We start from the raw sequence: 72,089 nt of genomic DNA, 5'->3' as shown, positions 1-72,089 counted from the left end.
GGACCAGCCACATAAATACTGTGGCTATAAAGAGCAGGTCAGCGGCTGGGAATTCTGCAGTGAGTAACTCACCTCCTGACTCCCCAAAGCCTGTCTCCCATCTACAAGGCACAAGTCAGGAGTGTGATGGAATAGTCTCCATTTGCCTAGATGGGTGCAGCTCCAACAACACTCAAGAAGCTCGACACCATCCAGGACAAAGCAGCCCGCTTGATCAGCACCCCATCCACCACCTTCGACATCACTCCATTCACCACCGATGCAAAGTGGCAGCAGTGTGTACCATCTATAAGATGCACTGCAGCAATGCACCAATGCTCCTTCGACAGCACCTTCCAAACCTGCGACCTCTACCATCTAGAAAGACAAGAGCAGCAGATGCATGGGAACACCACCACTGCAAGTTCCCCTCCAAGCCACACAGCCTCTTGACTTGGAACTATATTGCCATTGCTTCACTGTCGCTGGGTCAAAATCGTGGAACTCCCTGCCTAACAGCACTGTGGGTGTACCTACATCAGATGAACTGCAATAGTTCAAGAAGGCAGCTCATCACCACTTTCTCAAGGGCAATTAAGGATGGGCAATAAATGCTGACCTAGCCAGCGATGCCCAAATCCCATGAACGAATAAAAAAAAATAACTGCCAGCAGGCAGTTTAAGGGGCAATTAGCCCCTTAAAAATACGCAGACCAGTCATTCTAGCACAAACTTGAACTCCTTTACCAAAATGGTATCTTGTGTTAAACATGAGTTTGATCAGCATTTCAGCTTAAGACCCTATCTTGGCCACCTTGGAAGCTCTTTAGTGCCTAAAGTAGCCAGGGAAAATCATCCCCATGGTTTTCTGTTTGGCCCGTGCAATTTATTGCTCTGTAAGCAATTCCACAGGACTGGCAGCAAAAACTAAATATCATTCTCGGGCACTCTCTGCTGACAATGCAACAATGGATTCATGAATTCACAGATATCCAGACAGGCAAAGATGCAAATAGTAGAAAATACACCAGCAGACCTATTTCCCTCATTTGCATCTTGCTTCCAAACACCTGCAGCAACAATCTATGTCTATTCTATGTCGCTGGGCCTGTGCAATGGGAATGCAGACCAAGGGCTCCAATTATTCATTCCCAATTACTCCAGTTATATGTTGTTACAGTATCTGTAAAGAGCTAGGAACTAACTAGCTAAGAACCAATTGTCATGTGTAAGTGTGTTCCAGGGTGATACATTTCAATGCTGCACTGGAGTCATTGCAGAATCACAAAATAGTACAGTGCAGAAGAGGCCCTTCGGCCCATCGAGTCTGCACCGATGCATTAAAGACACCTGACCTGTCTACCTAATTCCATTTGCCAGCACTTGGCCCATAGCCTTGAATGTTATGACGTGCCAAGTGCTCATCCAGGTACTTTTTAAAGGATGTGAGGCAACCCGCCTCTACCACCCTCCCAGGCAGTGCATTCCAGACCGTCACCACTCTCTGGGTAAAAACGTTCTTCCTCAAATCCCCCTTAAACCTCCTGCCCCTCACCTTAAACTTGTGTCCCCTAGTAACAGACCTTTCAACTAAGGGGAACAGCTGCTCCCTATCCACCCTGTCCATGCCCCTCATAATCTTGTACACCTTGATCAGGTCACCCCTCAGTCTTCTCTGCTCCAGCGAAAACAACCCAAGCCTATCCAACCTCTCTTCATAGCTTAAATGTTCCATCCCAGGCACTATCCTGGTGAATCACCTCTGCACCCCCTCCAGTGCAATCACATCCTTCCTATAATGTGGCGACCAGAATTGCACACAATACTTCAGCTGTGGCCTTACCAAAGGTCTATACAACTCCAACATGACCTCCCTGCTTTTGTAATCTATGCCTCGATTGATAAAGGCAAGTGTCCCATATGCCTTTTTCACCACCCTATTAACCTGCCCTTCTGCCTTCAGAGATCTATGGACAAACATGCCAAGGTCCCTTAGTTCCTTGGAACTTCCCAGTGTCAGGCCATTCATTGAATACTTCCGTGTCACATTACTCCTTCCAAAGTGTATCACCTCACACATTTCAGGGTTAAATTCCATCTGCCACTTTTCTGCCCATTTGACCATCCCGTCTATATCTTCCTGTAACCTAAGACACTCCACCTCACTGTTAACCACTCGGCCAATCTTTGTGTCATCCACGAACTTACTGATCCTACCCCCCACATAGTCACCTATGTCGTTTATATAAATGACAAACAATAGGGGACCCAGCACAGATCCCTGTGGTACGCCACTGGACACTGGCTTCCAGACACTAAAACAGCCATCTGTCATCACTCTCTGTCTCCTACAGCTAAGCCAATTTTGAATCCACCTTATCAAGTTACCCTGTATCCCATGTGCATTTGCTTTCTTGATAAGTCTCCCATGTGGGACCTTGTCAAAGGCTTTGCTGAAATCCATGTAAACTACATCGACTGCACTACCCTCATCTACACAACTGGTCACATGCTCAAAAAATTCAATCAAATTTGTTAGGCATGAACTCCCTCTGACAAAGCCATGCTGACTATTCCTAATCAAATTTTGCCTCTCCAAGTGGAGATAGATTCTCTCCTTCAGAATTTTCTCCAATAGTTTCCCTACCACTGACGTGAGACTCACTGGTCTATAGTTCCCTGGCTTATCTCTACAACCTTTCCTAAATAGTGGGACCACATTAGCTGTTCTCCAGTCCTCTGGCACCTCCCCGGTGGCCAGAGAGGAATTAAAAATTAGGGTCAGAGCCACTGCAATCTTCACCCTCGCCTCCCACGGCATCCTGCAACACAAATCGTCCGGACCTGGAGATTTGTCCACTTTTAAGCCTTCTAAAACCTCCAATACCTTGTCACTCCCTATGACAATTTGCTCAAGATATCTACAATCTCATTCTCTTAGGTGAAGACAGATGTGAAGTATTCATTCAACACCCAACCAATGTCCTCTGGCTCCACCCACAGATTTCTCCCTTGGTCCCTAATGGGTCCTACTCTTTCCCTGGTTATCCTCTTCCCATTGATATACTTGTAGAATATTTTGGGATTTTCCCTACTTTTACCAGCCAGAGCTTTCTCATATCCCCTCTTTGCTCTCTTAATTGCTTTTTTAAGCTCCATCTTACCTTTCTGTACTCCACTAACGCATCCATTGATTTGCTCTCCTTGTATTTGCTAAAAGCCTCTCTTTTCCTACTCATCGTACCCTGAATGTTTCTGGTCATCCATGGTTTTCTGGGCTTGTTGCTCCTACCTATTACCCTAGAGGGAACATGTTGGGCCTGTACCCTCCCCATTTCCTTTTTGAATGCCCCCCACTGCTCTTCTGTAGATTTCCCGACAAGTAACTCTTTCCAGTCTACCTTGGCCAGATCCTGCCTTATTTTAGTAAAATTCGCTCTCCCCCAATTCAAAACCTTTTTTTGCAACTTGTCTATTTCTTTCTCCATAACAAGCTTAAATTGTACCATGTTGTGGTCGCTATCACCAAAATGCGCCCCCACCAATACATCAACCACCTGTCCGGCTTCATTCCCCAGAATTAGGTCGAGCACTGCACCCTCCCTTGTTGGATCCTCTACATATTGAGCTAAAAAGTTCTCCTGTATACATTTTAAGAATTCCACTCCATCTAAGCCCTTAACACGATGACTATCCCAATTAATGTTGGGAAAGTTGAGATCACCTAATATAATTACCCTATTATTATTTTTACACGTCTCTGCAAATTGCGCACGTATTTGCTCCTCAATTTCCCGCTGACTATCTGGGGGTCTATAATAAACATCTAGCTCTCCCATAAAGCTTCATTTAATGCCCCCTCCAAGATTTCATCTCTCCTTACTGCAGTAACTGATTCCTTAACTAATATTGCAATGCCCCCTCCTCTTTTACCCCCTCTGTCTCGCCTGAAGATTCTATATCCCGGGATATTGAGCTGCCAATCCTGCCCTTCCCTCAACCATGTCTCCGTGATGGCTACTATATCACAATTCCATGTGTTAATCCTTGCCCTTAACTCATCTGTTTTACCTGTAATACTCCTGGCATTAAAGTAGAGGCCATCCATCCTGGTCTTACTCCCTTGAAACTTACTTCCACTGTATTCCCTCTGACTTGTTTGCTTTCCTGTGTTTAGCTGTGTCCCTATTCTGCTAGCAGTCTGCGTCCCTTCCCCCTGCCAAATTAGTTTAAACTCCTCCCAACAGCACTAGCAAACCCACCAGCAAGGATGTTAGTCCCCCTCTGGTTCAGATATAGACCGTCCCGCTTGTACAGATCCCACCTTCCCCAGAAACGGACCCAGTGGTTCAAGAATCTAAAACCCTCCCTCCTGCACCAACTGTTAAGCCACGCATTCATCTGTGCTATTCGCCTATTTCTATACTCGCTAGCACGTGGCACTGGGAGTAATCCAGAGATTACAACCTGAGAGGTCCTGCTTTTTAGTCTGCTGCCTAACTCCCTGAATTCTTGATGCAAGACCTCATCCCTCTTTCTACCTATGTCATTGGTACCAACATGTACCATGACCTCTGACTTATCACCTTCACATTCATTTGATGTGTAACAAGACTAAAGCAGTGTTTACCAAGCAGTATGGTGGGCTATATGAAACAAAGAGCTCCTGAATGTTTTAGTCTAAAGTATGATTATTTGTAACTTATGGGAACCAGAAGACAATTAGGAGACATAATATGGTGGCAGAAGGTATCTATGAGTAAACCTAAAACATTTTAAATTAATTTAATGCTGAATTAAATTGAAAAAAATGACCCTAATTAGTACCAGAGAGAGAGAGAAAAACTGAGCGAATCAGGCAAAGAAAATTAAATGTCGATCGGCACAACAATGAATGCGTAGCTATAGCCCATAATAAATTGTGAAGCTGATAACGTTGTCGAGGCACTTGAAACGTTTGAACAGAATTGCAGATTGACATTCAGTCGTTCTCTAAAAGGCACTAACGATGAAGAGAGGGTCAGATATATCCTTCTGTGGGCAGCAGGGAGCTAACTGAAGAGGACAGTGGAAACCCAGACAAAATCTTTGAAAGATTCAGCACCCATCTCCAGCCAAAATCAAATCATTGGATCTACTGATATGAATTTCAAGGCCTCAGACAGGAATTAGGTGAGCCCATTGACGATTTTGTAACAAGATTGAAAAATGCAGCCAGAAAATGTAAATTTAAGGACACAGGTGAAAGGCTGATAGATCAGCTAATTTGGGTTCTGCATACCCTGAGGTATAAAAACCTTGAAATGGAAAGGGCAATCTCACAATATTACAGGCCATAGACACTGCCATGAACAGACAGATGAAGACACTGACCACCCAAATGGCTCGCCTTCAGTTAAGCCAAGAGAAAGGCAGCAGGGTTGCTGCAGTGAAACTGCAACAAAAGAATGTACACCAAACAGAGAGAAAGATGTGCAGGAGCTGTGGATGACCACGTGAAATCGTAGACAGAAGGAAATGTCCCGCATATAGATCAACTTGCAGAGCTGGTGGAAAGGCCAATCAATGGGGAAAGATGTGCAGAACAAAGGAAGAAGGCAGCAGACAAGTCACCAGGGACAGAACAGGGCGAATGAATAGGAAGAGAAACTGAAATATCCATATCCTGGAAGATGACGAGTTTGAGAGCACGATAGCCATAAGAGCTGTACAACTGCATGAAATGTCTGGATGTGATAGTTTCCAGAGAAACGAAATTCACACAACCATTCAGATTTGGGTGAGAAATTAGCTCAGAACGATAAATCTGAAGCTGAAGATTGATACTGGAGTACAGGGTAACATCGTCACAAGGGTGGGGGAAGCAGAGACCATCAATGACCTCAAAAGGAAATTGGATGGCCTCTTGAAGGAAATAGACTTGCAGGGCTACAGGGATAGAATGGGGGAGTGGGACTCACTGAATATCTCAGTAGAGAGTCGGCATGGACTCGATGGGCTGAATGGCCTCCTTCTGTGCTGTAAATAACTCTATGTCTCTATCCCACTCAGCCTGTACCAGAAGATCTTTCCTGAAAATTTGGAGGGAAATGATTATCCATGGAAAGGTGTTCTGAAACCAAACAACGTCACGCTAACAGCATACGGGGGAACTGAGATTCGACAGCTGGAAACAACCCAACTCAGAGGGACACACAAAAGAAAAAATGTAAACTGTATGTTCTGCATCACTGAAACTGATGGTCCAGCTATCCTGGGTTGAGCAGCTGCAAAGGTCTACAAATGATCTCAGTAAACCATGAGGTGAAGGAGGCGACACTGAGGTTTGAAGATGGTACACACATTGAAAAGTGCCCTCCGATCGAAGCAAAATAGACCTGGTACAAGTATGCTCAGAGTGTTTCAATGAAATGGCTGAATGCTTTGAAGATTTTGAGTATCACATCACTATTGACCCAGCGATGAAACCAGTGATACATCCCCCACATAAAGTACCAATAGAACTAAAAGGTAAGCTTGAAAGAGAGCTCCAAGACATGGAAGAAAAGAAAGTGATCACCAGGATCACTGAACCTACAGATTAGGTAAACTCCATCGTGGTGAGAGAGAAGCCAAATGGACGGCTAAGATTTGCCTGGATCCCAAAGGTCTTAACCAAGCAATAAAGAGGGATTACTACCCTATTCCAACATTGGAAGAGATCACACCAGCATTCGCAGGGACAAAAGTTTTCAGCAAGCTTGATGCCAGAAATGGCTACTGGAATAGAAATATTGAAAATAGGAGCAGTAGTAGGCCATTCTGCTCTTCGAGCCTGCACCGCCATTCAATACGATCATGGCTGTTCATCCAAACTCAGTACCCTGTTCTCGCTTTCTCCCCGTATCCCTTGATTCCTTTAACCCTAAGAACTATACCTAACTCTTTCTTGAATATATTTAATGATTTGGCCTCAACTGCTTTCTGTGGTAGAGAATTCCACAGGTTCACCACTCTCTGGGTGAAGAAATCCCTCCTCATCTGAGTCCTAAATGGCTTACCCCTTATCCTTAGACTGTGACCCCTGGTCTTGGACTCCCCCACCATCAGGAACATCTTCCCTGCATCTAGTCTGTCCAATCCTGTTAGAATTTTGTAGGTTTCTGTGAGCTCCCCTCTCATTCTTCTAAACTCTAGCGAATACAAGCCTAATCGACCCAATCTCTCTTCATATGTCAGTCCTAACATCCCAGGAATCAGTCTGGTGAACCTTCGCTGCACTCCCTCCATAGCAAGAACATCCTTCCTCAGATAAGGAGACTAAAACTGCACACAATACTCCAGATGTGAAGCTAGACGCAGAATCATCTTTATTGACAACATTCAACATTCCCTTTGGACGGTACAAATTCCTGCGTCTACCTCTTGGCCTCAAAGTGAGCCAGGATGTGTTCCAGCAGAAAGTAGACCAGACATACCAAGGACGTAAAGGAGAAGTCGGCATAGCTGATGATATCCAGATATATGGTGTAGACAGGAAAGATCATGACAACCATCTACATAAAGCCATAGAGAGAACCAGTAAAGCTGGGATCAAGCTAAATGTATACTAATGCATTGTGAAAGTGACAGAATGCCAGTTCCTCTGAACGGTGTACACACCTGATGGAGTCAAGCCGAGACCTGAAAGAATCTCTGGGATGGAAGCCCCAAGAGATAAGAGAGTTGATAAATTTCCTTGGCTTGATCCAATACATGAGCTGCTTCAGACAACATGTCGGAACACATAGCAAACCTATGGGAGCTGATGAAAGAAGATGTAGAGAACAAGTGGCCAGAGTCGCACGACAAGAGTTTTAACAAACTCAAAAAGTATGCAAGGAGACAACAGAAAGAAACCTGTCACTCTGCAAGTAGATACTTCTACAAAAAGACTGGGAGCAACCTTGGTACAAGAGGGAAAGCCAATAGCATTCGCATCCAAAGCTTTAACATCAGCTGAGATCAGATATGCCAATATAGAATGAGTTTCTGGCAATGTATGGATGTGAGAAGTTCCACACATATCTCCATGGGAGGAAGTTCACAGTGCAGAGTGATCATCGTCCACTGGAGCAGATCTACAAGAAAAATCTATGTAAATCACCAGCAAGAGAGATTACTCTTGAGGCTTCAGAATTACGATTTCACTCTGAAATACAAACCAAGAATAGAAATGGTGCTGGCAGATACTTTGGGGAGGAATTTTATGCTCATAGTGGGGTCTTGACGTCCCCTCTTCTATGGAAGGCCTGCTGAAATCAGTGCCAATCAGCCACTTAACTGGATAACAGTGGGCCTTCAAAGGTTTTAAGACCCTGTTGCTGGAAGTCCCAGCCTTGCAGAGCTATTGGCCAATCAGAGGCCGGCAGCTGCAATAACCAGACCCTAGGGAGCGGCGCTGGAACCAGGTTTAAGGTATGTCAGGATGAGAGGGGTCTTGAGGGGTGTGGGGTGCGGGGGAGGGGGGAGGGGGGTGGGGGGTGGGCAGCAAGGACAGGGGCCCCTCCCTTCCCGATACTGAGTCCCTCGTTCAGGTCTCCCCCCACTTTGCCAGGAAGCAGCATGTGCCCTGCTTACCGTGCAGCGGCAGGGCAGCCCGCCGCACGGGTAATTGCGGCTGCGGTAAGAAGAGGCCCTTAATTGGCGGCAGGGCGGGAACGCCTCCAAACCCGCCGTTGGGGTGTGCATGAAATTCCACCTCCTGTCTCGGTTGCCGCCACAGGAGAAACACGAGATAGAAAATCTAGGTATAAAGATTCATCACCTAGTGAATGGAATACTGCCGAAACCGAGTCAAATTAGAGATGAGCCCAGTGACACCATTTAAAGCAGTCTTTACCAAGCAGCATGGCAGGCTATATGAAATAAATCAAGAGCTCCAGCCTCTCTAAGTCAAAAGTGTGATTATTTCTAACTTATGGGAACCAGAAGACAACCAGGAGAGAAAACATAAAAGCAAAATACTGCGGATGCTGGAAATCTGAAATAAAAATAAGAAATGCTGGAACCACTCAGCAGGTCTGGCAGCATCTGTGGAAAGAGAAACAGAGTTAACGTTTCGGGTCAGTGACCCTTCTTCGGAACTAGCAAATATTAGAAATGTCAAAGGTTATGAGCAAGTGAGCCGGGGGTGGGGCAAGAGATAACAAAGGAGAAGGTGTAGATTGGACAAGGCTACATAGCTGACCAAGAGGTCATGGAGCAAAGGCAAACAATATGTTAATGGTGTGTTAAAATGGGGGGCCCGTCATGCTCTGAAATTATTGAACTCAATGTTCAGTCCGGCAGGCTGTAGTATGCCTAATCGGAAAATGAGATGCTATTCCTCGAGCTTGCATTAATGTTCAGTGGAACACTGCAGCAAGCCCAGGATAGAGATGTGAGCATGAGAGCAAGGGGGAGTGTTGAAATGGCCCCCCATTTTACTTTTATTTTTAGTTATTTTTTCTTTTTCCTTTTTACATTTTTTACAATTTTTTTTCTTTTGTTTATTTCAGTTCAGTGTAGTTTGTTCAGTTTGCTTACCCACAGTTTTTTTTCCTGTTTGTACTTGCTGCTGCTTAATCTTCAATTCGTTAACACCCTATCTGTACTAATGCTTTGTCTTTCAACACACCATTAACATATTGTTTGCCTTTGCTCCATGATCTCTTGGTCAGCTATGTGGCCTTGTCCAATCTACACCTTCTCCTTTGTTATCTCTTGCCCCACCCCCGACTAACTTGCTTATAACCTTTGACATTTCTAATATTTGCTAGTTCCGAAGAAGGGTCACTGACCCGAAACGTTAACTCTGCTTCTCTTTCCACAGATGCTGCCAGACCTGCTGAGTAGTTCCAGCATTTCTTGTTTTTATTACAGGAGATATAACAACCCAGATCAACTAAGGGAGGGGAGCTGGTGTGATATCCCAGTTATGGTCTGGCTGGTTTACAGGAAGGCAAATGTTATTGTCGCTGGTAGTTGGGTGTGATAATGTTCCTCTATTTGGTGATACAGTATATATTTCCAGCTGTATAATGTGGTATGTTTACTCCTGGCAATTGAATGTGTCGTATCGGAGGAATAACTCCATACGTTAAGATTGAGGCTATTATCATCATTATTTACACAATTTATAAATTCAGTACTCTTCAACAAAGATCCCTGATGTTTTAAAGGACTTCAGTTCCATTAGATTTTATTTTAGCATTGCTTTTATTTAAGAGATAATTGTAAGTCTGTCAGCATGGCACTTTTACTATGGCAAAATGTGACCCTATTCATGCCTTCTGGCCCAAGCCCTTGTAATAATGGTGCTTACATTAGAAAATGTCAGTGGTTGCTCTTTTTGCTGCACCAGCATTAAAAAAAACATTTACTGTGCAATGAAAGCTACGTCAGTATTTTTGCATTGACCTTAGTACCTGGACTGGCATTTTCTGCATGCTGGTAATTCGGCATAAAAGTCCTATTACCAAGAGTCTGGAAATGGGCCTCGCAATGTTTATAAATGACTTATGGCTTGGTCTTGCAATTCATGACATCACCTGGACCCCTTGATTGTGTTAATGCTGCAGAACTCCCTCCGAGGTATCCATTATTCGTTATATAGTGCAGCGCTTCGTATAACAAATTAGGTCTTTTATTGCATTGTGTTATCCCTTATTGGATTAGCTGCTTCAAATTTCATTTGTTAAATGCGGTGTACATTTGTACTGAGGCTTGAATTGAAAGGAGCTTTGAGCTACTTAAGGTGCTGGGCCTATCAATATTCATTCAGCCTCATAATCAGAAATGATGATATTGCAGTGACATCCATCTCCCTTTTTGTACTTTGGTTCATTCACACCCACAGCAAACTGTTCCAGAGATGATTGTGTTGTCACTGTGGTAATAAAGTTTAGTTGCAGACAATGCACCAGCTGCTGCTTCCCTCAGCGTGACACTCTCGCTCTCTCTTTTTTTAAATTTTCAAGCTTCTTCTCAGATTTTTTTGGTCCTCCTCAGGAAGGTGAAAATATTGTAACAGCTGGCTTTAAAATTATAGTGGCTCGCTGTCACTGCCGGTTTTAGTTTCGGAGAAATTATATCTGTGTAATCGAAGCTCCATCCTAGTAGAAAAACCCAAGGCCATTCCCCTCTGGCAGTATCTGGTAACATCAACATCATTGCAAGCTAGCTAGGTCTCAGGACCATTTATCATCCAGTTACAAGAAGACAGCCTGCAAAATATTTTTTCTCGGCACATCCTTTTGATAGTTTGCCTTATGGAGGCCTGTGCCATTTAGACATCTTAAAATAACACAATCAATACAGCACACTCACACTTTTAGTAAAGAAATATTAAGGATCTTAGTGGACATGTTGGCAATAAACTGGTAGTAATTGTACCAATTTGTCATCAAACCAATAACACTAGTTATCTTTCATTTTCAGCATTATGATAAATCAGAAGGTGGTAAATTTAGCTGCCCGATTAAGTGCCAGTTGAAATCCTGCAAATGAATCAGCTTAACAACCTCAAAATCAGCAACTCGATGTTGACAAATAAGTCAGGTTGTGGCAAACTGTAGAAAATAATGGAGGAAGAAACAAATAAGGAAACCACACTTTAAGAACGAGGCGGACAAAATGTAGCCAAACATAGTTTAAAAATGGTGAGATGTAGTATCTGGGCCCAAGAATTATTGCATCTGAGTCCAGTGCAGCAGATGTTGTAGTGCGTGAGCGGAAACTACTTCAGGTATTAATAAAGTCTTAACCATCCATTGGGAAGGTGATGACGGCTGAAAATGTCTGAATGATGAGAAGAGGGTTGACAGGGTCAAGATTGCCTCCAACTGCAAATCTCCACACACAGCCGGAGGGGGACTCACCAGTATAAACCCACCCCCAACTCTTATGGTGAGAAAGGTCCAGCTCTTTAGAGTGGAGGCCATACAGGAAAGGAAGGAACCTTGACCTGCTAAAGTGCAAAACCCTAGTTAGGAATGTTAAGAGAAAGATTTAATTTCTTGGGTTAAAAATTGATCTGCAGCCATTTCGGGGCAGAGGGTTATGATTCGTGACCCGTCCAAGTCTGTTCCTGCAACTTTGTGCTGCCTCCTCATTTCCATGATTTCTGTGTGCAACCCAGCATAACCCTCGCTGCTGTCTGGCTGTACACACAACAGGGGGGCCGAACAGCATGCGTAGCTAGTACAGCCTTCAGCTGGCCTCCAGCTCTTAAAGGCTCTTAAAGAAATTTCTGTCCTAAAGGGAAGCTGCATTGAATCACACAAGGCTGCTGCTGACTAACAATACTGCAATTCTACACAAGGGAAAAGGAGCAGCAGGGTAGAGGCCTCTGTGGTTCACTGATGTTGTGCTGGAAGCCTTAGCAATGGAGGTGGAAAAGAGAAGAGAAGTCATGTTTCCACAAGGGGCCAGGAAGCCTTCAAGGCAGACCCTCCAAAAGGAGTGGGAGATGGTGGCAAGTGTGGTTAACACCGGGAATCTGAGCCTGAACACCTGGAAGTCGTGCCACAAGACGTTTAATGACCTCATGCAGGTGGTCAGGGTCAGTGAATGCATCTTCACATGATATCTCCGACCTACCATACCATCAGCCTCACAAGCTGCTCAATGCACCACATCCCCAACAGCACACCCTAGCAACACAATCACTGACATTCTTCCCTCTCTTTTACAAAACAAAGTGGTCCAGTGGCTCTCAGGCTCAAAGGAACATGCAGGTTCTCACAGCAGTCCAGCAATCTGTCCTCCAGCAGATTACTAGGATTGCTGAGGAGTGCAGAGGCTCCATGGAGTACTAACCTGCTGTGTTCTCTCATGATGACAGCATTCATGCTCCAATCACTGCCACTCTGCCAGTGCCCTTGCTGTTGCCACTCAGCCAGCCAGCTTAAACTGCTGCTACATATGCTCATCCGAAACCAGGCCCTCAAGGCCCAATGCTGCTTGCGGGCATCTTGTAAGACCCTTTTTTTTTTTATTCATTCATTCAAGGGATGTGGGCGTCACTGTCTATGCCAGCATTCATTGCCCATCCCGAATTGCCCTTGAGAAGGTGGTGGTGAGCTGCCTTCTTGAACCGCTGCAGTCCATGTGAGGTAGGTACACCCACAGTGTTGTCAGGAAGGGAGTTCCAGAATTTTGACCCAGCGACAGTGAAGAAATGGCGATATAGTTCCAAGTCAGGATGGTGTGTGACTTGGATGGGAACTTGCAGGTGGTGGTGTTCCCATGCATCTGCTGCTCTTGTCCTTCTAGTTGGTAGAGGTCGCAGTTTTGGAAGGTGCTGTCTAAGGAGCTTTGGTGCGTTTCTGCAGTGCATCTTGTAGATGGTACACACTACTGCCACTGTGCGTCGGTGGTGGAGGGAGTGAATGTTTGTAGATGGGGTGCCAATCAAGCGGGCTGCTTTGTTCTGGATGGTGTCGAGTTTCTTGAGTGTTGTTGGAGCTGCACCCAGCCAGGCAAGTGGAGAGTATTCCATCACACTTCTGACTTGTGCCTTGTAGATGGTGGACAGGCTTTGGGGAGTCAGGAGATGAGTTACTCGCCTCAGGATTCCTAGCCTCTGACCTGCTCTTGTAGCCACGGTATTTATATGGCTATTCCAGTTCAGTTTCTGATCAATGGTAGCCCCTAGGATGTTGATATTGGGGGATTCAACGATGGTAATGCCATTGAATGTCAAAGGGAGATGGTTAGATTCTCTCTTGTTGGAGATGGTCATTGCCTGGCACTTATGTGGCGCAAATGTTACTTGCCACTTATCAGCCCAAACCTGGATATTGTCCAGGTCTTGCTGCATTTCTACACGGACTGCTTCAGTATTTGACGAGTCGCAAATGGTGCTGAACATTGTGCAATCATCAGCGAACATCCCCACTTCTGATCTTATGATTGAAGGAAGGTCATTGATGAAGCAGCTGAAGATGGTTGGGCCTAGGACACTACCCTGAGGAATTCCTGCAGTGATGCCCTGGAGCTGAGATGATTGACCTCCAACAACCACAGCCATCTTCCTTTGTGCTCGGTATGACTCCATCTAGCAGAGAGTTTTCCCCCTGATTCCCATTGACTCCAGTTTTGCTGCGGCTCCTTGATGCTATAGTTGGTCAAATGCTGCCTTGATGTCAAGGCAGTCACTCTCACTTCACCTCTTGAGTTCAGCTCTTTTGTCCATGTTTGACCCAAGGCTGTAATGAGGCCAGGAACTGAGTGGCCCTGGCAGAACCCAAACTGAGCATCACTGAGCAGGTTATTGCTAAGCAAGTGCTGCTTGATGGCACTGTTGATGACACATTCCATCACTTTACTGATGATTGAGAGTAGACTGATGGGGCAGTAATTGGCCGGGTTGGACTTGTCCTGCTTTTTGTGTACAGGACATACCTGGGCAATTTTCCACATTGCCAGGTAGATTCCAGTGTTGTAGCTGTACTGGAACAGCTTGGCTAGGGGTGTGGCAAGTTCTGGAGCACTGGTCTTCAGTACTATTGCTGGAATATTGTCAGGACCCATAGCCTTTTGAATTGGCTGAAGTCTGGCATCTGTAATGCTGGGGACTTCAGGAGGAGGCCGAGATGGATCATCAACTTGGCACTTCTGGCTGAAGATTGGTGCAAATGCTTCTGCCTTACCTTTCACACTGATGTGCTGAGCTCCACCATCATTGAGGATGGGGATATTTGTGGAGCCACCTCCTCCAGTTAGGTGTTTAATTGTCCACCACCATTCACGGCTGGATGTTGCAGTTCTGCAGACCTTGATCTGATCCGTTGGTTATGGGATCGCTTAGCCCTGTCTATTGCATGCTGCTTATGCAGTTTGGCATGCAGATAGCCCTGTGTTGTAGCTTCACCAGGTTGACACCTCATTTTGAGGTATGCCTGGTGCTGCGCCACACAACACGATGGAAGGTATCCTCAATGTGAAGGCGGGACTTCTTCTCCACAAGGACTGTGAGGTGGTGACTCCTACCAATACAGTCATGGACAGAAGCATCTGCAGCAGGCAGATTGGTGAGGACAAGGTGAAGTATGTTTTTCCCTCACGTTGGTTCCCTCACCACCTGCCGCATACCCAGTCTAGCAGCTATGTCCTTTAGTATTCGGCCAGCTCGGTCAGTAGTGGTGCAACTGAGCAACTCTTGGTGATGGACATTGAAGTCGCCCACCCAGAGTACAATTTGTGCCCTTGCCACCCTCAGTGCTTCCTCCAAGTGGTGTTCAACATGGAGGAGTACTGACTCATCAGCTGAGGGAGGGCGGTAGGTGGTAATCAGCAGGAGGTTACCTTGCCCATGTATGACCTGATGCCATGAGACTTCATAGGGTCTGGAGTTGATATTGAGGACTTCCAGGGCACCTCTCTCCCTACTGTCGACCACTTTCCCGCCATCTCTGCTGGGTCTGTCCTGCCGGTGGGACGGGACCTACCCAGGGATAGTGATTGCAATGTCTGGGACATTGTCTGTAAGGTATGATTCTGTGAGTATGACTATGTCAGGCTGTTGCTTGAATAATCTGTGGGACAGCTCTCCCAACTTTGGCTCAAGCCCCCAGATGTTAGTAAGGAGGACTTTGCAGGGTCGACAGGGCTGGGTTTGCTGTTGTTGCTTCTGGTGCCTAGGTCGATGCCGGGTGGTCCATCCGGTTTCATTCCTTTTTATTGACTTCGTAGCTGTTAGATACAACTGAGTGGCTTGTTCGGCCATTTCAGAGGGCATGTAAGAGTCAACCACATTGCTGTGGGTCTGGAGTCACATGTAGGCCAGATCAGGTAAGGACAGCAGATTTCCTTCCCTAAAGGACATTAGTGAACCAGATGGGTTTTTACAACAATCGACAATGGTTTCATGGCCATCATTAGACTAGCTTTTAATTCCAGATTTATTAATTAAATTCAAATTCCACCTTCTGCTGTGGTGGGATTCGAACCCATGTCTCCAGATCAATACCCTGGGTCTCTTGATTACTAGTCCAGTGATAATACCACTACGTCACCGCCTCTCTCTTCGGCCTCCACATTGAAAGTCAGCAGCTATGCTGCAGTCACTGGGTTAGTATTGCATCGGAGCACTAGGGCAGACAAAGACACCCACAAGACTAGCACTAACAGAATTCACAAGAGTGAATTGTTCATTTTTTTTTTAAAGAGATACAGCACTGCAACAGGCCCTTCGGCCCACCGAGTCTGTGCCAACCATCAACCACCCATTTATACTAATCCTACACTAATTCCATATTCCTACCACATCCCCACCTGTTCCTATATTTCCCAACCACCTACCTATACTAGGGGCAATTTATAATGGCCAATTTACCTATCAACCTGAAAGTCTTTGGCATGTGGGAGGAAACCGGAGCACCCGGAGGCAACCCAAGCAGACACAAGGAGAACTTGCAAACTCCACACAGACAGTACCCAGAATTGAACCTGGGTCACTGGAGCTGTGAGGCGGCGGTGCTAACCACTGTGCCACTGTATAATTGGATATGCTGATAAAGACATTAATGAAAACGTTTTTGTCGGTGGCTTTTATTGTTGCATGGTAGCCAAAGGGATACTGTAACGGGGAGTTTAACATGGATGTAACAGCAGGAAATGCTGGATTAGAGTGGTCAAGGGAAATAGTTTTATTGAGATCCGAAGGGATCGTTCCCTCCGCGACACCCTGGTCCACTCCTCCATTACCCCCACCACCTCGTCCCCGTCCCAGGGCACCTTCCCTTGCAATCGCAGGAGGTGTAATACCTGCCCATTTACCTCCTCTCTCCTCACTATCCCAGGCCCCTAATATATTCACACCTAATCTGTACTAATGCTTTGTCTTTCAACACACCATTAACATATTGTTTGCCCTGGCTCCGTGACCTTTTGGTCAGCTATGTGGCCTGGTCCAATCTGCACCTTCTCCTTTGTTATCTCTTGCCCAACCCCCACCTCACTTGTTTATAATCTGTGACTTTTCTAATATTTGTCAGTTCCGAAGAAGGGTCACTGACCCGAAACGTTAACTCTGCTTCTCTTTCCACAGATGCTGCCAGACCTGCTGAGTGAATCCAGCATTTCTTGTTTTTGTTTCAGATTTCCAGCATCCGCAGTATTTTGCTTTTATTTTAGTTTTATTGAGAGCATGGCTGAGAAGGAGCTCTCTGACAGCCTGTCTGGAACCGAGGGATCTAGGATGCAACTTCCCTTCTGTTCCAACCTCAGTGAGACCATTAGCATTAAAAATACGAGATATGAAACCCCAAACCAATTTAAAGAATTACATGACAATATTTAACATTTTAAGACTTTTATTATAACAACTAAAGTAAAAGAAATCCTTATTAACCAAATAGTACTTTGTATGTAGCTGATACCTCAAAATACAAAGAAAGGTATTTACTTATTAAAATACTTGAAAATCTCACACCACACTTATATGTTCCACCGTCCTTTTTGATGGTAACATCTTTGTGGTTAAAAGTCCCAGACTACTCCCAATTTCAATGGGTTGGATCTCCCAAACCTTTTCAAAATCAAAGACCTCTTTGCTTACTTCTCCGAGCACTTCTGACCTGGACGATCGTGAATAAGGTGATTCCTTGTGATCCTATTGGTCTTTTCCTTCTCTGCAAACTTCAACTTTCAAAATAGGTTCCAGCTTTCATAGCCTTTTACTGTCTCAGGCTTCTGAGAGCAGGTGTTCCCTTTCTCCCTCTTGAGGCTACCACCACTGATTGCCTTCTTCCTTACTGTCTGCTCTGAGGCTGCCACCACTGGTCTGTATGCTTTCAGAAAACCTGTTAAATTTATCTGGAATCAAACATCAATACCTATTGTCCTTTTCAATATGCAAAGTTCCGAGATCTGGTTTCACAGAGCCACCAGGGCCTTCCTTTGTTTCCAGGTGTTAACGCTGCCTGGTATATTTGCAGTCTCAGAATCACTGACTCCTTGTTTACGATCTGAAAGTCTGGGAGGGTGAAACCCATTGTTCTTCAGGTGTTACTCTGCAGTCTCTGTTTTTCAAAAAAAAGTCTTTGATCTGTGTTCTTTGATGCCTGGTAGCTAAGATTTCTGTCTTATCTTTAAGCAGAGAAGATGTGAGGTCACCTGACTTCTCCCACACCATCTTAAACTTTTAAAAAGTTTTAAAAACATAATGATGTTACAAAATCCAGTGTTCATAACACCTGCCTCTTCCTTCTTCTCCTGAGGTGGCCTCCAGATTCCTAGAGGCAATGGTTGCTCCCTAATGATTTTATGGAAGATGCAGCAGACTTCCACAAACTTGGTGCACCTCTGCCCCCAACCCCCTGCCCCCACCAACCCTCCATCCAAGTAGTCTAGGCATCAGAAATGTGGCTTGATCACACTGATTGTCTGCTCAATAATGTTCCATGGCTCTCAATATATGCGTATTGTCCTCGCATGATCAGCTGGTGGGGGAGGTCATCAGCCACATGTACTGGGGGTAACCTTTGTTCCCAAGCAGTCACCCTCTGGTTCTCTGTGGAGGCCCGAAGATGGTGGGAACTGCTGACTGCCTCACAATGAATGCATTGTGGCTGCTGCTAGGATAGCGGGCATTCACCAACGATGTATTGTGACTGATTCTGCACCACCTGCATGTTGATAGAATGGTAGCCATTTGGTCATTATACCTCTCTGCTTGGACATGGAGGGACTGCAGAGCCATGTGCCCTGCACCAGTGAGAACCCACTATCCTGGCAAAGCCACATGCCCTCTCAACCTGCTTCTCCCTGCTGAAGGGGAAAATGATGTATGCGCCTCTCTTGGAAGATATGGCCTCCTGATAGTGGGGATTCAACAATGGCAATACCATTGAATGTCAAGGGGAGATGGTTAGATTCTCTCTTGTTGAAGATGGTTGTTGCCTGGCACTTGTGTGGCATGCCACTTATCAACCCAAGCCTGAGTGTTGTCCAGGTTTTGCTGCATCTGGAAAGGTGTCCAATAAATCAAGCTGTCATGCATTAGGAACATGTTTTGTGGACCATCTCCATGTAACCAGTATCTTTCCCAAAAGCTCTACCAAGCTAGCCATTCCCTGACTCTTGCAGCTTAAGGAAAGAAGCTTGATTGCTGTTGCGAAAACCTCCTTTTTCTGGTAGTTCCATCACCTGATATTTATGTCATGTTCTGTTTCTCCCGCAGACTTCCCAATGTGTTTCTTTGTCCTGGAGGTTGGTTGGTCATACTGTGCAAGTAACTTGCTGTCGGTGCAACTTTTTTGCCAAAGGATAATCGAATTGTAGGAAACTCTACAAGAAAGATGATCGAAGCTATCAGTCGACATGGTTTCAAAAGGCAATTAGATGTGGCTGTGAAAATTAGATGTGGGACTGGAGAGGGGTGGCTTGGTCTGTGAAGAAGTGATGAGCTGGTTAGACCAAATGAATAAAAATTCTTCTGTTCTCAGGAGATGATGTCATCAAGTGACGTATCATCAGCATCTCAGTCTTCCCTTCATTCAAAACTATATTGTGTCCATGGGTTTGTTTTTTTTACAAAACTCAAGAATTATCTGTATGAACAGTAAAGGATGACAATCATTAACCAATACATTATAGGCAAGTATAATAATGCCATCCAGTTGTGTGTAATAGCACATTTCCATTTAGAGAAGTGTTTTATGAAACTATGATGTATTAGTGTAAATGAGCAGGCGGCAATGAACTCTATTTGGAATTTAACTTAAATTGGCTATGTTACCACCTCCATAAAAGGGGCAATTCCTGCCTATTTAAACACATCTGCTCTTTCAATAATTTACTCTAATTAGTCGCTTGGTCTACTGGGAACTATTCTATTAAAGTGGCATTTGGTATTATGTGGGTATTGTAGAGTGGAAACAATCACTGTAAGTGGTAGTTTGCTGCCACCAATAACATACTGCACTCAGTGGTAAATGACTTATGATATTATGCACATTGGTACAAAGTGTTGGGTCTGTAGAGTGCTTGTTCACACACCTCTCAAAATTAAGTAATTATCAATAATTGCTTAAAAAAAATACAGCAAATGACTGCACAGGCCACTTTCTCCTGCTCTTTATTATTCATAGATGACTCTGGGTGTCAAAACCAGAGAAGAAATCCAACATAATAATAAAAGCAAAATACTGCAGATGCTGGAAATCTGAAATAAAAAACAGAAAGTGCTGGAAATACTCAGCAGGTCAGGCAGCATTCTTGGAGTGAACAACAGAGTGAACATTTCAGGTCTGTGACCTTTCATCAGAACCAAATCCAACATTGCTGGTAACTAATCTCATGTTCAGGTTTTAGAATCTATTCCGAGTTCGAGATGTGCAGCGTCTGCAGGTTTATCAACCGTAATAGGTTTCCCCCATGGACAATTGTCACTCTGCCACACATGTCCCTCTGGCACAATTTGAATTGAGTTTTGTTGGATCACTTGGACTGCTAGCCAGAGTATCTCAGGATAATGGATCATTTCATCTCAAGGGAAAGAGAAATAATTGTCCCGCTTTCAGCACGCTTCCCATCAGTTGGCCATACGGAGGCATTGGTGGTATTTGTTTAGAAAGACCCAGCCCCAGCTGTTCAGCTTTCTGTAAGTAAAGGAAAGCAAGATTCGGAAAATAATCAAAAAACTGAAATGAGCAGTGAGTGGAAAATCTAGGGTGAATTGAAGCAGTTCAGAGTAACACTATTGCTTCAGTCAGAATAAATCAAAATCAAACTTTCATAAAAACAAGTGGAGACTTCCAGATTAACGTGGCCTAGTGTGATATCTGTTGAGACTTTAATGTGAACTGGCCTCGACATTGAAAAAATGGGTAAAAGAGATTAAGGGTAGGTAATTGATAAAAGCTGGTAGTTTTGTATTAGTCATGGGAGAGGTACTTTCAGAGTAAGATATATTTTCCTACTTTTGGCCATTTAGAGACAAACTAGGCAGGAGCAGAAAGTGGCAATTCCTGCTTTTTTTTGTTAAAATTAGTGAACAGAGGATAGTTAGGTTAGGAATAGAGCTTTTAGGATTTAAATATGTACTATAGATGTGCCGAGATAATGCGAAGGCTTTAATGCCTAGTTATGGCACTAGGTTTGATGAACTAGATCTAATTCTATTTGAAACTCTGAAGATCTAGACCAATATTCCTATGTATAGCAGCACATTTATTTATGTTAATAGTGATAGTTATTTATATCTTTTAAAACCAGTAGAGTCATAGGGTCATTTACGGCATAGAAGCAGGCCATTCAATGACTCATTATTCTTATGACTTTCTTTTTCAGGTATACAAATAATTGGTTTGGTAGTACAGAACTTGAGTATTGCTGAAAACAGAAGCATTTTCTCGAAGCCTTTTGTCTTGCACTCATCAGGACAACCTGAAAGAATACCAATGTAAGGGAAAACAACAAATTTATACTGTATGAGAAGAGAGTGCTGATTGTTTGGCAAATGGACTCTGATTGGTAGAGGCATTGTCATGGAGAATGCATCAGTTTATGGTGACTGACAGTTAACTGCCAAGCTTTGTTTGAAATTTAAACCAGACAGCTTGACTTTGATTGGTCAAGGCATTGCCCTGAGGAATGAGCCAGTGAATGGCTGTCACTTATTTTGTTTAGCTGAAACAGGCACAACGTGTGCACATGTTCCTTCTGTTTGCGAAGAACAGGCCCTGTGTATTAATATATGCAGCTTCTAGTACACACAAATGCGCCACACTGCGAGCCCTACTGACAATCTTAAATTGGTTGTCAGCGTAATTCTTAGCATACTGCGGATTATTTAGCAAATGTTGTCTAATCGGGAATCACATCTAATGTTTTGAGTTTTGCAAGCACGGGCTGGTTGGGTATGGCCTGTACCTTGCCCGTTGCGAACAGAAGAAGGGACATGTTGTTTGATACGATCCACCTGTCTTTGGGAGGTATGGCCTATATATCTAGCATCACACTGGCATTGAAATTCATATATCACATTACTCATTTGTGTAATAGGCAGAATGTCTTTTTGGCTTGACGGTAGCATCCTGTTAGTGGTGAACACCGCACGTGTTGCTATTGCATAGTAGCAGCGTAAAACAGCTAGCTTTACCTGTCACTCAAATTTCTTCGACAAAATGTCTCTGTTTTGAACAATACTTTTGTTTTGGGAAATTTCCGAACAGAACATGGACAGAATGAATTCAGACCTTTTGAGGTATTAACTGTATAACTTCCTGTGAGTTCCAAACCCACTCTTAGCTTGAGTGCATACTTTAGGCTGACACTTCAATGCAGTAATGCTGCATTGTTGGACATGATGTCTTCCAGGTGAGATGTTAAATTGAGAGCTTATTTGCCTGTTCTGGTAGTATGCGTAGATGTAAAACATGCCATGGCACTGGGACTTCTCCTGATGTCCTGGCCAACAATCCTCCCTTAAACCAACGTCACCAAAAAGAGGTGAATTTGTCATTCATCCCACTTCCCCTTGCTGCGATCTTGCTGTGTGTAAATTGCATTTGCCCTCATAACAACAATGGTGCTTCAGAGTATTTTATTATTGGGACATTCTGAGGGTGTAATAATATAATTGCGTGCAATCTTCCTTTTGGCTCAGGCACGCACCAGAGGAACTCTGATTGCTCCCTGTATCATGATTCTGTCCAACTGAATCTCAAGCCAGTTGAAGTTGAAAGGGATCATCCTTATGACTTGGGAAACGCAGCCCAATGCAGAAGCAGTCTGAGCACCCGGGGCAAAGGCCTGACTGGTCTCACAGTCTCTGGCATGTAGTGCTCAGCAAAGAGTCATTAGAGTCATTATGGCACAGAAGGAGGCCATTAAGGTCCTTCGAGTCCATGCTGGCAGAAAGAGTAAAATGGTAAAGAAAGAAAAACTTGAATTTATATAGCACCTTTCACAACCACAGGGCATCCCAAAGCATTTTATAGCCAATGAAGTACTTCTGAAGTGTAGTCACTGTTGTAATGTAGGAAACAGCAGCCAATTTACACAGAATAAGCTCCCAAAAACAGCAATGTGATAATGACCAGATAATGTTTTTGTGATGTTGGTTGCAAGGTGAATATTGGCAAATGCACCAGGGCTAACTCCCCTACTCTTCTCTGAAATAGTGCCATGGGATCTTTTATATCCACCTGAGAGGACAGATAAGGCCTCAGTTTAACATCTTATCTGAAAGATGGCCCCTCTAACAGAGTAGCACTTCCTCAGCCCTGTATTGGAGTGTCAGATATTTAGTGTGGGACCTGAACCCATAACCTTCTAACTCAGCGGTGAGAATGCTACCAAATGAGTGGCAGAGACTTAAGTATATGCTTTGCTCCGACTAGATCTTAGCAATGCCTGCCTGTTTCAATCAGGTTGCCTCTTGATTCTACAAATCAGACTCCTGTGACATAGTTAGGACCCTGATTGCAATTTCATGGTCCATGGGTAGAATGTCTGTCCTGGTGTTGAGCAGCTAAATCAGCTGGCCTCGAAGAGGCAGCTGCTGGAATCTCCAAACTTAGTCGAGAGAAATTTCTGGGTTATCCTTTTGTGGAGCCAGGGACAACAGAATTGTGATGACTGGGGCCACAAGTATATTGCAGGTTGCTGCTGGTTCAAAGTTGTTCTCCTCCATGATCGTCTCCCCACCAGGACTGTGCAGCATACAAACCATCTGATATCGGACCAGCCTGGAACCACAGAGCTGCAGGATATGCCGTTCAAGACATGTAACCAAAGATAAAAATAAGCCCGGCCACCTCAGTTATCTAGGGTTACCAGCTCTACTTGGACATATTCCTGCAGGTTTTATCACAAAGCCTCCTGCCTCCAGGCACCCCACCCAGTCCAATATCACAAAAAATCAATAACTGGGGACAGGAGTAGGCTATTTGGCCGTTTGAGCCTGCTCCATCATTCAATAAGATCATGGCTGATCTGATTGGTGTCTCAACTCCACTTTCCTGTCTGCCCCCCCCCCCCCATAAACCTTGACTCCTGTGTCGATCAAAAATCTGTCTAACTCAGCCTTGAATATATTCAGTGATCTTGCCTCTACTGCTCTCTGGGGAAGAGAATTCCACAGACTAACGACCCTCTGAGAGAAAAAAATGTTCATCATTTCCATCTTAAATGGGAGACCCCTAATTTTTAAACTGTGACCCCTAGTTCTAGACACACCCACAAAAGGAAACATCCTCTCGGCATCTACCTTGTCAAGTCCCCTCAGGATCTTATATGTTTCAATAAGATCACCTCGCATTCTTCTAAACTCTAATGAGCATAGGCTCAACCTGCTCAACTTTTCCTCATAAGACAACCTCTTCATCCCAGGAATCAGTCAAGTCAACCTTCTCTGAACTGCTTCTAATGCAGTTATATACTTTCTTAAGTAAGAAGATTAAAACTGTACACAACACTCTAGATGTGGTCTAACTAAGGCCCTGTACAGCTGTAGCAACACTTCCCTACTTTTATACTCCATTCCCATTGCAATAAACACCAACATTCTATTTGCCTTCCTAATAACTTGCTGTACCTGCATATCAACTTTTTGTGATTCATGTACCAGGGCACCCAGATTACAGCCTGGCTACCCGATCCAAATCCGACATGTGTCGGATTCGGGTTGGGTCGGGTCGCTCTTCTGGGTCCGGCATTCGGGCTCGGGTCAGGTCGGACACAGTGACAGCCAGGACATCAAGGCGGGAAACACTCTTCACTAATCTGCAGTGAGCAATTCCATCGAAGGTAGGGCACAATATAAACAACTTTATTCCAGTAGTTGGGTCGGGTCGGGTTGAGTTGGGCGCGAGAAAAAATGAAAGGACTCGGGCCGGGTCGGGCTCGGGTCGGATGTAGTTCTATCGGGCTCGGGTCGGGTTTCATTTGCAGGCCTTTAACCCAGATCCCTCTGTACCATAGAATTCTGCAGTGTCTCTCCATTCAAATAATATAATGCTTTTCTATTCTTCCTGCCAAAGTGGACAAGTTCACATTTTCCCACATTATACTCCATCTGCCAAATTTTGCCCACTCACTTAACCTATCTAAATCCTTTTGGAAACTCTTTATGTGCTCTTTACAGCTTACTTTTCTACCTATCTTTGTGTCATCAGCAAATTTAGCGTCCACGCATTCAGTCCCTTCATCCAAGTCATTGATATAAATTGTAAATAGTTGAGGCTCCAGCACTGATCCCTGTGTCACTCCACTAGTTACAGCTTGACAACTGGAAAATGTCCATTTACACCTTGTCTCTGTTTCCTGTTAGCTAACCAATCCTCTATTCATGCGAATATGCCCTAAACCATGAGCTTTTATTTTGTGTAATAACCTTTGAACACAAAAGTCCGAGTGTATCAGGCCTGTGTCCTCAGTACCTTGCTCTACGGCAGCGAGGCCTGGACAACGTATGCCAGCCAAGAGCGACGTCTCAATTCATTCCATCTTCGCTGCCTTCGGAGAATACTTGGCATCAGGTGGCAGGACTATATCTCCAACACAGAAGTCCTTGAAGCGGCCAACACCCCCAGCTTATACACACTACTGAGTCAGCGGCGCTTGAGATGGCTTGGCCATGTGAGCCGCATGGAAGATGGCAGGATCCCCAAAGACACATTGTACAGCGAGCTCGCCACTGGTATCAGACCCACCGGCCGTCCATGTCTCCGTTATAAAGACGTCTGCAAACGCGACATGAAATCGTGTGACATTGATCACAAGTCGTGGGAGTCAGTTGCCAGCATTCGCCAGAGCTGGCGGGCAGCCATAAAGACAGGGCTAAATTGTGGCGAGTCGAAGAGACTTAGTAGTTGGCAGGAAAAAAGACAGAGGCGCAAGGGGAGAGCCAACTGTGCAACAGCCCCAACAAACAAATTTCTCTGCAGCACCTGTGGAAGAGCCTGTCACTCCAGAATTGGCCTTTATAGCCACTCCAGGCGCTGCTTCACAAACCACTGACCACCTCCAGGCGCGTATCCATTGTCTCTCGAGATAAGGAGGCCCAAAGAAGAATAACCTTTGATGTGGCACCTTATCGAATGCCTTCTGGAAATCCAAGTACGCCATAACTACAGGTTCTTCTTTATTCAGCTTACTTCAACATTCCAGTTGCCATAGTACAAAGAAAGACTTTCATTTATATAGTGCCTGCCAAGACCTCAGGGAGTCCCAAAGCAGTTACAGCCAATGAAGTACTTTTTGAAGTGTAGTCACTGTTGTAATATGGAAAACACAGCAGTCAATTTGTGCACAGCAACCTTCCACAAACAGCAGCGTGATAATGACCAGATAATCTTTTTAGCAGAGATAAATGGGCTGGATTTTACAAGCTCACCGCCAATCTCAGCGGCAAGCTTCAAAAATGGCGGTCCACCCGTGCGGACCGGACATTGCAGAGCCGCTGTGATGTTTAGTGAGGCGACTCATTTAAATGGCTGAGGCGGTCCGAACCCCGCGGGTGGTCCGTCCCTAGCAACGGTGTCGGGCGCCACTGTACAGGTGCCAATGCCATTTTTAAAGGATTTCGAGCCCAACATTAGTATTTAAAGTTTTAAAGCAATAGTGCGTTGAAATTTATTTTTAAAGATTAAATAAATATTTCAAGCCCCTCTCACACCCCCCCCCCATAACCATACACTCCTTCCTTGCCCACTCCCCCCGCAAAATACTTACCTTGTGTACCTGACCTTTGCCACCCCCCCAAAAGTTAATAAATTTTTAATTTCACCCCTTCCCACCATCCCCTACACCAATAAGATTAGTTTGACCTCATTCCCCCCTCTCCTGCACTGAAATACTGCCTGCTCCCCCCTCCCCACCAGTATCCCGCATCGAATCTCCGAAAGGGTATCCGAAGGCGTGGGAGTTACGGCCACTGGCACCAATATCACCCTGGAACGGATGGCAGGAGTGGGTAAGTCATTAATTGAATTGCTTTAATAAATTTGCCTATGTAAATTTTGGCCCCATTGCTGAGCGGCAGGGAATCCGCCATGAGCAATATCGGGCCAGGCCTTCCTGTCATTGAGGCCCGTGGCAGACCTCTGCTGGAGGGGGGGGTGCGGGTGGGGGCTGTAAAATCCAGCCCAATGTTTACCAGGGAGAACTCCACTGCTTCTTCAAAATAGTGCATTCGGACTTTTATACCCACCTGAGAGGGCCTCAGTTTAATTCCTCATCTGAAAGACAGTACTTCTAACAGCACAGCACCTACTTAGTAATGCACTGGAGTGTCTGTTTAGATTTTCTGCTCACGTCTCTGGAATAGATCTTGAACATACAAGCTTCTGGACACAGCAACAAGCGTGCTAGCAACTGAACCACAGACATACTGTACTCAGCCCACGCTAGCCTTACACCGAGGAACCTCTATCTGCACCACTCCAATGGAGTAAAGCGTTCTTTCCCTTGTCTTTGACTGGCTGCTGTTTGTGTGAAGGAATTTCTGTTTTACAAAATGTAGGGCAAGAAGATTTGTGTTGCTGTGGCAACTTGTTCAAAGAAGTGGACTGGCACTAAATCAGAACACTTCTCTCATGATGCTATACCATGATTGACAGAGGGAAGAGGCACACAACCCTCTAGAGGTTAAAGGTCAGTGTCATCTCACATTCAGGTTTCTTTATGCGTTGCTCATTATACTTCCTACATTCTTAGGACAAAACACAAGTGGAACAGATGCAATTTCAACTTGGGTGTAGTTCAAAGGATTAAGTAGTTATGGCGAGAATTTACTTGCTCTAGCCAGAGTCCCAAAGGAACATAGGCATCTCTCCCCATTAGAAAGAGACAATTGGTGATGTATAGCTTGAGGGTCACCACTCCTCAAGCATGGGACAAGGCAAGGAGATAGGCCTCCATAAACTACCACAGCCAGTACAGGGATTGAACCCACACTGTTGGTGTTTTTCTACATTTCATGTTAGTTGTCTAGCCAACTTGAGCTAACCAACCCCCCAGAGAGTTTACTTATGTCTTGATGAATGACAAGCAATGGTCAAAATGTCACAGACACTCTTGCATGGATAGAAAGAGAATAAAACACGTAAGGCACTATCTCAGGAATTGGACTTGGAGCCCAGTGTAGATCTGAAATGCCTAGCTCCAAAACTCCTGTGGCTATGGAGTTTGGATAATTTGAATTCTGCCCAGGGTTGGGTGTTGGGGGGTAGGCCTGACCACCACAATTCCACCCTATTTGCTGTGGATCTTAAGTGGGAGCGTGGAAAGGGTAGATCTTTCATCAATTCAGTTTGAGGGCGAGAAACTAGAGTCTCACACTAGCGTTCTAGAGTTAAACAAAGGTAATTACATAGGCATGAGGACAGATTTGGCCCTAGTGGACTGGGCAGGAAGACTAAAAGGTTGATGAGCAGTGGCAGATGTTTAAGGAGATATTCAAATCCTCCCAACTAAAATATATTCCAGAGAGGAAGAAAGATTGTAAGAGGGGGAATAACATCTATGGCTAAACAAGGAAGTTAAGGGTAACATAAAGACAAAAACTAAGGCAGACCAGATTGCAAAGGCCAGTGGCAGGCTCGAAGATTGGGAAACTTTTAAAGATCAACAAAGGCTTACTAGAAAAGTAATAAAAAGAGCAAAGCTAAATTATGAAAGAAAACTAGCACAAAATATAAAAACGGATAGCAAAAGCTTCAATAAGTATATAAAAGGTAAGAGAGTAGCTAAAGTAAATGTTGGTCCCTTGGAGCTTGAGACTGGGGAGTTAATAGAGGAGAACACAGAAATGGCGGTGACACTAAATCAGTATTTTGCTTCAGTTTTCACGGTGGAGGACACTAGTACCATCCCAATAGTATCAGGTAATGCAGAGGTTATAGAAAGACAGGAACTTAGAACAATCATCATCACTAGGGAAAAAGTACTGAGCAAACTATTGGAAATGAAGGCAGACAAGTCCCCAGGGCCTGATGGCCTACATCCTAAGGTCCAAAAGGAATTGGCAGCGGAGATAGTAGATCCATTGGTTATCATATTCTAAAATTCCCTGGATGCGGGAAAGGTTCCAGTGGATTGGAAAAAAGCTAATATAACACCATTATTCAAAAGACCGCAATTGTTGACAACGCGATCGGTAGGTGGCGCTGTTTTGGCACATGCGCAAATACAGCATGTGCCACGAAAACGTCACAGCTTGCGACTGTAGCAGCTGCCAGGACTAAAGATGGCGCTGCTCAAAGAATCACAGAGATGAAACCTGACAAACACGTGGCAGAATACAATGGCCGGTGTGAGAGAGTGGAGCGGGCCAGGGAGAGCAGCGCGGGGGCCGGGGAGATCAGCGCGGGGGCCGGGGACAGCAGCGCGGGGGCCGGGGACAGCAGCGCGGGGGCCGGGGAGAGCAGCGCGGGGAGACCAGTGGTAGCGGTGCCAGGGGGCGAGGGAGAGGGAGGGGGGGGAGGGAGAGGGAGGGGGGAGAAAGAGGGAGAGGGAGAGGGAGGGGGGAGAAAGAGGGGGAGGGAGACGGAGGGGGGAGAAAGAGGGAGGGGGGGTGGAGAAAGAGGGAGGGTGGGGAGAAAGAGGGAGAGGGAGGGGGGGAGAAAGAGGGAGGGGGGGAGAAAGAGGGAGAGGGGAGAAAGAGGGAGGGGGGGAGAAAGAGGGAGAGGGAGAGGGAGGGGGGAGAAAGAGGGAGAGGGAGGGGGGGAGAAAGAGGGAGGGGGGAGAAAGAGGGAGAGGGAGGGAAAGAGGGAGGGGGGGAGGGGGAGAAAGAGGGAGAGGGAGGGGGAGAAAGAGGGAGAGGGGGGAGAAAGAGGGAGAGGGGAGAAAGAGGGAGAGGGGGAGAAAGAGGGAAGGGGGAGAAAGAGGGAGAGGGGAGAAAGAGGGAGGGGAGAAAGAGGGAGAGGGGGGAGAAAGAGGGAGGGGGGAGAAAGAGGGAGAGGGAGGGGTAAGGAAGGGGGGAGGGGGAGAAAGAGGGAGAGGGAGGGGGGGAGAAAGAGGGAGGGGGGAGAAAGAGGGAGAGGGAGGGGTAAGGAAGGGGGGAGGGGGAGAGAAAGAGGGAGAGGGGGAGGGGGGGGAGAGGGAGGGGTAAGGAAGGGGGGAGGGAGAGAGCTGGGGGGAGAGGGAGGAAGGGGAGAGAGTGGGGGGGGGGAGCAGCGGAACGGAAGAGGAGTGCCTTTTTCTGTGCATGCGCCATAAACACAACAGCAAAAGACTTACTGGCCAGTCCCTGGACCCGGTGACACCAAGGTCTTCGCACGCTCGCTCCCCGCGGCTCTCTACAGCCTCTCGCTTCCGGCCCTCTCCATTCAGCCATTCCCTCCAGCTGCGGATGCCCAATCCAGTTGCTTTCTCCCCTACCCAGTTGCTTTCTCTACTTCTCCACAGTACTTCAGGCATTGCAACTGTTTGGTCCCTGCATTTTGCATGCTCCCTCTCCCCACCCCTCCCCGCTCTCCCCACCCCTCCCCCTCTTCACCCACCCCTCCCTCTACCCCCCCACCATAGTTGAATATCTGAAGTGCAGTTGCAAAGTCGGGGAAATAGCATGCAAAACAAAACCTCAACAATTCTGGGTTTAATTATTGAAAAGTTTTATTAAGTTCATTAAGTATCCGAGGAACTGCTGTGCATGGATACATGAGTGTTGTGTCCAGCATTCCCGTTAGACAGACAGGCCGAGTCTCTGCTATGCACAGCTAAAGAGATTGTTCCTGGAGAGCCATGTGGTGAATGAACGCTTGGCTCTCTATTCCACTACTGTATTGTCCATGTGAAGAAGGCAAAGTCACAAGAGTCTGAGCTCAGTCTATTCTTGGTGAATGTTCCCCAAGCGCATCCCATATGTGCATTCCCAATTCATCCATAAATGCAATGTTCCTTTCCACATCGTGATGAGCTCTGCAGCATGATCTAGTTGCCTTCGTTGCTTGAATGCTGACCTTAAGTCTCAAGGATTGTTTTCTCGACGGCATGTTTTACATGAAAAGAAATAAAGCAAATCAGAGTCAGAGCTTGCCTCCCTCCATCCACTGAAATTACTGTTGTGCACACCTTTTTAAGTTCTGCAGTGAAGGCACCAATTGACAACGTCGCCAATGAAGCACTTATTACCCACCTCAGATGCAGGAATCAGCACATCCTTGCGTCCTCTCCCGCACTGCCTCCTTTGCTTGAATGCCGTCCTTAAGTGTCAAGGATTGTTTTCTCAAGGGCACGTTTTACATGAAAGAAAATAAGGAAAGAACATCAGTGTCAGAGCTTCCCTCCCTCCAATGAAATTACTGTTGAGCATGCTTTGTGTTCTGCGGTAAAGGCATGTACTGATAACACCGCCAATGAATCACTTAGTACCCACCTCAGCTGTAGGAGGCAGGATGATGTTACTGCCCCTATCTCGTGATGGTTCAATGCTGCTCTCAGGGAAAACATGAATGATGTGAGGATGCTGGAAAAGAAGCACATTTCTTCTGGGCTATGAACATAAAGCTGGCCATTTAGCCCAGCAGTTCCCTGCCAGTGGTTATGTTACTCGTGCGTCTTTCCATCCATTCCCATTTAATCCTGCCTACTACTATCACCAGTTGTGTTCACAGCAAGAGCATTCACATTTCTGCTACCACTGGACACGGCATGCTTGTTTCTTTTAGTGCTCAGTCTCTTCTTGCTGAATGTTCCCCAAGTGCTTGACCCCTTTGGACGCCCTCTCTGCATGACAGGCAGCAACTGGCAATTGCGGAGTCTCACAAGGCTCTGCATGGTTGTTTCAACGTTGGATGGGGAAACAGGTGGCTGTGTGTCCATGAGCACTGCCCTGATGGGTGTAGGAGCAGGTGACTGTGTAACTGAGCAGCAAGGAGAGGGTACCGCAGGTAGGGGAAGTGGAGATTTGAACAGGCAGGCATATGTATGGTCCATCAGATCATTAGGCCAGGGGGTGAGACGCTCAGGATCCAGGGTTTGTAACACGTGACTGATGTCCAGCGCGTGGCCACCTCCCTCCGAAGGTGCTTCCGGGAAATTGTTGGGCATAGTAAATGGCTCCATCTCATCAGCCAGTCCTTGCTGCCAGCGGAGAGTCTGTTGCCGCAGCCAGTCCAGTCTCCTCATGAATGCTGCCGTTCCACTCTGCAGAACGGTCTGTTGTAGCTGGTACAATTGATCTGAAAGCAAGCGATATTTTTCATTGTGGCTGAGGGGCCTTGGCTGTTCCTCTGTAGTCACAATGGCAGCAGCCATGCCTGTCGTTGTTGGTGTCTGAGATGCATGCCAGCGACAATTGGGGGTGAGCCTGTCCAAAGGCAGACCCAGATGCCTCTGCACAACAACAGCATGTTTGCAGGGCAACAAAGCCTGAATGGAGAAGATGCAGCTGCAGGTAGCCTGGCCATCATGTTTCTGCAGTGTGTACTGTTTGGCGCCAGAAATCACAGTCACTGTGTCTTCATCCTGCTACATGCGGTGGCCCAGCAAATGGAAATGTTTTCAGAGCAACTCACAACAGGGACTGGAGAACATGCGGTGGCCCAGACAATGGAAATGTTTTCAGAGCAACTCACAACAGGGACTGGAGAACATGCGGTGGCCCAGACAATGGAAATGTTTTCAGAGCAACTTACAAAGGCAGAGCAACTTACCTTGGAACAATCTCCTGTGTCAAATAAAAATGAAGCAAGTCTCCAAAACGAATAAATAATTCAGATAAAATGCGAGAAAATGCCCGACGAAACCTCTCCTCCTTCCACTTTCAAAAAGTCGCGCCGAAGCTTTGACGCATGCGCAGAGGCCAAACTGGCGCGCCGGCGAGGAAGACGAAATAACGCGATGTTGTCATCTGCGCATGCGCACAACAGTCCTGGCAGGTCGGGCCGCAACGCATGCGCAGAGATGAGCAGACTGTGTGCGCATGCGCGTACTGTGTCGTCTGCGCATGCGCAAAGCGGTCCTGGTAAGCCGGGCCGCAGCGCATGCGCAGGGGGCATGAGACCGTCTGCGCATGTGCGCACCGCGGCGCATCCTGATGACGTGTCCGATGAAGTAGCGTTGTCATGAATTACTTTGTATTCAAAAAGGGAGGGAGGCAGAAAGTAGAAAACTGGAGACCAGTTAGTTTAACATCTGTCATTGGGAAATTGTTAGAATCCATTATTAAGGAAGTAATAACAGGATGTTTAGAAAGTCAAAATGCAATCCATCAGAGTCAGCATAGTTTTATGAAGGGTAAATCATGTTTGACTAATTTGCTAGAGTTCTTTGAAGCTGTGACAAGCAAAGTGGATAATGGGGATCCTGTAGATGTAGTATATCTGGACTTCCAGAAGGCATTTGATAAGGTGCTGCACAAAAAGTTAATACACAAGGTAAGATCACATGGGGTTAGGGGCAATTTATTAGCTTGGATAGAGGATTGGCTAACCAACAGAAAACAGAGAGTCGGATAAATGGGTCTTTTTCTGGTTGGCAAGATGTAACTAGTGGGGTGCCACAGGGTTTGGTCCTTGGGCCCCAACTATTTACAATCTATATTAATGACTTGGATGCAGGGATAGAAGGTACTATAGCCAAATTTGCAGATGACACGAAAATAGGTGGGATAGTAAGTTGCAACAAAGAAATAAGAAATTTACAAATGGATATTGATAGATTAGGTGAATGGGCCAAAATTTGGCAGATGGAGTTTAAAGTGGATAAGTGTGAGGTTATCCAGTTTGGTCGGAAAAATAGACAGGCAAATTATTATCTAAATGGAGAGAAACTTCAGAATGCTTCTGTGCAGAGGGTTCTGGGTGTCCTCATGCATAAATTGCAGAAAACTAGTATGCAGGTACAGCAGATAATAAGGAAGGCAAATGGAATTTTGGCATTTATTGCTAAAGGAATCGAATATAAAAGTAGGGAAGTGTTGCTGCAACTGTACAAGGCATTAATGAGACTGTACCTGGAGTATTGCGTATAGTTTTGGTCCTCTTAATTGAGCAGCGATGTAGTTGCTTTGGAGGCAGTTCAGAGGAGGTTTACTAGATTGATTCCAGGGATGAGGGGTTTGTCTTATGAAGAGAGATTGCGCAGGTTAGGCCTTTACTCTCTAGAGTTTAGAAGAATAAGAGGGGATCTAATTGAGATATATAAGATGATTAAGGGGATTGACAAAGTAGACATAGAGAGGATGTTTCCTCTTGTGGGGCAATCTAGAACGACAGGTCATAGTTTTAGGATAAGGGGTAGCAGATTTAAAACAGAGATGAGGAGAAATTACTTCTTTCGAAGGGTCGTGAGTCTATGGAATTCACTACCCCAGAGTACAGTGGATTCCGTGACATTGAGTAAATTTAAGGAGGAGATAGACAGATTTTTAATCAGTAATGGGTTGAAGGGTTATGGAAAACTGGCAGGAAAGTGGAGTTGAGGCTGAGATGAGATCAGCCATGATCATATTGAATGGCGGAGCAGGCTCGAGGGGCTGAATTGCCTATTCCTGCTCCTAGTTTTTATGTTCTTATATATACAAAAGGGGTGCTTCTGCAGAGCTCCAGCGCTTGGAAGGAAATTCTGTCCAGTAAGCCTTCTGATAGACCCAAAGGTGTCGTTTCTGTTATCATAGAATCATAGAATGGTTACAGCACAGAAGGAGGCCATTTGGCCCATCATATCTGTGCTGGCTCTCTGCAAGAGCAACTCACCTAGTCCCACTCTCCCGTCTTTTCCCCATTGCCCTGTGCATTTTTTCTCCAGATAATTATCCAATTCCCTTTTAAGAGCCACGATTGAATTTGCCTCCATCATACTCTCAGGCAGTTCATTCCAGATCCTCATCACTTGCTGCGTAAAAAATGTTTTTCCTCATTCATCTTAAATTGGTGTCCTTTGGTTCTTGACCTTTCCGACAATGAGAACAGTTTCTTCCTATCTACTCTGTCCTCCATCAATTCTCCTTTCAACCTTCTCCTCTCTAAGGAAAACAACCCCAGCTTCTCCAATCTAGCCACATAACTGAAGTCCCTCATCCCTGGAACCATTCTCGTAAATATTTTCTGCAACTTCTCTAATGGCTTAACATCTTTCCTAAAGTGTGGTGCCCAGATTTGGAAACAATACTCCAGTTGAGGCCGAACCAGTGTTTTATAAAGGTTCATCATAATTTCCTTACCTTTGTACTCTCTGCCTTTATTTATAAAGCCCAGGATCCCATATGCTTTATTAACTGCTTTCTCAACCAGCCCTGCCAACTTCAACAATTTATACCCCCAGATATTCATATCCATGCTGCCATTGACCCTTTTCTGACTAGCATGTTATGTGGCGTGTCAAAATCCTTTTGGAAGTTCATGTACCCCAGATCAACTGCATTACTCTCATCAATCCTCACCGTTACCTCATCAAAAACTCAATCAAGTTTGTCAAACATGATTTGCCTTTAACAAATCGTGCTGTCTTTCCTTAATTAACTCACAGTTCTTCAAGTGACTGTTAATTTTGTCCTGGATTATCATTTCTAAAAGCTTTCCCATCACCGAGGTTAAAATGACACCTGTAGTTGCTGGGCTTATCCTTACAACCTTTTTTGTATGTGTTTAACATTTGCAATTCTCCAGTTCTCTGGCACCACTTCTGTATCTAAGGAGGATTGGAATATTAAGGCCAGTTCCTCTGCAATTTCCACACTTATTTCTCTCAATATCCTTGGACGTATCTCATCTGGTCCTCGTGATTTATCAACTTTAAGCACAGTCAGCCTTTCTAACACCTCTTTACCAATGTTTAGCCCATTCAGTGTCTGAACCACTCCCTCTTTCACAATGACTTTGGCAGCATCTCCTTCCTTGGTAAAAACAGATGCAAAGTACTCATTTATTATCTCAGCCATGCCCTCTGCCTCTATCCCTTTTTGGTCCCCAATCTTCCTTTTACAGCCCTTTTGCTATTTATATGTCTATAGAAGACTTCTGAATTCCCTTTTATGTTAGCTGCCAGTCTCTTCTCATACTCTTTCTTTGCTTCCCTTATTTCTTTTCTCATTTCCCCTCTGAACGTTCTATACTCAGCATGTTTCTCACTTGCATTGTCAACCTGACATTTGTCAAACACAACCTTTCTCTGCTTCATATTACTCTTTATCTCCTTCAGGGAGCTCTGTTTGTCCTACCTTTTCCCCTCATGGGAATGTACCTGGACTGTACTCGAACTATTTCCTCTTTAAAGGCAGACCATTGTTCCATTCCAGTTTTGCTGCCAATCTTTGATTCCAATTTACCTGGGCCAGATCTATTCACACCCCACTGAAATTGGCTCTCTGCCAATTAATTATCTTTACTCTAGATTGTTCCTTGTCCTTTTCCATAGCTAACCTGAACCTTATGCTACAATGATCACTGTCCCTTAAACGTTCCCCTACTGACACTTTATCCACTTGACCCACCTTATTCCCTCAAAGATCCAGCAGTGCCCCCTTCCTCGTTGGACTACAAGTATACTGATCTAGAAAATTCTCCTGAACACACTTCAAAAACTCTTTCCCCTCTCTGCTCTTTACACTATTACTATCCCCAATCTCGGATAATTAAAGTCCCCCATTATAACTACCCTATAGTTTTTGCACCTCTCTGTAATTTCCTTGCAAATTTGTTCCTTTATATCTTTCCCACTAGTTGATGGCCTATAGAATATAACAACTTGTGTAATGGTTCCTCTATTATTTCTTAGCTCTAACCAAATAGATTCTGTCCTTGACCTCTTTAGGACATCCTCTCTCTCCAGCACAGTAATATTCTCCTTCATCTATATGGCCTCCCCTCCTCCTTTCTTTTCTTCCCTATCTTTCCCGACCACCTTGTATCCAGGAATATTTAGTCCTGTTATCATCATGCCATCATATTCCCACTGAGCTATCTGTGCCTGCAGCTCACCAACCTTATTTATCACTCTGTTCATATACATGCACTGTAAATCTAATTTAGACCTTATTGAATTCCCTCTTACTCTGACCCCACCTAATATCTTACTATTTATTACTCTACTGCTACCTGCCTCTTCCAGTTCTTTGTGCACCTTATTTTTCCTCTCTAATGTTACCTCCTGGTTCCCATCTCCCTGCCAACTTAGTTTAAACCCTCCCCAACAGCATTAGCATATCACCCTGCATGGATGTTGGTCCTGACTCTGTTGAGGTGTAACCCTTCCAGCCTGTTTGGCCCCACCTCCCCTGAACTATTCCCAAAGTCTCAGGAATCTAAAGCCTTCTCTCCTGCACCATCTCTCGAATGCCTATACTCAGTAGCGCCTAGCACCAGGAGTAATCTGGAGATTGCTACCTTTGAGGTCCTGTTTGCTAGTTTCTTTCCTAGCTCCCTAAAATCTGCTTACAGGACCTCATTCCTCTTTCTACCTATGTCGTTGGTACCAATATAGACCACAACTTCTGGCTGTTCACCCTCCCCGCTCAGAGTGCTGTGTTCAGTGACACTTTTGATCCTGGCACCAAGGAGGCAACATACTATCCTGGATTCATATCTACAGCCACAGAAAAGCCTGTCTGCTCCCCTAATTATGGACTCTCTTAGCACTATTGCTTTCCCAATCTTTCTCCTGCCCACCCCTGTGCAGCTGAGCCAGCCGCGGTGCAGTGAACTTCGCTCTGGCTGCACTCCCCGGAGGAATCATCACTCTCACCAGTATTCAGAACTGAATACCAGTTGGAGAGTGAGATGCACTCCAGAGATTCCTACACTACCTTCCTGGTCCTCCTTGACTGCTTGGCGGTCGCCCATTCCCTTTCTGCATTCACACCCTTAAGCTGTGGATTGACCCAGAAACTTGCCATCAACATAGTTCTCAGCCATGCTGATGAACCACAACAGTGCCATCTGCTGCTCAAACTCTGAAACCTGGAGCTCAAGCTCCTGCAGCTGACAACGCTTCCTGCATATATGATTATCCAGGACTCGAGAAGTTACCTGGAGTTCCCACATGGAACAGGATGTGCATTGAGATACCCTGCCATGTCTCTATTTATTAAACTATTAACTGACTTAACAGAAATAAACTTAAGACTTAAATAAATAAAAGCTCATCAGATACTCACCAATCAGCTGTTTCCCTTGTGCTAATCTTACTTTATTTTATTGGGAGGTTAATTTAAATAAAACGTAAGACTTACTCAGACATAACCCTACTTAAAGGTACAAAATTTTAAACTTACAAAACTTAAAAATCTATTAGGCAATTAACTAAATTTCTTAGTTTAACCCACTGCCATTACTTAGAGAAATAAAGACAATAGTGATACTCACCAGCCAATCACCAACTTGTTATACTGCCGTCATTCAGGTTCACACTCTTTTTTTTTTGTTTGTAGTATGTGGGCGTCACTGGCTAGGCCAGCATTTATTGCCCATCCCTATTTGCCCTTGAGAAGATGGTGGTGAGCTGCCTTCTTGAACTGCTGCAGTCCATGTGGGGTAGGTACACCCACAGTGCTGTTAGGAAGGGAGATCCAGGATTTTGACTCAGCGACAGTGAAGGAACAATGATATAGTTCCAAGTTAAAAGGGGTGGGGGAGTTGCATTACTGGTTAAGGAGAATATCACAACTGTACTGCGGGAGGACACCTCAGAGAGTTCATGCAGCGAGGCAATATGGGTGGAGCTCAGGAATAGGAAGGGTGCAGTCATGATGTTGGGGGTTTACTACAGGCCTCCCAACAGCCAGCGGGAGGTAGAGGAGCAGATATATAGACAGATTTTGGAAAGATGTAAAGGTAACAGGGTTGTAGTGGTGGGTGATTTTAACTTCCCCAATATTGACTGGGACTCACTTAGTGCTAGGGGCTTGGATGGGGCAGAGTTTGTGAGGAGCATCCAGGAGGGTTTCTTGAAACAGTATGTAGATTGTCCAACTAGGGATGGGGCCATTCTGGACCTGGTATTGGGGAATGAGCCTGGCCAGGTGGTCGAAGTTTCAGTGGCGGAGCATTTCGGGAACAGGGACCATAATTCCATAAGTTTTAAGGTACTTGTGGATAAGGATAAGAGTAGTCCTCGGGTGAAGGTGCTAAATTGGGGGAAGGCTAATTATAACAATATTAGGCAGGAACTGAAGAATTTAGATTGGGGGCGGCTGTTTGAGGGTAAATCAACATCTGACATGTGGGAGTCTTTCAAACGTCAGCTGATTAGAATCCAGGACCAGCATGTTCCTGTGAAGAAGAAAGACAAGTTTGGCAAGTTTCGGGAAGCTTGGATAACGCGGCATATTGTGAGCCTCGTCAAAAAGAAAAAGGAAGCATTTGTAAGGGCTGGAAGGCTAGGAACAGATGAAGCACTTGAGGAATATAAAGACAGTAGGAAGGAACTTAAGCAAGGAGTTAGGAGGGCTAAAAGGGATCATGAAAAGTCATTGGCAAACAGGATTAAGGAAAATCCCAAGGCTTTTTATACATATATAAAGAGCAAGAGGGTAACTAGGGAAAGGGTTGGCCCACTCAAGGACAGAGAAGGGAATCTATGTGTGGAGCCAGAGGAAATGGGTGAGGTACTAAATGAGTACTTTGCATCAGTATTCACCAAAGAGAAGGACTTGGTGGATGATGAGCCTAGGGAAGGGAGTGCAGATAGTCTCAGTCATCTCATTATCAAAAAGGAGGAGGTGTTGAATGTCTTGCAAAGCATTAAGGTAGATAAGTCCCCAGGGCCTGATGGGATCTACCCCAGAATACTGAGGGAGGCAAGGGAAGAAATTGCTGGGGCCTTGACAGAAATCTTTGCATCCTCATTGGCTACAGGTGAGGTCCCAGAGGACTGGAGAATAGCCAATGTTGTTCCTTTGTTTAAGAAGGGTGGTAAGGATAATCCAGGAAATTATAGGCCGGTGAGCCTTATGTCAGTGGTAGGGAAACTATTAGAGAGGATTCTTCAGGACAGGATTTGCTCCCATTTGGAAACAAATGAACTTATTAGCGAGAGACAGCATGGTTTTGTGAAGGGGAGATCATGTCTTACTAATTTAATTGAGTTTTTTGAGGAAGTGACAAAGATGATTGATGAGGGAAGGGCGGTGGATGTTGTCTATATGGACTTTAGTAAAGCCTTTGACAAGGTCCCGCATGGCAGACTGGTGCAAAAGGTGAAGTCACACGGGATCAGAGGTGAGCTGGCAAGATGGATACAGAACTGGCTCGGTCACAGAAGACAGAGGGTAACAGTGGATGGGTGTTTTTCTGAATGGAGGGATGTGACTAGTGGTGTTCCGCAGGGATCAGTGCTGGGACCTTTGCTGTTTATAGTATATATAAATGATTTGGAGGAAAATGTAGCTGGTCTGATTAGTAAGTTTGCGGACGACACAAAGGTTGGTGGAGTTGCGGATAATGATGAGGATTGTCAGAGGATACAGCAGGATATAGATCGGTTGGAGACTTGGGCGGAGAAATGGCAGATGGAGTTTAATCCAGACAAATGTGAGGTAATGCATTTTGGAAGGTCTAATGCAGATGGGAGGTATACAGTAAATGGCAGAACCCTTAGGAGTATTGATAGGCAGAGAGATCTGGGCGTACAGGTCCACAGGTCACTGAAAGTGGCAACGCAGGTGGATAAGGTAGTCAAGAAGGCATACGGCATGCTTGCCTTCATCGGTCGGGGCATAGAGTATAAAAATTGGCAAGTCACGTTGCAGCTGTACAGAACCTTAGTTAGGCCACACTTAGAATATTGTGTGCAATTCTGGTCGCCACACTACCAGAAGGACGTGGAGGCTTTGGAGAGGGTACAGAGGAGATTTACCAGGATGTTGCCTGGTCTGGAGAGCATTAGCTATGAGGAGAGGTTGGAAAAACTCGGATTGTTTTCACTGGAACGACGGAGGTGGAGGGGCGACATGATAGAGGTTTACAAAGTTATGAGTGGCATGGACAGAGTGGATAGTCAGAAGCTTTTTTCCAGGGTGGAAGAGTCAGTTACTAGGGGACATAGGTTTAAGGTGCGAGGGGCAATGTTTAGAGGGGATGTGCGAGGCAAGTTTTTTACACAGAGGGTGGTGAGTGCCTGGAACTTGCTGCCAGAGGAGGTGGTGGAAGCAGATACGATAGCGACGTTTAAGAGACATCTTGACAAATATATGAATAGGAAGGGAATAGAGGGATATGGGCCCCGGGAGTGCAGAAGGTGTTAGTTTAGGCAGGCATCAAGATCGGCGCAGGCTTGGAGGGCCGAATGGCCTGTTCCTGTGCTGTACTGTTCTTTGTTCTTTGTTCTTTGTTTATGATGGTGTGTGGCTTGGAGGGGAACTTGCAGGTAGTGGTGTTCCCATGCATCTGCTGCCCTTGTCCTTCTAAGTGGTAGAGGCTGCGGGTTTGAAAGGTGCTGTCTGGGATCCTTGTCTCCCACTCTATTTATTACTGCTACTGCCGCTCCTCCTGCTACTGCTACTCAGCTCCGTGCGCTGTCTGTCCGGGATCCTTGTCTCTCACTCTATTTATTATTGCTACCACCGCTTCTCCTGCTGCCCCTGCTCAGATTCATGCTCTGTCAGTCTAAGGAAGGCCCCAAAACTGTACTCGAGTAAGATAACCATGTGCTGGAGGCACAATAGCTCTGGAATTTTTCTTCCAATTCATTTTTTCTTTGGCCCATTCCACTGTCAGACAGACAGGACAGGTGGGGTGCTACTGAAATGCCCTTGCAGGCCAACTCAAGTTTTGCGACTGACCCTGTTCTGAAGATTTGGGAAATGGTGTCTGGCTTGGGTTCCATTCTGCTGCAGTTGTGCTGTGAATCATTGTTTATCCCTGTTCAACTAGCACCATTTCCCAGAGAATAGTACAATCACTTGAATTGCTGTTAGCTTCCCACTTGACTTCAACAGCAGGAAAAAATTTCACACACACCCATAAAGCACTAGGAGACAACAGCCCTCACTTTGATTTGTATGTTGCCGATATTTATGACCTTTCTGTCAGAAAGGCCTAATGGGGGCTAAGTGCCCTTTTATGCCAGAACAGTCTCCTTTAACCTCTGGGTTCAGGGTTCATCTTCAGACAGATAGCATGAAGGCCTCAATCCTCAGGGTCAAAAAGTGGTAACTGGACTGAGTGTTGTTGGATCAAGCAACTTTGCCATATGCCGCTTTTCCTGGACACCACAGATAATTCCAGCCAGAAGTTCAAACATTTCAGGGGCTTTGCCCTCTTCCTTTTTAAAAAAACTAATGAATGTCATCTCTGTTTTGAGGCTGATTCTCAGCAGCTTATTTTTATATTGTATATGTTAAAAAAAATTCAATAGCAACATATTTCTGAATAAAAATCTCATTTCCAAATTTTTAAATATATATTTTGTCCTCATTTTCCCCTCCTCTCGTGAAGGCAATACCTGGATTTTCTCAGTTTTTTCCTGCCTATTTCCAAGTGTTTTGTGTCTGGGTGAGTGCAGGAAAAAGGGTAGGGAGCCATTCCTCAGGATTCTCCAGTGACACTTCTAGTATTTTCCACTGGAGGTGATGGCTGACACCGAACATGCCTGTCCATGTTTAGGTGGCACAGTTCAAATTAAATCTTAATGACGGAAATATACCATCCAACATATCTTCTCTCATTAATTCCTCAACAACATTATGGTTGACATCCTTCCATCTATGAAAGATGCTGGACACACAGCAAACAATCCATTTAGGTGGGGTGTCTTCTTTTGGTTGGCATCTTTGCCGATGGCTGTGAAGGCCAATCCTTAAGAGGCAGGTTGTGCCACAAGTGTCACACGTGAAGCTGCCAACTGACGCTGTGAATTTTTTTTTTTACTTTGCTACCTGTTGCAAAGCTGCTGTAGCAACTGGTCGTCATGGCAGTGCACAGGATGTGTTGCCATTTCCCTCTTTCACCGACTAGTGACTCCCAGGTGTGATAGTCAACATTTTAGGGCCTTCATGTCACGCTTACAAGCATTTTTGAAGCGGAGCTTTGGGTGCCCCACTGGTCATCTGGCCCCGGCTACCTCACCATACAGGAGGTCCTTGGATATGCAACTGTCTTCCATCCTGCGGACATTTCCAATCCATCAAAGCCACTTCTTGGGAGCTTTGCCTTTGAGAGGACTGCCACATTTGTGATTTTGTCCTGCCAGGATATACCCATAATGCACTGCAGACAGCGAAGATGGAAATTATTGAGCTTCTTTTCCTGGTAGCTGTAAGTCACCCATATTTCATAGCCATATGGCGAGGTGCTGAGAACACAAGCCTTATAAACCAGCAGCTTGGTCCTAAGGGTCAGCTTGGTATTATTCCATGTGCGTTTTGCAAGTCAGCCAAAGATAATAGCTGCTTAGCTGCTTGTATCAAGCTCTGCATCAAAGGACAGATTGTCTGTCACCGTGGGCCCAGGATAGCAGAATTTGCTAACCACTTCCAGTGGGGTGTTATTTAGTGTGATCAGAGGTGGGGAGGCAACACCTTGTCCCATGACCACTGTTTTCTTGACACTTATAGTCAAGGAGAACATGTGACAGGCATGGGAGAGACAGTCCATGAGTCTTTGTAGCTGAGTTTCCATGTCAACAACATTAAGGAGCAGGAATATCTTTACATTCCTGGTCTGCAGCAGTGGTACAGCAGCAGAGATGGGCCTAATATTTGAAGGGTAGTAAAGACAAAAATGTGGGCTTCAGCTAAGTGTTGACAATCAGGTGGTGATTCTTTGTGTAACAGCTTAGACAGTGAGTGTCAGCAGGCTCTTTTACCATAAAGGATTTCACAGTCAAGCTCATTGCAATTCTCCCTTGAAGTCCCCATCTGTTGTATCCTAGCAGGAATACCATATTGTGATCTGGACTGAGGCATACGAATGTATGAACATACAAATTAGGAGCAGGAGTAGGCGATTTGGCCCCTTCGGGCCTGTTCCATTATTTAATAAGATCATGGCTGATCTGATTGTGGCCTCAACTCCACTTTCCCGCCTACCCCCGATATCCGAGCCCGATTTTTTTTTTCCTCCTTTCTAACTTCAGGACCCAGACCAAGTTTCTTCTTTGCACTTCCAACTTTCCATCCTTTTCACTTCCGTCCACTCCTGAAAGTGCTATTTTCTCCTGGGCAGCTTTTTCACAAGTGCCAATGGCTCTCTGGTACCTTGCCTAAGTGGCATACTGTGTAAGCGAGTGTGTACTGTGTCAATGTGACATCCATGCATACACACTTTCTATCGCAAGTGACGGCATCACAATCAGAATTGGGACCCCTGGTTTATTTTTTCCCCCTTAGCTCAGAAGCATTAAGATAAATTGTGGCACCGCAGCTACAACCCCAGCTAAGATTAATGAACTTAGCACAGAGCAGGCTTTGAAAGTGGGACCTTTTGGCCTGTATGGATTTGAAACACACTGGACAGCACATTTAATCTTTGACTCAAAAGATAGATGAAAATAGAAATAAAAGCCCAAATCCAAGCTACCTATTTGGCTTCATTGGGGGCCATATATTTCCTATTGTATTGTTTTGTCGTAGTTGTTCGTCCACTTCGTTAAAATCCACCTGCTCTAGGCACATCTTTTGTTCCATTTCTTGCCCCATCACCATTCCCTTTGGCCCTGCACGACTAACCCTTTCAGTCATTTAATTTCTCTTGTCTCCCACCTTATCACAGAATTTCCCTTTTATTCTTTTTACCACCCTTCCCCATTATAGCTTGCATTTCTAACCTTTCCCAGTTCTGATGAAAGGTGAAACATTGGGCTGAATTTTATGCAGCTTGGGTCCGGGTTCTGACGCTGGGTCACAAAGGCGAGAAGAACCCTGCCTTGGTGGTTTTGGGGACCCCCTGCTGCATTTTACTGCATTCAGGCAGTAAACTGTCTGGTGCCAGGGTCCCCATTCCTTTAAGTATGGAGATCCCGCCTTCCAGAACTGCCGGCCAATCAGAGGGCTGGCAGTTCAGCAGTCCCAGCGGTGCCACCAGAGGCGGTGGTCACTGCTAGGACTGCTGGAGGCCCAGTACCAGAAACCTCAGAAAGCAGGTAAGTGGGTTGGGCTCGCTGGGGCCAGTTAGGGAGGCCCTGGCGAGTGTTGGAGAGGCGGTTGGGTTGTTGAGGGCGAGGAGGGGAGGCGGGGTGTTGGGACAGGGGAGACTCAGTGGGCCACAGCTTGCCCAAGCAAAAGGGCCCCTTCCCCAAAAGGAGGCTGCCCGGTTTTACTGGTGGAGGCACCTCCCTCCCCCCCCCCCCCCCCCCCCCCACTGCTGGTAAAATGCCAGCAGCAGCGAGATGAGGCCCTTAAGTATCCATTAATTATTTGGCCTCTGGGCGCGAAGCCAGTCCTCAGCCTTCCCCTTCCCTGACTAAATTGAATGGTGTCAGGCAGTCCATCCCCCCTGCCTTCCTTTGCAACTTTATACGCCCCTCCACCTCCCTGCCCATCTGGAGGGCTAATAGAATTCAGCTCTTTAACTCTGTATCTCTCCCCATAGATGTTGCCTGACCTGCTGAGTATTTCCAGCATTTTCTGTTTTCATTTCAGATTTCCAGCATCCGCAGTATTTTCCTCTTGTATGTTGTGGGACTGGAGATGCACGTAGGCTAGACAGGTTAGGACAGGTCCCTGAAGAAAATTAGTAAACCAACTATCCTTTTTGACAGTGGCAGCTTTTCTAACACTTGTCCAACTTGTCATATTTATCGAATTCAATTTCATAATTTGTTATGTGGGGATTTGTATTCATGACTCTGCTGTAATCACTAGGCTATTAGGATAAATTGCTTTTAACTTGAAGTCAGAATTGCAACAGATACCAAAATGTTGGAAAATGAATCGAGTAAAATGTTAAAGATCAACATTTTCAAAGGGAAGAGGAGAGGCCGAGCAAGGACTCCCCTGAAAATAAAACCTGTGCCTTTAACAAAGCAGAGACAGTTAATCAGAGACCTGATAGATGCATCCAAGATTATGAGGGGTTTTGATAGAGCAAGAAGGGAGAAACATTTCTCTGGCAAGTGTGTTGGTAACCAGAGGTTAGAGATTGAAAATAATTGGCAAAAGAATTAGAAGGGTAATGAAAATAAATTTTTTCACAAAACCGGTTGTTAAGGTCTGGAACGCACTACCTGAAAGGCTGGTGGAATCAGATTCCTTAGGAACAAAAGGCAATTGGACTTGTACTTGAAGAGACAAGGTAATGGTGTAAAAGTTGGGGTGTGGGACTAAATTAAACAATTCCTTTAAATAGTCGACGGGCTGAATGGCCTACTTCTGTGCTATGATTCTATTCTATGATTCTTAGATGTGGATGTGCATATTGGTTCAAGTATTTTACCAGTCAGCTGAAATAATTTAATAATAGACCAGTATGGCATTAAAAATTGAATCTTTCCTTCTTATTACTGTTTGAAATATTCATGTATTCCATCTCTAAACTTTTAAAAGAGCACTATATATTGATATATTAACATTCAGTTAATATTCATATCAATATTTAGTTTGCTCTGTCAGTTTTAGTCTCTGTCCCACTGCACCTTAAGTATATCTACTTGTTTTCACATGTCACAGCTCTACAGTCAGGAGTGTTTGGTAGTCTGTGTTTTTAAGTGCTGATCATCCTTTGCCTTTTTTCCTGAGATGGTATGTATGCATTACATATCAGCCTTAGCTCAGTGGTAGCGCTCTCACTGAGGGAGAGCTGCGGTGCCTTTTTTCAGATGAGGTGTTAAACCCATGCCTTGTCTGCTCTCTTAGGTGGACCTAAAAGATTCTTCAGCACTAATTGACGAAGTGCAGGAAATTCTCTCTTGCATTCTGGCAAAAATTCATCACTCAGCAAAGATCACTAATACAGGTTATCAGGTCATTATAACATAGCTGTTTGTGGGAGATTGCTGTGCACAAATTGATGGCTGCATTTCCTAAATTACAACAGGGACTACACTTCAGTGTATTATTAATTGGCTGTAAAATGCTTTGGGACATCTTGGGATTGTGAATGGCACTATATCAATGAAAGTCTTTGTTTCATTCTGCTGGTTTGTTGATTGACTCTTCACTAAAAAATTGAGTAAAAGCATAATTGTGAAAGGATTAAAGCACTGGCACCTGAATTCACTAATATTTTTCCTAAGTACAGGAAAATGACCTCCTGCATTGTCCCAGTAATTTGGAGCAGTGGATGTCAAGCTGTGAATCAAGCTGCCTTTTTGCAAATGCAATGATCAGTCCCTTAGCATTTTCATGTGCTGATGGTTCAGTTCCTGCTGTTCTGCAGGTATGAGCTTTTGTCATTCAGATACAATACCTCAGTTTCATATTACTCTCATTCTCTGATAGTCAGCCTTCTGCCTTCAAGTGTTTAATTTTAGAAACTGTTTAAATAGGTCACTTAGAACCACCGAAACTGTCTGCTGAAGAGGCAAGCGCAGTTAGCATGAGTGCATGGAGCACTGAGGAACTTTCTTGTAGTGCAGTGGGCAGCATATCTGGGCTGATCTCTCATCACTGTGTATGCGGAACCACTATGAAACTAGTCTGGTTAGTATACTAGAAGTATCAGACGCCCTAGTTCTGTAACGCTGTGGTTTTTTTTGCTGTTAATAGTTTGTAGCCAACCTCAAAGCTCTTTTACCCTGCCCAGTAGACTCAGTATTTTAATACACATGCATCTATATATCACTTTTAACCATTTATGTTCTGGTCTGTGAATGCCTCAAATGCTAGATACCACCAGCTGAAGAAGAAGGAGCATTTGCTCTGGAGTGAAGACTTGTTCCAAAATGGTCAGCTCTTATTTAAAGTTCCTCTTAACTGCATTGGAAACACATAAATGGAGTCCTGTACAGTTTGAGGAAACAAATTCAAATAAATGTATAAAAATTAATTCATCAGTGCAATATCAGATGCTGTTGTCGATTATTTATTTTACCTCTACACTGAATAGGTTTGCACTTGGGCCTCAGATAGTAGCTTCAGTTTTTGGCCACAAGAATGGTGGGTCAACATAGTTGAACAAATGGTTATGATGAACCAAGAGAAAGAAAGTGTTTAAGGTAGAAGTAGGGATACAAATATTGTTAAACAAGCAACTAATATGAATAACATCAACAAATTGCATTTAGATAGCATCTTTAATGTGGGAAAACGCCCCAAGGTGCTTCACAAGAATGTAACCAGACAAAAGTTGACACTGTGCCAAAGAGTCAATAAATCCAAAAGTTTGGTCAAAGAGGTAGGTTTTAAGGAGTGTCCTAAAGGAGGAGGGAGAGGTGAAGAGATTTATTGGGATTTCCAGGACTTAAGACCTGGATGGTTGAAGGCATGGCCACCAATGGTGAGGCGAGGGAAGTGAGGGATGTACCAGAGGCCAGAGTTGGAGGGACACAGATTTTCTCCAAAAAAGTATTTTACATCTAATATTGAATGCCCTGCCCTGGGTTACCTGTGATCACACTCCCTTCACTACCTTGCCAGGGACTGTCCCCACAAGTCCCCAGCTGTGATCTCCTGATACCTTTGCTCAACTCCTGCCCGTGGCCCTGATGACATTACTGTCAAGTTTGGGCAGATGTCAGGCCTGGCCTATTTAAATGGGAGCTGTGAGTTAAAATCACTTGGGCCTCATATTGTCGAGCTGTGGAAGGTTGGGGCTCGCCTTGTTGGCCCTATGCTTGCTATAAAATCGGGGCTTAAAGTACCGCAGCTGGAGGGTTAGTGTGGAATTAGAAAATGGGCATCACATAAAGAATAAAGGCCTGGTTAAAAACAGAAGATCTGGTTTTAATGGTGCAATAAAATCCTGTTATTTTGAGCTGGCGAGGCTGCAGTTAACCTCTTTGTTTTACCTTTCAGAAAATGATTGTTTCTTCAGTGAAGTCTCAGTGTATTTTCAACAGGTAGTTCATTTCCTGAAGCCATTAGGCTTGTATGGAAAATGGAAGCATATGAATTGGGATAGATTCAACCGCAAAAGGGATAAAGTTAGGCTTGGTTGACTTCAGATTGCAGTCAAAAAATGATAACCTCTTCATAGCTCTGTCATTTTTTTTACAGGAAAAACTTTTGATGAATGGCTGTATAAACTTATGCTATATCTTTAGCTAAAAAACAAAATTGCCACATTGACGTCAGTCATTGTTTGGAGTGGCAAGATATTCTGGAAATAGCCTTAAAAATGAGCAAATGTGAGCAGGATACAGAATAGTGCCAGAATTACCAGGGCTGATGAAGCCGTGACGCCTGTAGAATTGTTTTTACACAGTTGGAATATAAAATGAGTCACTGCTGTGGAATGTTGCGTGGGCTGTTTTCAAACAGTGAAATCACATATGATAATTAAAAATTTTTAATGTTACCAACATATTATTTTTGCTTGTTTTGCTGCTTTCTACCTTTTCACCTTACAGGCCATTAGTGCAGGTTTCTGTTCATGCAGTTCCTATCCGAACAGTGGGAGGAGATGAGAGTGGCATAGGTCTATTCGGCCTCTCTCTGCTTGTGTGTTTGTTCTCCCTTGGCATTTTAATGCTATCTTCATTCATGTCGGTGGCCAGCCTGGTCCATCTAGTTGACATCTCCAAACCCAATGCCATGTTATAGACAGCCCACCCCTTCTCAAGCTGGAAGGCCCATCTCACTTGTTTAGGCCTCACAAACCTAGAACCCTAGAGTGAGTCCTAGTGCAAATATAACTTAAAACTGGGACTAGTGCTTGTGAGACTTGAGTTATCACAGACATCAGTGGTGTGTCATTCATATTGCACCTATCTATGTTTTCCCCTCTGCGGAATTAAAAATATTGGCATCTGCAGATGTAGCTGACAGAATCAACTAGTGAACCCAATGAACAATTTGTTTTTTGTATGCCTTTATTCAGGGTGACATCAATTGCTGTCGGACTACACTTTATGAAATTAGCGCTTGGGCTGCAGATTGGTGTTACTTTAAGAGATTGGCTTCCTAGATGGCAGAATTACACCCAAGGTGTAATCACTGAGAGACTGAGAAAGGTCATACATTTAGCATGAGGCTATGCTAACTGCAAATCACACATCCAAGACTTTCCCAATGATGACAACACTGTGACTGTATTGAGTTCTCCAGTGGAGCACAGAAATTACAACATTTGTACAGGGTGAGAATGAATTTTACTGTTGGTATCAAAAGAGAAACATCTGCAACCACCCACATTAAAGGTCAACCTCTTTGTCTTTCACTTAACCATGAGTGTTCCTGAGTTTGCCCAATTCTTTATAAATAAATACAGGATATCGGATTTCCTGGTGAAATGCAGGGCTTCACTTTTTTAGTTGAACCGCTTGCTTCTGTCACATTTAAACATTTCACATTTCATTTTCCCCCTTCCTGGCATTTGATTGAAGTCACGTAACTGAACTTGCCGACAACAACGATTGTGCTAATGAGAAAATGGAGAGTCATGACACGTTGCCAACATTTGAATGGCAAAATCTGCATGGGAAATCTCTCTGATTGAAAAAAACAAAGAATGCGTAGGAATGCATTTTGGATAGTACCACTGTCTGGGGGCTCTGGTGACTGTGAGCTGCTTTGTTTTTGTGGTTTATGATACCTTCCAAACCCTTCTAGCTTTGTGTTACAGCTTTGTAATGAACTCTCCTCATCTGTCTCTTGTTCTCCTCATAAAAGCTTTTGTGAGGAATTCTGTGGCGTGGCTACAGGCTGTAGCAAATCATTTCTCCATGGTAGATTGTAACTCATTGAATAAAATCGTATGATAACCATGTGAAAAATGTTCCATATATGGTGTACATATTCCAGTCCAGAAGGCACCAGTCAGTGTACTACTAAGCAATGCAGAGCGGAAGATCCCAGGTTCGATTCTTTGTCTGTGCTGATGACAGCTGGGCAGCAGAAAGGGTTCTGCAATTGTTCTCCTTGCTCTTGAGCGAGGAGTGGGGAAGAAAAACAAAATCAACAAAGATTTCCACTCCTGTTCATTAGGCAGTATCCTTGCTGGAAAGTACATGTGTGTAGACCTTGAGTGAGGACAGAATTGGCCACTGCATCACTGTTACTATGGCAAATAGGCCTGCCAGCACTCACAGTCAGGGTTCACACCTGAAGAAGAATGGTCTGGGTGAGGCACCATAGGGTTGCTGACAACTGCACCCCAGCACCAGCCAACACCTTTGGGGTTAGAAAGGTTATGCTTTAGCTGTTGGCACCCGCAGTGTTGGCAAGAAACCAACAAAAAAGTGCCAGCGTCCTGTGAGAAAAGGATTTATTAGCACTCTTTTGACATTGTACACTGCTTAAAAATGGCAATTAATGGCTTGTTAATGGTTTTCAGTGCTGATTGCTGCTTTTTTTTGTTGTTGAATGTAATAAATCATCCACAGTCCACTACTCCTGACCTGATATGGAGTATCTCTGGCCTAAGTAAATGTGGTGACTAAACTTCAACAAGTACTTCATTGGCTTGAAAGTGCTTAGGGACATCTTGCAGTTGTGAAAGGCACTTTATAATTGCAAGTCTTTCTTTCCTTTCTTTTGATGAGTATTACTGCTGCAGTATCTTCTGTACTGTATTACTGTCAATGAGCACAGAACAGGAGAGTAGGCTTCGCAGGAGACTTGTGACAACTCACCAAAGCCTGCATTTGCTCTGGGGGAGTGATTGGTGTTGGAATTGGGCTGGGTCAGGTAGACATCCTGAGTGCTGATTCTGCTGCAGTTTCAAGCTCAACTTAATTTGAAAAATGAAGGTGGGCTCTAGGTGTCAGAAACATCTCTCATTGAGAGCTAGTTTTGGGACAGGAACTAATGTGCTCTGTTGGACTTAAATGCTTGCTGCAGTTTAAAGGGCCAGGCATCTGCAAAATATTGTTTTGCTCCAAATCAGGAAATCTGTTGGTGGAAAATGTCAGGCAGGTTCCAGAGCTGTCCCTGCCTTCACAGTTAGAGAGGTGCTCTGCAGAAGTTAGGGTCAGGTGGGTGGCACTGGTCCAAGGAGGGTCCAAGGAGAGATGCTCAGGGCCAGTGGAGGAAGATGACCATGGCAGTGACTACTAATAAACAAGGTGCACAAAGGATTGGGAGAGACAAATAGCACTAGAGTAAGAAAAGGTAAGGTATGAGGTGGGGGCGGAATAAGAAAGAATACAGTAAGATCTAATTCACAGAATCACAGAATTGTTACAGTGCAGAAGGAGGCCATTCGGTCCATTGTGTCTGCACTGGCTCTCTGAATGAGCAATTCACCTAGTGCCATTCTCCTGCCTTCTCCCCATAACCCTGCACATTCTTCCTTTTCATATAACTGTCTAATTCCCTTTTGAATGCTTCAATTGAACCTGCCTCCACCATGTTCTCAGGCAGTGCATTCCAGACATTAACCACTTGCTGCGTGAAAAAGTTTTTCCTCATGTCACTTTTGCTTCTTTTAACAATTACTTTAAATCTTTGCCCTCTCATTCTCGATCCTTTCAAGAGTGGGAAGAGTTTCTCTCCTATCTATTTGAAATTGATTGCTTCGACTTCCACCACCCTCGTAGGCAGTGATTCTCAAGTCATTACCACTCACTGCGTAAAATGTTTTCCTCACATTCCCCCTGCACATCTTGCCCAAAACCTTCAATTTGTGACCCCTAGTCCTTGTACCATCAGCAATGGGAACAGTTTTTCCTTCACCAACTTATCTAAGCCTGTCATAATCTTGTACATCTCTATCAATTCTCCCTTCAATCTCCTTTGCTCCAGGGAGAATCACCCCAGCTTCTCCACCCTAATCTTGTAAATAAAATCCCCCATTCTGATAAATCTCCTCTGTACCCTTTCAAGGACCCTCACATCCTTCAAAAGAAAATTTGATGGGCACTTGAAGGAAATAAACGTGCAGGGCTACAGGGAATGAGTATGGGAGTGGGAATGACTGGATTGCTCCGTGGAGAGCAGGCATGGATTTGATGGATTGAATGGCCTGCTTCTAAGGCATAAATGACTCTATTACTCTATATTTATAACTTAGACTTGGGTATGCAGGGCACAATTAAAAAATATCAGATGACACAAAACTTGGAAGTATTGTGAACTGTAAGGAGGATAGCGATAGACTTTAAGAGGACATAGAGAAGCTGGTGGAATGGGGATAGATGAAATTTAATGCAGTGAAGTGTGAAGTGATGCATTTTGGTAGGAAGAACAAGAAGAGGCAATATAAAACAAAGGGTACGAATATGAAGTGAGTGCAGGAACAGAGAGACCGGGGGGATTTGTGGACAAATTGTTGAAGGTGGCAGGGCAGGTTGAGAAAGTGGTTAAAAAAGCATACAGGATTCTGGGCTGTATAAATAGAGGCATGGAGTACAAAAGCAAGGTGAACCTTTACATAGCACCGGTTCAGTCTCAACTGCAGGATTGTATTCAATTCTGGGCACCACACTCTAGGAAGGATGTGAAGGCTTTAGAGCAGGTTCTGAAAAGATTTCTGAGAATGGTTCTGGGGCTGAGGTACTTCAGTTACATGGATAGAGTGGAGAAGCTGGGGTTTCTCTCTTGAGAGAGCAGAGGGTTGAGAGATTTGATAGAGGTGTTCAAAATCATGAAGGGTCTGGACAGAGTAGATAGGGAGGAACTGTTCCCATTGACAGAAGGGTTGAGAACCAGAGGATACCGATTTAACATGATCGGAAAAAGAACCAATAGCGACATGAGGAAAATTCCTTTTAGACAGGATCTGGAATGTGCTGCCTGAGAGTGTGGTATGACAGAATCAATCTTGGCTTTCAGAAGAGAATGCATAATTATCTGAAGAAAAAGAATTTGCAGGGTCACAGGGAAAAGGCAGGGGAGTGGAACTAGTTGAGTTGCTCTCGCAGAGTGCAGCATGGACACAATGGGCTGAATGGCCTCCTTCTGTGCTGCAACCAGTCTATGATTCTATGATCTGTTTTAGATGTTGGTTGAGAGATAAATATTGACCAGGACACATCTTTGAATAGTGCTGTGGGATCTTTAATCTGAGAGGACAGATTTAACATCTCATTTGAAAGATGGTACCTCAAAAAGTGAAGCACTCCATCAGTACTGCAATGAAATGCCAACCTCACAACATTCTCATTCAGAGGCCAGAGTGCAGCCAAGGCTGACATCTGAGGGAACATTAGCATTTAATAAACTTGACAACTAAGAATAGTAAGACCCCTCAAGCCAAAAATGGAAGGTGTAGAGGGAAGAAAGAGAAGTTTAGAAAGCAAAATATAAAAGATGGATTATGCCAAAATAACAGTCATCCAAAAATAGCAATTCATTTTATAAGGCACGTTGAGACATTTCAATAATATAATAAGGTGTAATATAAATAAAAATATTTTGTTATGGTCTTTAAGAAATTAATTCCATATAGAATAATTTCTTTCAGAAAATAACATTTTGGGTGTAGCATGTGAGTAATTTGAGGCATAATATATGTTAAATGTATTATGATTTTGTTACGACCGAGGCAGGAGTAATGCACTGTCAATTCAGTCCCAATACTCCACAGGTCGCAGCATATTATTAAAGTTTTCCCAACCATCGGAAATTAGCCAAATTAAACACTTTAGTAACCCACAAAATAAAACAGCCCAAACCAGGTATCTTTGAACAACAACAAATTAACTATTTATTAATAAACTAAATCTTAAACACTATTAAGATAAATTTATGTCTAAAGACCTTATAACTTCTTAGTTATCCTTACTCCCCATTCACACACATACATTCAAAAATCAACAGTTAACCGGTTTTAAAAATAGTGTTTTGTAAAATTAGTTGTTTCTTAAGAATAAATAAATAACTGGGTTGTCAGTCTTTGTGATTGGTTCCTGGTTGATGAGATGTCTAGATTAGAACAGTCAGATGCCACTCGAAGTCGCTATGTGAATTCAATGAACAGTCTTTACTTGATAGGCATTCAAAGCACTTTGGCTGCAGCAGGCATCACACAGTTCTCTCAACATGGAATATAATTGCCCTTCTCAAGGGCAATTAGGTTTGGGCAATAAATGCTGGCCTGGCCAGCGATGCCCACATTCCATGAATGAATAAAAAAAAACTATAACAGGTTGTTGATGATAGTAGAATGAAGGGTATGTAGGTAGTTTGATCGTAGAGTAGGTTAAAGGGTCGGCACAACATCGTGGGCCGAAGGGCCTGTACTGTGCTGTACTGTTCTATGTTCTATGTTCTAGGTCTATATTTAGATTTTAAAATTGGTAGTCTTTCAGTCCAAACTTTGCTGCGAATTCCAGAAAACACAATCAGTCAAGAGAGAATCAATTTTGAAGTAAAGACTTCTTAGATTGGAAATAAAGAAAAGGAATTTTGCTACCTCTGGAAAGACAAAAGTTCTCTTCAAATGTTTTTTTTTCTCCTTAGGCAATTAACCCAGCCTGTAGCTCATTGTAGAATTTCTGCTGAGAGAATTCTCTTCCTTCAAAGCAAACATGCTTTGCCGGTCTCCCAGTTCAAACTGGTTTTAGCCAGTTTTTACACACAGTCAAAATTTACCATACACCATGTGACCTCCTTTTCCTGCTGGGCCTAGGAAACAGGTGCAGCTGGCACACTGCTTCTTAGTTTTTAAAGACAAACTGTTTTAAAACAGAGTCTTAAGGGCACACTGTTTTAATCAGAGGAGATAAAAAAAACAGTTCTGTGCCATTTGGAAGGTGCAGATGACTTTGCACCTATGGTTCCCAATGCTTTCCATCAATGAGATTCTCCACATGTCATATCTGAGTCTGTTGTAGATTGATTGATAGAGATTGCTTGTCATGAATAGTCAACAACTCCATTCATTTCAAGCTTGACACGAGCCAGGACAAAGCAACCTGCTTGATTGGCATCCCATCCACCACCTTAAACATTCAATTACTCCACCACTGGCACACAGTTGCAGCACCATATACAAGATGCACTGTAGTATCTTGCCAAGGCTGCTTTATAGTACCTTCCAAACCTGCAACCTCTACCACCTAGATGAATATGGAAGAAATTGGGAATGTAGCAACATTCCTTCACTGTCACTGGGTCAAAAACCTGGAATTCCCTCCCTAACAGCACTATGGGTGTACCTACACCACATGAACTACAGCGATTCAAGAAGGCAGTTCACCATCACCTTCTCAAGGGCAATTAGGGATGGGCAACAAATGCTGGCCTTGCCAGTGACACTCACATCCCATGAGCGAATTTAAAAAAAATATCGTATCATGCGACTACCAAGGTGGTAGAAGGCGAAACAGATGGATCTTGGTCTTTTTTTATCCATCAATTCCTTGTTTCCTGTGTAACCAATCTCCAGCATGTAGCAGAGCCTTTCTTTGTAAATCTGAAACAAAAACAGAAAATGCTGGAAATACTCAGCAGGTCAGGTAGCATCTGTGGAGAGAAAAACAAAGTTAACGTTTTGGACACATGGACCTGAAACGTTAACGTTGTTTCACTCTCTACAGATGCTGCCAGTCCTGTTGAGTATTTCCATCATTTACTATTTTTGTTTCGGATTTCCAGCATCCATGGTATTTTGCTTTCTTTATCAGTTTATATGAGTAACAGGTTCTTGTTCAAACAAAGCCAACAGAACTGTTTTCTCCAAACTTTAGTAAGAATAAAAGACTTCCTATGGTACACTCCACCTTAAAATCTTTGTTTGACTGGGTTGACATTTGACATTTTAGAGGAAAACTATTTATGGATAATGTCTTTTTTGCAGGGTCATGCTACAGTACAGATACTTTGATAATGATACAGTATCCAACTGCTATTCCTTAGTGGTATATGAGTCAATGGAAATGTTGGCATTCATTTCAGTGTCTAATTCACAACTAGACTCACGCTATCAGGCCTGAAGTTAGGACTACAGAATTACAAGTGCCTGGCAGGCTGCAGAATATGTTGAGAGGTCAGAATCTGGTTGTGAAATCCATTTTGTTTTTACAGAGGTCACTTCCAAGTTGTTAACTTTCTTAACGTCTTGTATTGAAATACCTCATTGAACTCTTTAAACCATTCCAGCTGAGTATTTTCCATCAGTCTTCAGGAGGCACAACTGGTAACGATTTGAAGTGCAATCTAGGTGACTTAACTTTGTAGTATCTGTTCATACATTCTGTCTGCAGTCCATGGGGCTATATTTATATCTGACTGACACAGACTGGAACATTGGTAAAAGCTATTGAGTACCACATGGTTGCTTTCCTTGTCTGTTATTAATCTGAGGATGCCATTTCATCGTACCTAAATATATATTTAAAAACTAGAATGCTTCATCACGACTACCTCAGCCCCACCAAAACAAGTTACTTTTACATGTGTATGCTGTCCCACAGGAAGTTTGGGGAAGCAGTCCTGTGTCAGCAGGAGCACAAGTTGTTTCTGAAGCAAAAGATATCAGTATGCTGATTCTACAATGAAGTATATTTTTCTTATTGCTTTGAATGATCTTCCCAAGAAAACTTGTTCTTATATAAATGTGCACTAGTATTAGATTATCAATGTGTGTGTGTGTTATACAATGGCATCAGCACTACACAACAACAACTTGAATTTATATAGTGCCTTTAATGTAGTAGAATGTCACATAGTGCTTCACAGCAGTGTTATCAAAGTTTGACACTAAGACACATATAGTGATATTAGGACAGAAAGTAGGTTTTAAGGAGTGTCTTAAGGGAGGAGTTAGAGGTGGAAAGACAAAGAGTTTTAGATAGGGAATTTCAGATCTTAGGGCCTAGGCAGCTGGAGCCATGGCTGCAAATGGTGGAGCAAAAGAAATTGGAGATGTGCAAAAAGCAAGAATTGGAGGAGCGCAGAGATCTCGGAGGGTTGTAACGCTGGTGGAAGTTACAGAGTTAGGGAGCAATGAGAATTTGGAGGGATTTAAACACAAAGATGAGAATTTTAAATTTGAGGTGTTGCTGGACCAAGAACCACTAGGTCAACAGAGTTTTGCATGAGCTCAAGGTTATGGAAGGTGATAGATGGGATGCTGGCCAGGGAGAAGCAAAACACATACCTTCTTGAAAGTTTATGGGGCCTAGTATCCGCCAGCTTTGATACTGGCAGTGTGTAGATCCTAGTGTGGTTATGGTAAATAATTGGTTTGTCTCTTTCGTTTAGCTTTTATTACTGTATATCTGCCTGTATGCATTAAGAATGACTGTGTGTATATGTCTATTTATACACTTGCTTGCATGTGTATAAACATTCTCGTATTCTCACATTCATTACACATTCTCACGTCCTTCAGAGCCAATGAATAATTAAACATGGCAGCCAATTTGCATGCGGAAAAATCCCACAAACAGCAATGAGATAATGATCAGATAATCTGTTTTAGTGATGTTGATTGAGAGATAAATATTGGCCAGGACACCAGAAGAACTCCCCTTCGCTTCTTCAAATAGTACCATGGGATTTTTTTACATCCACCTGAGAGAGCAGATGGGTCCTCATTTTAATGTCTCATCTGGAAGACAATGCTTTTGACAGTGCAGCACTCCCTCAGTATGCAGTAAGTTGTGTGTGGTTTTTATAGGGGGTCAGTCTTCAGCAAAATCTATTTGGTAAATGCTGTATTTGTTTCTAATACAAACACAACAAAATATGTTTGAAGATGAAAATGACCAGTGACTCTTTTCCCTCTTTCCTCTTTCCAGCCCAACCTCCCCCCTCAACGCAAAGAGAATTGCTTGAACACTTACTTAAATCCCTATTAATATGGCATAGAAATCAAAGTAGAAACTGTCAATCAGATACAAACTCTCTCTCATTATTCTGCCTTCATTATTCCAAACTGGTCCCTATGGAGGTCCTCTTAAAATAACAATAGATTAAGTAACTGAGATGATCTTTGGACAGTCTGGATTGAACGTTCCCAATTGATTCCCATTTTCCCATCTGCTGGGACACAGAATGTATCTACAGTATGTGCGTGAACTTTGCTTTCATAGTATGACTGGGGACTAGTCCACTTTGTTAAAGCAATGGTATTGTTATGGTAAAGCCTAGAAATTATGCTTTGGGATACTAGTATACAAATCCTTACCTGGTTTGTCCAAAATTCCTCCCATGATTCTTTCAGCAGAGACATTAATTAGTTTATTTTAAACAGGATAAAAAAATAGGTAAAAACAGGTAAAAAAGCAAGGGAAGTAAGTCAGACAAAACTGTTGCATGTTCATACATTAATATCAGGACCTAGAGGCTTATCAACAAAGGAGAGTGGCTCTCATGATTGATAGTAACATCATTGCATGACTGTTATTTCTGGTACTACAAACAAAAAGAAAAAGGAAAATATTGAAAACACGCTGTAAATATTAACGTTGTTTGCACTAGATGAAACATCCGCTGCCTTCCAAACATAGCATGAAAGCCCTGCAGCTGCTGGGTTTTAGCAGCCTACCAGAGGACCTGAGGCTGCCTGAAAACTTCTTAATAAGATGACGCTGCTCCCCATTCAATTTGGCACCATTGCTAAATGCACTGGTGATCTTATAGGCCAGGCTCCTGAACACAGTTTTGCTGAGGTTTAACTGCCCCATTCAATCCACTGATTCTGAGTTAGTTATACATCTAACTAGCTGCACTTGAAATACCTAGACAGAAGTCTGGCAGACATGAATCTGGTTTTCCCTCCCTAAATGCATTACCTCACACAGAAGGGGCTACACTCGACCTCCTCTTAGGAAATGAGGATGGGCAGGTGGTTGATGTGTCAGTGGGGGAGCACTTTGGGACCAGCGACCATAACCCTTTACACTTCAAGATAGTTATGGAAAAGGATAGGACTGGTCCTCAGGTTGAAGTCCTAAGTTGGGGAAAGGCTAATTTTGACGGCATCAGACAGGAATTCTCAAAAGTTGAATGGGAGAGGCTGTTTACAGGTAAAGGGACGTCTGACAAGTGGGAGGCTTTTAAAAGTGCGATAGGAAGAGTTCAGGGCCAGCATGTTCCTGTTAGATGGAAGGGCAGGGCTGGCAGGTTTAGGGAACCTTGGTTGACGAGGGATATTGAGGGTCTGGTCAGGACCAAAGAAGGAGGCATATGTCAGGTATAGGCAGCTGGGATCAAGCGAGTCCCTCGAGGAGTATAGGGGATGTAGGAGTACACTTAAGAAGGAAATTAGGAGGGCGAAAAGGGGCCATGAGATTTCCCTGGCAGATAAGATAAAGGAGAATCCTAAAAGATTCTATAAGTACATTAAGGGTAAAAGGGTAGCTAGGGAGAGAGTAGGTCCCCTGAAAGATCAGTGTGGCAATCTATGTGTGGAGCCACGGGATATGGGCGCGGTCTTAAATGAATATTTCTCATCCGTATTTACGGTAGAGAAGGTCATGGCAGCTATTGAGTTCGAGGGAGGGAACAGCGATATCCTGGAGCATATCAACATTACAAAGGAGGAGGTGTTGGAGGTTTTGAAGCGCATTAAGGTGGATAAATCCCCAGGGCCTGACCAGGTGTATCCTAAGATGCTATGGGAAGCAAGGGAGGAGATTGCTGGGGCCCTGGCAGCGATTTTTGTATCATCGTTAGCCACGGGTGAGGTACTGGAAGAGTGGAGGATAGCTAATGTTGTGCCTTTATTTAAGAAGGGCAGCAGGGATAAGCCAGGGAACTATAGGCCAGTGAGCCTTACATCAGTGGTGGGAAAGTTATTGGAAGGGATTCTGAGAGACAGGGTTTATATGCATCTGGAAAGGCATGGTCTGATTAGGGATAGTCAGCATGGCTTTGTGCGTGGGAAATCATGTCTCACGAATTTGATTGAGTTTTTCGAAGAGGTGACCAAGAGGATTGACGAGGGCAGGGCGATGGACGTTGTCTACATGGACTTTAGCAAGGCCTTTGACAAGGTCCCGCATGATAGCCTGGTCCAGAATGTTCGAACACATGGGATGCAGGGTGAGCTAGCAAATTGGATACAAAACTAGCTTGGTGATAGGAGGCAGCGGGTGGTCGTGGAGGGTTGTTTTTCAGACTAGAGGCCGGTGACCAGTGGTGTACCACAGGGATCGGTGCTTGTCTTCATCGGCCGAGGCACTGAGTACAAGAGTTGGGATGTCATGTTACAGTTGTACATAACGTTGGTTAGGCCGCATTTGGAGTACTGTGTGCAGTTCTGGTCGCCGCACTACAGAAAGATGTGATTAAGCTTGAGAGGGTGCAGAAAAGATTCACAAGGATGTTGCCTGGTTTGGAGGGCTTGAGTTATAAAGAGAGATTGTATAGGCCGGGTCTGTTTTCCCTGGAGCGAAGGAGGCTGAGAGGGGACATGATAGAGGTATATAAAATTATGAGAGGCATAGATAGGGTAGATAGCCAGAGTCTGTTTCCCATGGTAGGGGTGACTAAAACTAGAATGGCATAGATTTAAGGTGAGAGGGAGGAGGTTTAAAGGGGATCAAAGGAGTAAATTTTTCACACAAAGAATAGTGGGTATCTGGAATGAGCTGCCTGAGGAGGTGGTGGAGGCAGGAACAGTAGCAACATTTAAGAGGCATCTGGACAGGTACTTGAATGAGCAAGGCATAGAGGGATATGGAATTAATGCAGACAGGTGGGATTAGTATAGATAGGCATTATGGTTAGCATGGACACGGTGGGCCGAAGGGCCTGTTTCTATGCTGTATGACTCTATGACTCTGGATTAATTTCCATTTGCCACTTTTCTGCCCACTTGACAATCCATTGATATCTTCCTGCAGTGTATAGTTTTCTTCCTCACTATCAACAATATGGACAATTTTCATCTCATCAAACATCTTAATCATGCTCCAAAAGTCTAAATCATTGATATATACCACAATCAGCAAGGCACCTAGTACTGAGCCCTGCAGAACCCCACTGGAAACAGCCTTCCAGTCACAAAACCTACCTGTCACCTTTACCCATTGTTTCCTGTCAGTGAGCCAATTTTGGATCCAACTTGGCACTTTCCCTCAGTTCCCATGAGCTTTTACTTTCATGACCAGTCTGTCATGGAGGACCTTATTAAAAGCCTTGCTAAAATTGATATAGACTACATCAAATGCACCACCCTCATCGACCCTCCTTGTTACTTCCTGAAACGATTCCATCAAATTAGTCAGACATGACTTCCCTTAACAAATGCATGCTGACTGTCCTTGATTAATCTGTTCCTTCCTAAATGATGATTTATACTGGCCGGAATTTTACATCAGGATGAGGGCCCGCCCACCGGCCAAAAGGTCAGGGGCAAGCTCGCCTCCGCTGGGTTTGGAAACCACACTGTGATTTTATACGGCCCAGGCTCTTAATTGGCCTTGGGCAGGGCTTTGGCCCCTTGAGGCAGGAAGTCCCGCCTTCAAGAGCTGTTGGCCAGTCAGCAGGCTGGCAGCTCTTCAGTCCCAGCTGTGTCATCGGGACCAGTGGTCACTGCTGGGACTGCAACCCAGCAAGAGGAGCAGTAATGGAGGAGGCCCCAGTATTGAACTAAGTGTGTGGGACCTCACTGGGGATAATCAGCTGTCTGAAAGTCTGTTCCATCCCTCTGTTTTGTGAAAACAGAGACAATGTATTCATTAAGAACCATGCCCATGTTTTCTGCCTCCACAAGCAATTACCTTTTTGGTCTCTAATCAACCCTAGTCTTTCCATAGTTAGCCGTTTGCTCTTTTTGTATTTATAGATCTTTAGAATTTCCTTGATTTTACTAGCTAATATTTTTCAGGCCCTCTCTTTGCTTTCCAAATTTCCTGTTTAAATTCATCCCTGCACTTTCGACACTCCTGTAAGCAGTATTGAGCTCTTGGCATCTGACATATGCTTCCTTTTTTAGCCTTGTCTGACTCTGTACGCTCTTTGACATTCAGGCAGTCTAGATTTGGGAGCCCCACCCTTTTTCTTTGTGGGAACATATTTGTTCTGAACCCTCTCTATCTCCTCCTTGAATGCCTGCCATTGCTGTGACACTGATTTACCTTCAAGTAGCTGTATCCAGTCCACTTTTGCTAAACCACCTCTCCGCTTAGTAAAATTGGCCTTTCCCCAATTTAAAACTTTTTCTCTTGGTCTACCTTTATCCTTATCCATAAGTACTCTAAAGCTAACTGAATTATGATCACTACCACTAAAATGCTGTCCCACTGATATCCCTTCCAACTGCCCAGCTTTGTACCCTAAAACTAAGTCCAGAAATGCCCCTTTGCTTATTGGGCTTGCTATGGACTGGCTAATAAATTTCTCCTTAACGCACTTTAGGAATTCTGCACCCTCTGTACCTTTGACACTGAATGTGTCCCAATAGATATTAAGTAGTTGAAATTCCCTACGTTTACTCTCCTATTGTTTCTGCACTTCTCAGCAATTTGCCTACTAATTTGAACATAACATGAGAAATAGAAGCAGGAGTAGGCCATCCAGCCCTTCGAGCCCAATCTGCCATTCAATGAGATCCTGGCTGATCTTCTACTTCAAAGCTATTTTTAAAAGATTTAAATATGTTAATTAATTCATTCATTACCTATCTGCCCCTGTCGGCCATCCGGCTGCCATATTCCGGCCGGTTGCCGGGACTTCCGCACCTTTGGATCTTCGACCGGAGTTCCGATGCAGGGCAGTGGTGGGGAGGGAGGAGCAGGTAAGTTTTCAGGGTGGGAGTTGGGGGGAGTTGGAAAAGTATTGCGATTGGTGGAGGGGATGGTGGGAGGGGTTGAAGGTGAAAGTTAAAGTTGGAGGGGGGAAGGTCAGAATTGCAAGGTAAGTATTTTGGGGGGGTGGGGGGGGGAGGGCAATTAATAAACTGTTTAGTCATTGGGTGTGTAGCAGAGGGGCTTGAATTATTTATTAAAATTTTCAAATTAAATCTTTGATGACTGTTACCTTAAAAATGTAAATTAAATGTAAGGGCTTGAAGCCCTTTAAAAATGGTGCCGGCGCGTGCAAAGTGGTGCCGGACGCCGTTGCTGGGGATGGAGTGCCTGGCCCCTCCATGTCATCAGGGGTGGGTGGTCCACCCCATCCATGTAAATGAACTGCCACACTATATATCGCGGCAGCTCCGCGGAATACATCTCGTGCGTGCCCCTCCACCCCGCCGCCCCCCCCCCCCCACCCCCGTCGGCAGCCCTCTGTTTTCTGTCCATTAACCAGTTCTCAATCCATGCCAGTAGACTCCCCCCAATCCCATGTGTGCTAATTTTGATTACTAATCTCTTGATTAGCAGACCCCGACATCGGGGGTTGTGGTGGGGCAACCCGGAAAATACCTCTGGGAGAGACCTGCCACGGGCCTCGATGCTGGGAAGACCCCATCCCATTTTACCTGCGGCGGCGAGGCCTGAGGCCCCTCCCCCCCACCCCCACCCACTGCTCGGTGACGGAAACGCCTGGGCAGGACCGGGACTAATGTCCTAGGGGGTGTATTTGCAAGAGTGGTTGGGGAGGGTTTAAACTAAAATGGCAGGGGGATGGGAACCTTTGCAAAGAGTCAGAGGAGGGGGGGGATCAAGGACAAGAACAAAAGACAGTAAGGGGAATAAGAAAAGTGATAGGCAGAGAAATCAAAGGCCAGAATCAAACAGAGCCACAGTGAAAAACAGCGGGAAGGGGACAGGTAATGTTAAAAAGACAAGCCTTAAGGCTTTGTGCCTTAACGCACGGAGCATTCGCAATAAAGTGGATGAATTAATCACGCAAATAGATGTAAATGGGTTTGATATAGTCAGGATTATGAAGACATGGCTACAAGGTGACCAGGGATGGGAAATGAACATCCAGGGGTATTCAGTATTTAGGAAGGATAGACAAAAAGTAAAAGGCGGTGGAGTTGCATTGCTGGTTAAAGAAGAAGTTAACGCATTAGCTCTGATGATATGAAATCTGTATGGTGAGAGCTGAGAAACACTAAGGGGCAAAAAACATTAGTGGGGGTTGTATATAGACCCCCAAACAGTAGTGGTGATGTTGGGAATGGCATTAAACAGGAAATTAGAGATGCATGTGATAAAGGAACATCTGTAATTATGGGTGACTTTAATTTCCATATAGATTGGGCAAATCAAATTAGTCACAACATCGTAGCGGAGGAATTCATGGAGTGTATATGGGATGGTTTTCTGGACCAATACTTTGAGGAACCAATGAGAGAACAGGCCATCCTAGACTGGGTATTGTGTAATGAGAGAGGAATAATTGACAATCTAGTTGTGCGAGACCCCTTGGGGATGAGCGACCATAATATGATAGAATTCTTCATCAAGATGGAGAGTGACGTAATTGATTCTGAGACTAGGGTCCTGAATCTTAATAAAGGAAACTACAAAGGTATGAGGTGCGATTTGGCTATGATGGATTGGGAAATGTTCCTTAAAGGGATGATGGTGGATAGGCAATGCCAAACATTCAAACAGCGCATGGATGAACTGCAACAATTGTTTATCCCTGTCTGGCGCAAAAGCAAAACGGGAAAGGTAGCCAATCCATGGCTCACAAGGGAAATTAGAGATAGCAGTAGATCCAAGGAAGAGGCATACAAATTTGCCAGAAAAAACAACAGACCTGAGGATTGGGAGCAGTTTAGAATTCAGCAACGGAAGACCAAGGGATTGATTAAGAAGGGGAAAATAGGCTATGGGCGTAAGCTTGCGGGGAACATAAAAACTGAATGTAAAAGTTTCTATAGGTAGGTGAAGAGAAAAAGATTGGTGAAGACAAATGTAAGTCCCCTTACAGTCAGAAACAGGGGAATTTATTATGGGGAATAAAGAAATGGCTGACCAACTAAATGCATACTTTTGTTCTGTCTTCACAAAGGAGGACATAAATAGCATACCAGAAATGTTGGGGAACACAGGGTTTAGTGAGAGAGAGGAACTGAAGGAAATCAGTATTAGTGGAGAAATGGTGTTGGGGAATCCCAGAGTACTTAAGGAAGTGGCCCTAGAAATAATGGATGCATTGGTGGTCATCTTTCAAGATTTTATAGACTCTGGAACAGTTCCAACAGATTGGAGGGTAGCTAATATAACCCCACTATTTAAAAAGGGAGGTAGAGAGAAAAAAGGGAATTATAGACCAGTCAGCCTGACGTAAGTAGTGGGGAAAATTCTAGAGTCCATTATCAAAGATTTTATAGCAGAGCACTTGGAGAACAGTGGTAGAATCGGATTGAGTCAGCATAGATTTACGAAAGGGAAATCATGCTTGACAAATCTACTAGCATTCTTCGAGGATATAACTAGTAGAGTTGATGAAGGGGAGCCAGTGGATGCGGTTTATTTGGACTTTCAGAAGGCTTTCGACAAAGTCCCACATAAGATGTTATTGTATAAAATTAAAGCGCATGGGATTGGGGGTAGTGCATTGCGATGGATAGAAAATTGGTTGGCAGACAGGAAGCAAAGACTAGGAATAAACGGGTCTTTTTCCGAATGGCAGTGGGGTACCACAGTGATTGGTGCTAGGTCCCAGCTATTCACAATATATATTAATGATTTAGATGAGGGAACTAAATGTAATGCTGCAGCTGTACAGAACCTTAGTTAGGCCACACTTAGAATATTGCGTGCAATTCTGGTCGCCACACTACCAGAAGGACGTGGAGGCTTTGGAGAGGGTACAGAAGAAGTTTACCAGGATGTTGCCTGGACTAGAGGGCATTAGTTATGAGGGGAGGTTGGATAAACCTGGATTGTTTTCACTGGAACGACGGAGGTGGAGGGGCGACATGATAGATGTTTACAAAGTTATGAGTGGCATGGACAGAGTGGATAGTCAGAAGCTTTTTCCCAGGGTGGAAGAGTCAGTTACCAGGGGACATAGGTTTAAGGTGCGAGGAGCAAAGTTTAGAGGGGATGTGCAAGGCAAGTTCTTTACACAGAGGGTGGTGAGTGCCTGGAACATGCTGATGGGGGAGGTGGTGGAAGCAGGTACGATAGCGACATTTAAGAGGCATCTTGACAAATACATGAATAGGATGGGAATAGAGGGATACAGTCCCTGGAAGTGCAGAAGATTTTAGTTTAGACAGGCATCAAGATCGGCGCAGGCTTGGAGGGCCGAATGGCCTGTTTCTGTGCTGTACTGTTCTTTGTTCTTTGTAATATCTCCAAATTTGCAGATGACACAAAAGGGAGGCTGAGTAGTGAGGAGGATGCAGAGGGACTTCAGGGTGATTTGGACAAGTTGAGTGAGTGGACAAATGCATGGCAAATGCAGTATAATGTGGTTAAATGTGAGGTTATCCACTTCGGTCGCAAAAACAGTAAGGCAGATTATTATCTGAATGTCTATAAACTGAGAGAGGGGAATATGCAACGAGACCTGGGTGTTCTCGTACACCAGTTGTTGAAGGTAAGCATGCAGGTGCAACAGGCGGTAAAAAGGACAAGTGGTATGTTGGCCTTCATAGCGAGAGGATTCGAGTACAGGAGCAGGGATGTCTTACTACAATTATACAGGGCCTTGGCGAGGCCACACCTGGAATATTGTGTGCAGTTTTGGTCACCTTATCTGAGGAAGGATGTTCTTGCTATAGAGGGAGTGCAGCGAAGGTTTACCAGACTGATTCCTGGGATGACGGGACTGACGTATGAGGAGAGATTGTGTCGGTTAGCATTATATTCGCTGGAGTTCAGAAGAGTGAGGGGGGATCTCATAGAAACCTATAAAATTCTGACAGGAATTGACAGGGTAGATGCAGGAAAGATGTTCCCGATGGTGGGGGAATCCAGAACCTGGGGTCATAGTCTAAGGATACAGGGTAAACCTTTCAGGACTGAGATGAGGAGAAATTTCTTCACCCAGAGAGTGGTGAGCCTGCGGAATTCATGACCACAGAAAGCAGTTGAGGCCAAAACATTGTATGTTTTCATGAAGGAATTAGATGTAGCACTTGGAGCGAAAGGGATGAAAGGATATGGGGGTGGGGGAAAGCAGGAACAGATTACTGAGTTGGATGATCAGCCATGATCCTAATGAATGGTGGAGCAGGCTCAATGGGTCGAATGGCCTACTCCTGCTCCTATTTTCTATGTTTCTATATATTTAAATAAATGTTAATGACTGAATAATAAGCTACCGTTTCATGACGGTCATCCCAAGCTGTTATTCCAGCCGGTTGCCGGAAGTCCTGCGCCTTCAGATCTCTGTTCAGAGATCCGAGGTGGAACACTGGTGGGGAGGGGGAGGAGTGTAGTTTTCAGGGTGGGGGGGTGGGGACAAGTGGGGAAACCTCTTACTCTTGGCTGAGGGGATGGTGGGGAGGCGTTGAGGGTCAAAAGTAATGAAGTTTTGGGGGGGGGGGAAGTTCGGCATCAGAATAAATGTTTTTTTTGGGGGTTAGGGTAATTTATATATTGATTACTCATTGGAGGGGTGGGAGAGGGGATTCAAAGTGATATTACAATTTTATTTTAATTTTTTGGACACCGGGACCTTCAAAAATTTTAATCTAACTGAAGGGCTTGAAGCCCTTTCAAATGGCGCCGGCGCCTGCACGGTTGCGCGGATGCCATTGCTGGGGATGGAGGGTCTGCCCCCTCTACGGCGAGCTGTAAAAGTTCAGCCCCTTGTGTGGGACCTTATCAGAAGCTTTCTGAAAATCTAAATATACCACATTCACTGGCTCCCCCTTATCAATTCTGCTAGTAACATCGTCAAAAAACTCCAACAGGTTTGTTAAACTTGATTTCTCTTTCACAAATCCATGTTGACTCTGCCCAATCCTACCATTATTTTCTTACTGGCCTGTCATCACACCCTTTATTGTAGATTCTAGCATTTTCCCAATGACTGATCTTAGACTAACAGGTCTGTAGTTCCCTGTTTTCTCTCTCCCTCCTTTTTTAAATAGTGGGGTTACATTTGCCTCCTTCCAATCTGCAGAACCATTCCAGAGTCTATAGAATTTTGAAAGATGATCACCAATGCATCTACTATCTCTACAGCCACCTCTTTCAACACTCTGGGATGTAGATCATCAGGTCCGGGGGATTTATCTACTTAAAGTCCCGTTAATTTCTCTAGTACTTTTTTTTAACTAATATTAATATCTTGCCGTTCTTCATTTGCACTAGTCCCTTGATTATCCATTATTTCTCGGAGGTTTTTAGTATTTCCCTCTGTGAAGACAGACACGAAGTATTTGTTTAGTTTCTCTGTCATTTCCTTATTCCCCATTATAAATTCTCCTGATTCCAGTTGTAATGGACCCACAATTGGTTTTGCTAATCATTTCCTTTTTACATAGCCATAGAAGCTTTTATAGTCCATTTTCATGTTTCTCACTAGTTTACTCTCATTCTATTTTCCTTTTCTCAATCTTTTACTTATCTTCCTTTGCAGAATTCTGAAATGCTCCCAATCCTCAGGCTTACTTTTTTGGCAACATTATATGCTTCTTCCTTTGATTTAATACAATCCTTGATTTCTTTCGTTAGCCACGGGTTGGAGCACTTTCCTTGATGGATTTTTGTGTATTAAAGGAATGCATTTTTTGTTGTAAACTATGTTAGCCATTGCCTGTCTAGCATTATACCTTTTAACGTAGTTTCCCAATCCACCATAGCCAATTTGTCCCTCATACCTTCATAGTTTCCTTTGCTTAGATTTAAAATTTGCTCTTGTATTTCCCTCTGACTATTTGGGAATCTGTAGTATACTCCCAGCAGTCTGATATCCCCTTTTTTGTTCCTTGGTTCAACCCATATGGCCTCATTTAATGATCTTTCTAACACATCATCCCTCCTCACAGCTGCAATTGTTTCTCTAACCAATATTGTGACCCCCCTCCTTTTTTATTTGCCTCTCTATCCCATCTGAAAACCCTGTAACCTGGAATGTTGCCATTCCTTCCTGTCTTTCTTTAAGCGATGTTTCACGAATAGAGGACATTGTACTTCCCCCTGTCTATCTGTGCCCTCAGCTCATCTGCCTTATTCACCAGACTCCTTGCATTGAAGTATATACCATTAATCACTGTACAACTCCTTTGTTGTTTATTTTCTAGCCTTTATTTCCTTGACCTTCTGAACACACTTATTAATTTTCTGCCTTCTATTTCAGCTTTGCTTCTCCTCCTTCTGAATCTACTGTTACGGCCTGGTGCGAAATGTGACTAGGGGTCTTTTGCTATCTTTACCTGGTCTTTGTGTTGTTCCACGAACGGCCCCCCGGCCGCAACTTCAAAGCGCCCGCGGGAGATGGCTCGGAGAGCATCTGCAGTGCACCGCCGGCAATGCTGTATGCCTTTATATAAACCACATCAAAAAACCCTTAGCGAATGTAATCACCTCTGTAAGTCTGCCAAAAGATGCTTCACCTCCCGAAGGACGTGGATGAGCTTTCCGGACGTCAATGGTGGGCACTGAGGAAATGGCTTATTACCTGCACCTACTTCTCCTCCCCTTTCCCCCCCTTCCACCCCCCCCGTCCCCTTCCCTGCTCCACCCTCTCAGCTCACCCCCTCACAACCCCGTCCCAGCAACCCCCGCACCATCTTCCCCCTGCACCCCCTTCCCCTGCACCCCCCCCACCCCCTTACAGTCCCCTTCCCAGCTCCCCCTCGCACCCCGCTCCCTCCACCCCTCCCCCTCGCATCCCCTCCTCCCAACGGCATCATCCTACACCTGTGTAGGGGTCCTAACAACTCCACTGCCTTGTGGGCGTCTCGGGAGAGACCAAGGCTAAGGAAGTAAACCCTAACAGATAATCCGGAGCGGAACCCCGTAGGCGGTCATGTGTCACCTTTGGCATGTTTCCGGCAGTTCCTGCAGCCATACTGGTGCCAAACGTCGTGCTCTGCACTCCTTTGGACCCCACCAGAAAGGCCGAGAGGGGGGTTTTGACGACTGGGCAACTCTCAACCTCCATAAATTCGCCCAGGCATGCGCCATGGAGAGGTCACTCCATAGTTGCCTCACAGCGACTGAAACAACACGGAAGGCAGCAGTTACGAGTTATAAGTCCAGATAAATTGGCGTAGAAACTGGGTGCCACGGGTTGCCTTTGTTGGTGGGAGAGGTCATTGTATCTCACTGGACAGCTACCGCCCGCCTCAAACCGGGCAGCCCCCGGTCAATAAGGTTCTGTCCCGCCACAGTCTACCTGCTTCAATGGGTGCTTGGAGCTCAGGGTCATTGCCCGAAAGGTGGACTGATACACCGCACCAAACAACACGAAAAAAGGAAAGAAGGTACCAGCCCTTCGCTTTGCAAGCTGGAACGTCAGAACTATGTGTCCTGGCCTGTCAGAAGACCTTACACAAATCAACGATTCTCGGAAGACCGCCATCATTAACAACGAGCTCAGTAGACTCAATGTAGACATTGCAGCACTTCAGGAGACTCGCCTCCCCGCGGGTGGATCTCTAGCAGAGCAAGACTACACCTTCTTCTGGCAGGGCAGGGATCCTGAAGAACCAAGACAGCATGGAGTGGGCTTCGCCATCAGAAAATCCTTGCTCAGCATGATAGAGCCTCCCTCAAATGGCTCGGAACGCATACTGTCCATCCGACTGCTCACCACCTCTGGTCCAGTACACCTACTCAGCATCTATGCTCCAACACTTTGCTCCCCACCTGATGCTAAAGATCAGTTCTACGAGGAACTCCATAACATCATTAGCAGCATCCCCAACACCGAACACCTATTCCTGCTGGGGGACTTTAATGCCAGGGTTGGAGCCGACCATGACCCATGGCCCTCCTGCCTTGGGTGCTATGGCGTTGGAAGGATGAATGAGAACGGGCAGAGACTGCTTGAGTTGTGTACCTATCATAACCTCTTCATCACCAACTCGTTCTTTCACACTAAACCCTGTCACCAGGTTTCATGGAGGCACCCAAGATCGCGTCGTTGGCACCAGCTAGACCCCATTGTCACAAGGCGAGCCGCCTTAAACAGTGTTAAAATCACACGCAGCTTCCACAGTGCGGACTGCGACACCGACCACTCCCTGGTGTGCAGCAAGGTTAGACTCAGACCAAAGAAGTTGCATCATTCCAAGCAGAAGGGCCACCCGCGCATCAACACGAGCAGAATTTCTCACCCACAGCTGTTACAAAAATTTCTAAATTCACTTGTAACAGCCCTTCAAAACACTCCCACAGGGGATGCTGAGACCAAGTGGGCCCACATCAGAGACGCCATCTATGAGTCAGCTTTGACCACCTACGGCAAAAGTGCGAAG

Source organism: Heterodontus francisci, chromosome 1 (genome assembly GCF_036365525.1).
Source record: "Heterodontus francisci isolate sHetFra1 chromosome 1, sHetFra1.hap1, whole genome shotgun sequence".
Classification (NCBI taxonomy): domain Eukaryota; kingdom Metazoa; phylum Chordata; class Chondrichthyes; order Heterodontiformes; family Heterodontidae; genus Heterodontus; species Heterodontus francisci.
The sequence above is the reverse complement of the archived record's forward strand: the minus strand, read 5'-3'. Positions refer to the sequence as shown.